At 44.1% G+C, this 72,089-nt stretch overlaps 1 protein-coding gene across 1 annotated transcript; it reads left to right on the top strand.

The window, feature by feature from the left end:
- Window positions 1–15,203: 15,203 nt before the first annotated feature.
- On the top strand, window positions 15,204–44,121 carry Ptger3 (prostaglandin E receptor 3). Its single transcript, XM_051195717.1, has 2 exons — window positions 15,204–16,170; window positions 43,453–44,121. The coding sequence occupies exons 1-2, from the start codon at window positions 15,349–15,351 to the stop codon at window positions 43,720–43,722; spliced, it is 1,092 nt and encodes a 363-aa protein (XP_051051674.1). The 5' UTR covers window positions 15,204–15,348; the 3' UTR covers window positions 43,723–44,121.
- Window positions 44,122–72,089: the final 27,968 nt, after the last annotated feature.

Consider the following 72,089-nt stretch of genomic DNA (forward strand, 5'->3'; position numbering starts at 1 on the left):
ATGAAATGTATCTCAAGTGCTGAGATCACCTTTATGTGAGCTGTTTCTCCTTTACACTGGAGCAATCTTGTGTAGCTAAAGGTGACCTTAAATTAACAGATCCCTCTGCCTCTGTCCCCCGAGTGCTGGGATTAAAGATGTGTACCACCACCACCTGGCCTCTGGCTAACTAGAGTGGCTAGCTTTGCTCTTTGATCTTCAGGCAAGCTTTATTATATCATAAACAGAAGAATATCACCACAAAAGCAACTTGAGGGCAGGGACCTGAAGGCAGGACTGCTTGCTAGTCCATGCAGCATTACCTCTGACCAAGGAAAAGTAGCAGAAATCACCAAGGTTTCAGCTGGCCCTGTGCGCAGCCAGATTCCTGGGTACAGCCCAGGCCTACCTGCTTAGAGATAGAGCCATCCCCAGTGGTCTGGGCCTCTCACATCAGTCATCAATAAAATAGTCTCTCATAAACATGCCCAAAGGCAATGCAAATCTGGACAGTTCTTCAGTAGAGGCAGCCTCTTACCAGGTGGCTACATTATATCAAGTTGATGAGAAAAATTAGCCAGGACACCCCCAGTTTGGGCTTTGTTTTTGAAGACAGTTACTATGTGGAAAGACTGGCTCCATACTGCTCCCTCCTTGGCTTCACAGGTGCTGGGGTTGCTGGTGTGCACTGCCACAGCTGAGTTTTGTACCAGGTGTAATTTGATCTTCCTCAGTTTTCCTTTTCATTTGTTCCTGAATCCAGTCTAGATAAACTAAGTATACTACCATCTTAAATCTTCCTATAGGCTGGTAAGTTTGTTGTTAATCGTCCTTGATGATAGTCTTGAAGGATTCTGACCAGGTCATAGGTAGGGTTTTTGTTCCTGTGAAGAAACACCATGACCACAGCACCTAATTTAATTGGGGCTAGCTTGCAATTCAGAGGTGTAGTCCATTATCATGGTAGGAAGCATGGCAGTGTGCAGTCTGACATGGATTTGAAGAGGAAAAGCCAAGTTCTGCATCTGAGACCTCAGAGCCCACTCCTGATGACACAATTCCTCCAACAAGGTCATGGATCCAATAATGTCACTCCCTGTAAGTCTGCAAGGGGACATTTTCGTTCCAACCACCACATACACCTATTTCCTACCCCACTGAGTTAGGCATGTTCTCCCTATGGACTAGGGCTGTAGGTTTCAAAGAACACTACAGGGGAGGATCCTCTCCTGGACTGAAATGTCTGCCTACACTTCCCAGAATTCTCGTGTCTTACACACGCCTGTCTTGCTGCCCTACTGGCCAACAATGTTTTACTCAACAGCCAATAAGATAGGCATATACAGGACAACCCCATCAGTTAACTTCAGATGGGAGGCAGGCTGTCTGCAACATAAAATACAGAAGTGTAGATATGGTACTAACCTACCATTAAAGACCTAAAGGAATTCACAAGGTCTCTGACCAAACTCTGAAATATCCTTGTGTGTTGAGTTTTTATGGCATAGGACAACATGTATGAATATACTTGGTGGGACTTGTATGTGCTAACATGCCATTGAAAGGGAAGTTGAAGTGTACTTGTACAAGATGGGTGTATGGTGCAGTGATCCAGCCTCACCATGGAGGTAAGTTAAATTACTGAGTCCCAAAGCGGGCTCTAAATGGGACCAAAAGGTAATGAACCTGTGGAAGGCAAAGAGGTAATCCCGCATACTCTGAAAAGAAATAACAAAATTATTTCCAGTAAGATCAAACAATATCACTAGTGAAGACTCATCCAGTCACTGAACAGGTGTGCCTGTTGGCTTATACTGAGTGAAAACAGGTTCCAAGTAAGAGGAAGAGAACAAAACCTGGAGAAAAATGTGTTAGCTCCTGAAACGTGTTTGAAAGATGTGATAAATATTAATGGATTGAAGGGCAATTCATTAATATGCCTGTTCATCTTCACAATATAAAGCAGAATTATGCAAGGGTGGAATATAGGTTTCTTATAATTGACATGATTCAGTAGAAAATAACAGAAGAATTGAAAAAACAACCACCAACTGATCTGGTATAAGTTACTAAAGAACAAACACTGCAAAAGGATCTACACTTTCCAATACATATTTAGGAACATAGACTATTTCTACTTTTTGTAATGAAATACCCTCACAATAGCTTTAAAGGGTGGGTTAATTTGTTTCATGGAGTTCAATATACAGCCAGTCAAAGCAACTGACAGCACTCAGAATCAACAGAAAGCTATAGGGCATGCTGCTACTCAGTTCACTTTCTCAAAAGTCAAAAATTCCTGTCTCAGCAGATTGCCCATAATTAGGGTGAGTCCTTTCCCACCAGTTAGTGTAACAAGGTTAATCCCCAAACAGACATATCCAGAAGGGCCCTTCACACAAGTGATTCTAGATTTTACAGAGCGGACAGCATACATGCCATAACAGCATGTCTTGACCAAATATATATGAAATTCTAGAACATTTTAGCTACTACAACAGAAAATCAATTATTCTTTGAGTCAAGTCAGTGATTAGTGACTGAGTTCAAATAAATCATGTTCATCGGAACTGTATATATCAAATCTAGCTTACTGACAATGGTGCATGCTTGTGTGAAAACAAGGACCGTACCATATGTAATTAACATTTCTGGACTTTTGTATGTTAGTGCCCATCTTTGAAATATAAACATTGGATCTGAATAAGAAGGTAATGAGAAAGAATCAAACACATGCAACAGAAAGGTTGCAAAGACAGTAAACTTTGTTGGGAATTTTGGGACAGCCACCTCCCACATCATGACACGGAGACTTCTTAGGAAAGCTTGATTATTAGCTTAGGCTTGTTTCTAACTAGCTTATAACCTTTTAAACCCTAAATTTTGCCACAGGACTTTTTACCTCTCATTCTGTAATATGACTTCTTCAGTGTCTCAATGGCATCCCCCACCTCATGTCTCCCCAGAGTCCTTCACTGGAAATCCCTATGCTGCCTAGCTATTGGCCATTTAGTCTTTAATAAACCAATCAAAAGGTGCTGTAGGCAGAAACACACTTGTGCACTGCATAAAAAGATTATCCCACAACATTTCCCTCTTTTTGGCTAAGTAAGTTGTTTTTTTTTTGTTGTTGTTGTTGTTTGGCTTTGTTTTGTTTTTAACTTAAACACAGTAAAACTATAGTAAGAGTGGTTATCAGACCCCCCCCCCAAAAAAATTACATTTATAATGCCTAGACTATATTTGGCAAATTTGGAGAAATTGGCATGTCCTATCTTGATGAGTCCAAAGTTTTATACCTAAACCACTTCTTATTATACCTTGTTTTGCCATCCAAAAAAGATACCTTTTTAGGCCTTAACACATTTTCTTAATCAACTTAAAACTTTTATGTCTCTCAACCTTATATACTTAACATCTCTTGTGAGTCTTCTGAATTTGGTAACAAAACTGTAAAACCATGATTATCTAATCTTCAACTTCATTAGAGATCCAAGGATATAATATTACCTGAGTAAACAGGATGTACAGAGGAAACAACAAACATCTGGCTGCCTGGACAGTCACCCTAGTTTTCTCTGCAATGTTGGGCATCCATCTTTGGCCTACAGGCCTCAAATACCTGATTTTGAAGGATTGCCCTACCTTGTCTTGCCAAAGTTCAGCAGTGCTTAAATTTGGACAGAATAATGTCAGGAGTTGAAATACAGGCAGTTTCTTGTCCTGGGGCTAACTTTGCCAGGATGAAAGCAAGTCCATATGGAGGTTTTTCAATGTCTATCATTCTTTTTTGAAGTAAATTAGTGCTGTCAGAAGCAGACATGTCTTTATGTCATGAAAAGCCTATGCATTAAAATATCTTAAATGTCATATTCTGCAGATCTCTGAAGTGTTTGAAGAGCACCTATCTATCTAAAACATAACCTATTTAACGTTGAAAGCATCTACCATGACTACAAAAATTTTTTTAAAGATAACTACTAACCTGAATTTCTTAATTATATATATATATATATATATATATATATATATATTAATGAGCTGCATAGGTGCAGTACCTTAAAAGTAGGAATATATATACAGTATTTTAAAACAAACTAGTTTTAAATTTTTATCAATATACAAAACTCCATCCCAATGTAAAATACTTGAGATTAATAGTTGCTTTTAAATTTAAAATACATTCAATAATCTACCCTTTTATCCTATCATTTCTATGTACCCCTTTTTCTTTTTAGAAAGATCTTTGCACCCAGACTCCCTTGTTTAGTTTCCTCCCTTACCATGACCAAAAACAATTTTCAACCAACCCCCCCTAAATAGACATCCATAACCCATTGAACAGCCAAAAATTACCTACCCCACCTATTGAGAGTGTGGGCATTGTGTTCTTAAAATTACTTCCTGTTGTCTGTGTGTGATGGCATTGCTAGGGGACCTTGAGAAAATTGAAGAAATGATTAAGTCCAGGGAGAGCTAGCTGTGTTATTTGTTGTCCAGTCTCTGTGTGATTGGAAATTGCAGAGCTTCTGATGTTCTGGCTAGAGTAGTCTGTGGGACTGAACCACCTCAACTAAAACTTTGAAGTTCTAGATGCAGTTGTTTAAGTAAACAGCAACAGAGGCATTCCAAGAGGCTGGATCACCTGGGCTACTTGTCTTCATAGGTGTCTGGTTTGGTTTTTGTATGTTTGTTTTTGTTTTTTTGAATTGCTTTTTCTGGAAACATGCAAACTTTTCAAGGTAACATACATAACTGTATTTCTACAAGTATGGAATGTGCAGTGTGCACAAATCAGCTCTATGTTTGAACAGATAAAGGGCATCTGTCAACTTTAAAAGGCCATTTGGTCTGCAAAAGCAAACTGTAATAGAAATTTCTACCCATGCCATATGAAAGAATGGCATGTAATAGTAAGTCATGAGAACTATGTAGCCAACAAGATTTATCATGTCTCATCCAGCCTCTGAGTTCTTCACATGCCAAGGGATCAGCATGTTTGTTACCAAGACTTTCAGGAGGTTTCCCCTGGTCAAATCTGGTCTCTCTAACCTCTCTCCTAACACAACACTTTTTCTGACTTCTATTTTAAAGTTAAGACATACTTAAAATATATAGGCTGGTTTAATTCAGTGGTTTTTCCCACAGTCCTGTCTCAGCAGCTGCTGCTTTTGTTGTTTTTTGTTTACTTTTGTTTTTTGTTCATTGAATTTAAAAATTCAAAGTCAACAAATCAACATGCAGGATCTAGATACTTTTTGTATTTCCCATCCTTACTGCTTATTGTTTTTGTTACTTCACCTTCTCTTTAAAATTGTTTTGAAAGTATTTTTATATGACTGTCGATATCCATTTTCATTTCTTCAGTATCTAAGTGCATTGTAAAGCACATTGTACCAGTTCAGAGGGTTTTTGGTTTTGTTTTGTTTGTTTGCTTGTGTTTGTTTTGGACCTGACTTTTTGCATGTCTGCCTCCTTGCAACTACAGCATTCTCTGACCATGAAAGACAAATCTTAAACAATCAGACCACCCACTACATGTCTCCACTTAGCACTTGGTGCTGGTGACAGACTCTGTCTAACTTGACCTATCCATTCCAGCTGCACCAAACTGTCCCAGATCTGGGAATTTTTCTGGGCCTGTACTCCCTAGTTCCAAGTAGCAAGCAGACTCCTCAAGTGCTCATCTGAACAGCATGGCCTCTTAAAGGAGCTGTGCCTCTGTATGCCTCACCTCAGGTGAGACTGCATGAGAGACTGGTTACTAGAAACCCTGTGTGGCCCCATCTTCAGAACTTTTTGCAGCTTTGTCAGGCCCTGTGTGGATCTACATATTGTGCATTGGGTACCGATTGTAGCAAGTCTTTTTTGTTTATTGTGGGGTTTTCCCCCCTTATTTTAATATCAATTCCAGTTCCCTCTCCCATCCTCCCCTGCTCTACTGCCTCCCACCCCCATTTTATTCCTCACCCACTCCACAGGGAGTGTGAGGCCTTCTAGGAGGGATCATCAAAATCTGTCAAGTCATTAGGAGTAGGGTCTAGGCCCTCCCTCCTGCCTCTAGGCTAAGGGAGTATCCCTCCATGGGGAATGTGCTCCGAAAGTCCTTTTGTGCACCAGGGATACATCCTAGTTCCACTGTCAGAGGTCCCTTAGACTGCCCAGGCCTTCTAACTGACACCCATGTTCATGGGGTCTGGGTGGGTCCTACGTTGGTTTCCCAGCTATCAGTCTGGGGTTTGAGCTCCCTTTTGTTCTGGTCAGCTGTCTCTGGTTTTCTGCAGCCTGATCTTGACCCCTTTGCTCATCATGTCTCCCTATCTGCAACTGGATTCCAGGAGGTTGGCTTGCTGTTTAGCTGTGGGTGTCTCCTCCTGTTTCCATCAGCTACAAGATGAAGGCTCTAGGATGCCATGTAAGGTAGTCATCAGTCTCATTATCAGGGAAGGGCATTTAAGGTAGTCTCTCCTCTATTGCTCAGATTGTTAGTTGGGTTCACCTTTGTGGATCTCTGGACATTTCTCTAGTGCCAGATTTCTCATCAAACTTACAATGGCTCCCTCTATATCTTTTCTTGCTCTCCTCTATTTCTCCCCTGACTCAATCTTCCTTGCCCCTCATGTTCTCCTCCCCCCTCCCCTTCTCCCCTTCTCTTTCTCCTAACTTGTTCTCCACTCACTGCCTCCCCCACCCCAGCTCCCAATATGCTCAGGAGATCTTGCCCCTATCTCCTTCTGTAAGGGACCTGGTATGAATCTCTTAGGGTCCTCCTTCTATCCTAGTTTTTCCGGTAGTGTGGATTGTAGGCTGGTGATCCTTTGCTCTATGTGTAAAAGCCATATATGAGTGAGTACATACCATGTTTTTTTTTTTTTTTTTGTTTGTTTGTTTGTTTGTTTTTGTGACTGGGTTACCTCACTCAGGATGGTTTCTTCTAGTTCCATCCATTTGCTTGGGAATTTCAAGACTCCATTGTTTTGTTTTGTTTTTCTGCTCAGTAGTACTCTGTTGTGTAAATGTACCACATCTTTTGTGTCCATTCTTCAGTTGTGAGGCATCTAGGTTGTTTCTAGGTTCTAGCTATTACAAATGATGTAACAGGTCTTTTTTGTCAGATTTTGTTGGACCAACAGCCCCCTAATAATGGCATGGAGAAATATTAATTATGAAAGTGTGACCTTTATCTTAGACTTGTTCCCAACTAGCTCTTGTAACTTAAATTGTCCTTTTCCTAATAATTTAAGTTCTGCTATATGTACTTATAAAGAAAGGAAGTCTACTTATAAAGGAAGTCTACTGTTGTGAAATACTTTTCTACACTACTAAGATTTGTCTCTGCCTAAAGCATGTTCTGATGAGCGGTGATATCTAAAAAACCAGTTTTATTAAACTTAAGGGATTATTTGAGTTTTAATATTTACAGTTATGTCCTTTTTTCATTCCAGGACCCAGCCAAGAATATTTCACTAAATATTTTGTTGTCTTCTGGTTTGAGACAGTTTCTTGTTTCAGGACCTTGGTCTTGTAGGGTACTTGTCAGGTGTCTGTAAAATTATCCCCTGTCTGGGTTTGTAATTTCCCTTCTCTGATTAGACTTGTAAGTTTTAAGAAAAAAAAATGCTACTAGAATATGCTTTGCCTCACCCCATGAGGTGTATGATGTATGTACCTGACTGCTCCGTTAGCCATTGTGTGAGTAATCATGTTAGCTTTCTTTACTTTGAAGTCCTTTTTCACTACATTTGAAATTAATGGTTTCTGCTATGCTTTGATGAGCATGGCCACTTTCCTTTTTTCTGTTTTCTTTTGTTGTTTGTTTGTTTGTTTGTTTGAGACAGGGTTTCTCTATGGCTTTGGAGGCTGTCCTGGAACTAGCTCTTATAGACTGGGCTGGTCTAGAACTCACAGAGATCCACCTGCCTCTGTCTCCCGAGTGCTGGGATAAAAGGCATGCACCACCAACGCCCAGTGCACAGCATCTTCATGTGAGCTTTCTTGTGTATCCTGTTACTTGGGAATATGTACATTTACATCCATTTACCTTGTGCATGGGTTATATAATTCAGTACTGCACTATATTTTTCATTAAAATTGCTGAGCGTTGTCAAGCAGCACTTAAAGTTGGCTCTTGTGTAACCCATCCTACCCTCATGCACTGCTTCACCTCTGCCACCGCCATAGAGCACCAACCTCTCCAAGACCCCATTGCTCCCACTGAAGAGCATTTACTTACAACCAAGCGTTGGCGGTGCAATGTGTATTTGGTGGATTTCAGTGTAGAGAAGAATTGTGTTTTAATATGATGTTAGTTGTGCCTGTTAGAATGAAATAAATCATCACTACCATTTGTTAAGAAATAAAAATTTTAAATTCAGTTTTGCTCTGGGCCTGGTGGTGCAAGCCTTGGTTATAACTACGTGAGATACTAAAGCAAGAGACTTGGAAACCCAAAGCCTGCTTGGACAGCTTAAGGATAGGGATAACTCAGCAACATTATCACTTGCCTAATGTGTGAAATTGGAAGCACTGAGTTCATCCCTGGTGTCTGGGGGGTTAAGATGTAAGGGTTTTTTTTTTGGGCGGGTGAGTTTCATATAGGAATTCAGATGCCACCTTACACGGGAATCCTCAAAACTACAGAGAAACGGTGAAGAGCAGGGCAGAGGTGAGAGGCAGGCATCTCTCCTTGCAGGGTTTCTGCAAATGAGAACAGTGTCAGTTCCATTGGGAATTACTGAGTGAACACAGGGGATTGACTCATAGTCACCATAAAGTATATTCCACAGATTACACTGAGTGCTTCAAACACAAGAAAAGCAGAAGCATACATTTTAAAAGGAGAATATCTTCTTAATATAAAGGAAATGGCCCCATCTCTTATGTTAGTTAATTTGGAAGTAAAATATGGGTTGAAATTTTTAAATGCTCTTTAGTTTAGATTTGCTTTGTTTAAATGCTTTTATAAAATTAAGGCAATTTTTAAAACAGTAAAAGATTTTTAAATTATTTAAACCAGGGTAGTGGCTAAAGAGATTAAGCCAAGTGAATATGTATGAGATCTATTTGAACATAGAATTAATATTACTGGATAATGGAAGAGTAAAGAATGAACACTGGATATATGGTTAGTAACTTTTTTTTTTTTTTTTTTTTTTTTTTTTTAAGACAGGGAAATCTCAAACACAGTACTGGGGAAGAATCTTAAAGGTCTATTTGAGCATTGTCAGTGTTAAAGGTAAAGCAGATGCTGTGAAGACTAATCTGGGAGACATCAGCCCAGCCTACTCTTTAGTGGAAGTTGACCATACAAGAGAATCCCACAAATACACCAGTGTGCATTGCTGAAACATTGTTTCTCTTAGCAAAATGTGGAAATAACCTTTATTGGTTTTCTCTTGCTGTTACAAAATGACTAACAAAATAAACTTAGGTAAGGGAGGGTTTGCTTTGGCTAACAGTTTGAGGAGATACAGTATCATGGAAGCTAAGGCAACAGGAGCTGGAAGTATCTGGTCACATTGTAGCCAGAGAGCTGGACGCTGGTACTGGGTTGGCTTTCTTTTCTCTTACTCCAGGGCCTTGGCCCAGGAAACAGTGCTGCCAACACACAACATGGGGTGTCTTTCCCCATACTTCTCTGGAAGCACCCCCATAGACATACCCAAAGGCATTTTTCCTAGGTGATTGTATATGAAGTCAAGTTGACAAGATTAACCCAAATTCACCCCTTGTCAATCTGACATCCAAATACATAAATCGAAACATCCCACCCCCTGTATCCTAAAGCCTCATGTTCATGTCATAATGTAAAGTGCATTTAGTTTCTAAAAGTTCCCAGTCTCAACTGCTATGGTTGTTCCAATGTCCTGTCTACTCTGAGACTCAAGACAATGCCTTGCCGCTATGTCTCAGGGTTCCTGTTGCTGTGAAGAGACACCATGACTACCGTAACTCTTACAAAGGAAAACATTTAATTGGGGCTGGCTTACACTTTCAGAGGTCTAGTCCATTGTCATCATGGCAATATGCAGACAGACATAATTCTGGAGAGGGAACTGAGAGTTTTACATCCTGAACCACAGGCAGCAGAGTGAAAGTGATACAACGTCTAGCTTGAGCATCTGAGACCTCAAAACCTGCCCCATGGTGACATACTTCCTTCAACAAGGCCACACTTCCTAACAGGGCCACTGCCTACAGGCCAAGCATTGAAATATGAGTCGGTGGGCACCGTTCCTATTCAAATCACCAAACCCTACAAAAACCAAAACATAAGTTAAAAATTTCCAAAATTCAGCATAGAATAAACATTCACATACTAAAAGGCGGGATGGGGTGGCACATGGGGAAACTGAGCCAAAATGGAACCAAAACCCAGCAGGGCAAACACCATATCTTAGCGTGTCCCTTAGGGTCTAAGGCACTTGTCTTCATCTGGCCCGCAAAAGAATTGGGCAGACCCACCCCCTCCAGTTCTGCCACCCCAGCACACAACTTTGGGACTGTAGGTAGTCACCATGATATCCCCACTTCTCAGTGGCAATTTTCTGTATCAGTTACTTTTCATTGTTATTACAAAGCAACTCAGGTGTTTACTTGTTTTACGGTTTGGGGTGGAGTGGGGAGACAGTACTTTGTGGGATGCCTTCATCCTGGCAGATGAGCAAGGCAGGTGGTCACATTGGATTAATGCTGAGATCTGCTAGCTTTCTTCTTTCCCATTTCTGTCAGGACCTTCAGCACAGTGGGTGAAGCTTCCCACACCCAGAGTGAGCTTCCAGTCCCTAGTCAATCCCCTGGAAACACCCTTACACACAAGCCCAAAGGTGTGTCTCTTAAGCAACTAAATACAGCTAAATTGACAGTAAAGATAAACACCAAAGAATCCAAGCATTCAAAAATAATTGGTTAAATTATTAGCATTCAAGGATGAAAGATCTCCAAGTGCATTGACCAAAAGCGGTGATGGTGTTACTAAACAAACAAAATAAGCTGCAGAGGTACGGGTCTTATAAAAATGTCCTGTTTTAGTCTAGGTTTAACGTTCAAGAACATTTAAATCTTTAATCATTCTATATGTTGTGAGGTCATATTTTTTTTTAATTTTCATACAGATGGTTAACCTGTTTTGAATGGTTTGTTATTTCAGACATGATCTGGTCATGTAGTGTTCAGCGAGGTTCTCAAACTCATGTAATTTCTCCTGCCTCAGCCTCACAAGTGCTGAGATTACAATTATGTAGCACCATAATCAGTTTCATAAACAGCATTAGTTGGAGACTGTTCTTTTTAACACCTGTGATGAAAACAATTGAATTTGTGAATATGTACTGTGGTGTGTGTATATGTGAAATAGAGTTCATACACATATCTACTTCATACATGTAATTCTAGAACATTCTCTTTCACTGATCTTTATATCTATCTTAGTTCCCCCCATGTACCTGTGATAGAATAGTGTAGGCTGAAGGGTACACATATAAACTCAACTTCTGAAACCATCGTAAGAAGTTTTAATGCTTGAATTTTAGAAAGGACACATTTAAAAAAGTAATGTCAGCCTTTAATCCCAGCACTTGGGAGGAAGAGGCAGGTGGATTTCTGTGAGTTCAAGGCCTACATGGTTTATAGATCAAGTTCCAGGGCAGGCTCCAACACTACATATGGAAATCTAGTCTTTAAAAAGTGAAACAAAAAAAAAAACAAACAAAAACAACAACAAGCAGAACAACAATGTCTCTGTATGCCAATATCATACTGCCTAGAAGATGCTAATAAATGTTAGTTTTAAATACCAAAACATTTAAATATTATTAAAGTATTAATCTCAGTAGAAAACATTCAAACATTCAAAGGCATGAAAAAATCAAAGGGGTTAATTTTAAATGAAAAAAAAAAAGGAAACATGGAACTGAGAGCTGTTATCGGAACGAAGCTATCACTCAAATTGCATGAAAACACTCTGGAAAGCAGGGATGAGGAAGGGCCTTATAGGTGAAAGGTGCCAGTGATTGAAGTCAAGCATGGAGAGCCACAGGTTTAACAAGAGATTCTCAGAATTGGGCCCACAGCTGAGATGCAAAAGAATACACCCTGATCCATGTTTCACAGCTTAACTTTGCCCAAGTACTGAGCAGACAGAAAGCCAGTGCTGAAATGGTTAAATTGTTGACTAAGTCTACAGCATGGATGCTTCTAAAGGAGTGCCTATACTCTGGTGAGCAATTCAGGACTCAGCAGGGGATTGAAAGAATCAGAGGCAGAGTGTCAACCCCATTGATGGCCAGCAAATTACAGAAGCCCAGTGGAAGTCATCTGCAATGAACACAGTCACAGAGGCAGGCCTGAGAAAGGGAAGGAGATAGCAACAGATGTGAACTGTCCAGTGAGACAGTCAAGTGTCCACAGGAGAAAGTAAGTGCAGTCCAGAGTCACTACAGTGTTATAGGATGCCACCTCCAGAGCAAATCATTCTACGAAACAAAAGCCTCTGGGATCTGTATCCTTCCCCCTGTGGGGCTTTTGAAAAATCAGGGGTTTAATTTTAAATTCAATAACTGCAGAGACTTCTGTGTGTTTATTGGTATCCCTAAGACTAAGACAGTTTCTGGCAGACACTTCACTACTAATTGTAGGTTCTTCACAAGGTAATGATGGGTCTAGTTCTGAGGCCAGAGTCTCTGTGGAAGTTCAATATGATGAAACAACTTCATATACATTAGTTAAATATTGAAATGTGAATCAAAACCAAGTTACAAGTGAGATAAACTAATGTATTAAAATACTTTAAAGCAGAATTTAAAATATGGTGATAGGTAAATATAGGCTTTAATTTTTTTTTGAAATATGAAGGCATGGTTCTTTAATTTCAGTTTTTACTGGCTTATTTGCTAACCAGAGATGCAAGTTAGTGAATGCAAGGGGGGGATGATTACTATTACTAATGACTAGATTTCTAAGGAAGACATCAGATTCCCTAAGCAAAGCAAATAGTAACCATTGGGAAGCTATCCTTAATGAGGAAAGGGGAATGACTTCCTTGCAAGTACAGGCTGAGTTCAACCCCCAAGGTCCATGTAGAAATGCTCTGTCTAGTGGTGGGGATTTGTAACCCCATCATTGTGAAGTGAGACAGGAATCCCCCAGGCTCACTGACTAGTCATTCTAGCCCAATTGGTGAGCTCCAGGCAATAACAGATGCAGCTTCAAAGGAAGTGAACAGCATGCTTGGGCTGATTCCCCAGATTGTCCCCGGGGCCTCCGCCATCATGGGCATCCACACATACATGAACATATTCACACAAGTACCAACACAAGGCTAAATGTTTTAAAAAGAAATTCTCTTTAGTGCAGAATAGTGCATGCCAGCCTTTAGTCACTAGAGGGGAGTGTTGTTTCATACCAACTAAGTCAACTCTTGCAGATGGCAAAAAGTACCAACAGGAAACCAACCACCAGGGCCTCGAAGTTATTTGCAAGGTGAACAGCCAAAAAGTAGATAACTAGAGATGGAAAAATGTAACAATGAAAGAGTTAAGGCGAGGGAGAGACTAGTCGTCTTTGCCAACACATGTTCTCATGTGGGTATTCACAGCAAGCTTTAGGGCCTAGGGAGATGGCACCATGAATAGAATTCAGCCACAAAGACTTAACTGAGATTCCCAAAGTCTGAGTAACCCAGTGCTGGGGTGTGGGAGGAGAATCAACAGGTGCAGAGTCACAGTGAAAGACACCTGATGCTGAAGTCTGACCTCCATGCAAGCAAGTGCACACACGCGCGCACGCGCGCGCGCGCACACACACACACACACACACACACACACACACGTGCTCTCTCACACACATACACTCACACATACCTACCTACACACACACACACAGTCACACATACCTACCTACACAACACACACACAACAGTCACACATACCTACCTACACAACACACACACACACGTGCTCTCTCTCTCACACACAGTCACACATACCTACCTACACAACACACACACACAACAGTCACACATACCTACCTACACAACACACACACACAACAGTCACACATACCTACCTACACAACACACACACACGTGCTCTCTCTCTCACACACAGTCACACATACCTACCTACACAACACACACACGTGCTCTCACACACACACATTCACACATACCTACCTACACACACACACTCACACACACACATGCTCATGCACACACACACATTCACACATACCTACCTACACACACACACACACGTGCTCTCTCTCACACACACATACACTCACACATACCTACCTACACACACACACAGTCACACATACCTGCCTACACACACACACTCACACACACACATGCTCATGCACACACACACATTCACACATACCTACCTACACACACACACTCACACACACATGCTCATGCACACACACACATTCACACATACCTACCTACACACACACACACTCACACATGCTCACGCACACACAAGAGTGGGGGATAGAAAGGGAGATGATATATTATTGATATTTAATTAATACTATAAATTAATAGAATTTAATTTGTAATTCTATTAATTATTAACAAATAGGATTTTTTTGATGTAACTATGGGGTGGCATTATTTTCTTTGATGAATGAATTCTGAAATGCTTTCAATATTTTTAGACTAGAATTTCACTCATTGGTGAAAACGTGAATTTAGGGTGTACTCCCATCCATGTGTTTGCTTGCTTTTACGTCCACGAATGACATCAACTGCTCTTAAACGTTTAAACTGACATTATCCTAGGGAAAAAAAATACTTTCGCAATATGAATTTGGGATTAGTTCGAAGTAAATAAAGCAATAATTTGAAGACTTAAAGCACAGCTCATCACTATTCTTTCTCATTGTAAATATTATATATTTTCCCTAAATAAAACAAAGAACCCCCGAAAATTCAATGACAGCCAAACACGATCAGAAATCAGCATTGCGATCCGCGCGGACACCAACACGTCTAACTTGGCCCTTACTTTTTTTTTTTTTTTTTTTTTTTTTTTTAAGGTATCAATTAACAAAGTCGGATGCAGGAAGAGCCCCAGGGCTAGCAAGTGCTGGCCAAGGGGGCGCTGCGCCAGGTGATCCCGGCGGACCCCGCCCTCAGCCTGCCCACGCGCGGCACCGCCCCTCAGGCTCCCAGCCGCGGGTGGAGCCTCGCGCGGCGTCAGGCGGCGCCTGCCCGGACCCCGCAGCCTGGCGCGGGCGGCGGCGGGTGATGGAGAGCAGAGTTCCTGCCCGCGCCGTCCTCCCGCGCGCGCGGCTACCCCGCACCTGAGCGGGGAAGCCCCTCGCCCCGCGCGCTTTTCCGCGGCCCCGCTACTCCGGCCGGCCGGCATGTGGGCGCCGGAGCGCTCCGGCGAAGCGCGCAGCAACCTGTCAAGCGCTGCTGCGGAGGACTGCGGCTCGGTGTCGGTGGCCTTCCCCATCACCATGATGGTTACCGGCTTCGTGGGCAACGCGCTGGCCATGCTGCTTGTGTCGCGCAGCTACCGGCGCCGCGAGAGCAAGCGAAAGAAGTCTTTCCTGCTGTGCATTGGCTGGCTGGCCCTCACCGACTTGGTGGGGCAGCTCTTGACCAGCCCCGTGGTCATCCTCGTGTACCTGTCACAGCGGCGCTGGGAGCAGCTCGACCCATCGGGTCGCCTGTGCACCTTCTTCGGGCTGACCATGACGGTGTTCGGGCTGTCCTCGCTCCTGGTGGCCAGTGCCATGGCCGTGGAGCGCGCGCTGGCTATCCGCGCGCCGCACTGGTACGCCAGCCACATGAAGACTCGCGCCACGCGCGCGGTGCTGCTAGGTGTGTGGCTGGCGGTGCTTGCTTTCGCTCTGCTGCCTGTGCTGGGGGTGGGCCGATACAGCGTGCAGTGGCCCGGCACGTGGTGCTTCATCAGCACCGGGCCAGTGGGCAACGAGACCGACCCTGCGCACGAGCCTGGCAGCGTGGCCTTTGCCACCACCTTCGCCTGCCTGGGGCTGCTGGCTCTGGTGGTCACTTTTGCCTGCAACCTGGCCACCATCAAAGCCCTGGTGTCCCGCTGCCGGGCCAAGGCCGCCGCCTCGCAGTCCAGCGCCCAGTGGGGCCGGATCACCACCGAGACCGCCATCCAGCTCATGGGGATCATGTGTGTGTTGTCTGTCTGCTGGTCTCCGCTATTGGTAAGTAGTGATGAGGGTGGGGCATTTGTAGCGAGCGGTAAACGGAAACTTTCTGGAAAGTCTGGCACCCAGAGTGCTGGGCAGGCCAGTGCTCTGCAGCTTTGGGTTGCAGCCTCCAGCCAAGTGTCTCAGCCGCTTGTGGAGCTTGCAAGTGTCAGCCCGCCCAGGCGTGCCAGGCACAGGTGAAATTGCAGATAATCTGGGCGCAGAGATCGACAGGGCGGCTCAGAGCTAGCGCAGATTGACGCTTGCCCCTGTGTTACAAGCAGAGATGTATTGACAACTCTGAGTTTTAATTCTAATACCGCTCTTGATTTTCTGCTGGGAAAGTTTGGTACCCAGGAGCCTGACAGGTTCCAGCTCTCAAAGCGTCAGCAACACCCAGGCCCCTCCACTCCACAGCTAACCCTGACACCTTGATACCCTGTAAGGATGGACATAAAAGTCCTCAGCTGGCTACTGTCTGTAGGGAAGAGCAGGAAGGCGCAGTTGCTTCAGCCCCTGGACAGCCATTAAGTAGATTGTGTGTACACCGCAGTGGATGACTCTCAGCTCAGTAGCACACTCCCCAGTAGCAGCACCACCCTTTGGCGAGCAGTCACTGGGGTCTTGTTGCCCTCCTTAAAGGCAAGTCTTTGCGATCCCAGAGACAGGAGGTAAGGGTGCCTCAGTCCCTGGCTCCCCCACCATCCATCAAAGAACTACCCAGAGGAAGCAGCACTTCCGCATGATCCCTATCCCCCGCTCTCACATGGTGTTTTTGAGGTTTTCTTCTGTGGCACTTGTAGCTAGAAACTTCTGTGGTTAAGTGCGGTTTGCTAATTCGCGAAGAGTGCATTCTTACTAAGTATGCAGCAGTCTAGCTTAATCGACATTCAGAGCAGCAGCCCCAGCCCCAGCCCCACGGTTTGGGCAGTTGCCGCCCATTACACACACGCGCACGCACACGCACGCACACAGCATTTAACAAAATTTAGCATGGCAACAGTTCGGTGTACAGTTCGGTGAAGTCAGAGAAGGCGAATTGCCTTGCGACCTGAGGTCGGTCCTCCTTCGAATCGGCTGTGTGGTTTTTTTCTTTCCCTCCACCGTCCCCTGATTTCTGATCCTGACAGAGCAAGCCTTTGAGACCCCCCCCCCCCCCCCGCCCCGTGGCTGTCCTGGGGTTGTGCAGACAAGACAGTGCCGCTGGGACCTAACTGGCCACAAGTGACCGAGTGAGTGGTCACGGTTTTTCTCCAGGACCTAGGACACAGGCTGATGTCATCACCACATTTACCAGAGCCAGCACCAATTTTAGACATTTACTGCCTTGGTTGAGGAATGAGGTGTAGGTGGCCAAGCAGAGGGAAATGAGGCTCCCAGAATAAACACTTCACTGAAACAGTTTGCAAACCTATCACAACCGTCAGGAACCAGAAATCCCGCCCTGTGGTCCAGAGCTCAGAGAGAGGCCCTTAAGACACAAGAATGGGGTGACTAGCTATTGGATGACCCCAACTGGTTGAATTTTGGACACTTTATACGTTCATTTCTCACAAAATGATTAAAATGAATTTGTACCAGAGGAGATCATACCAGTTTCAAAATAAGCAATTGTGTTTATTCCTGCATGTGCACATGTGCTATACATCCGTGTGTATGTCAGTGAGAGCACACATGTGGGGGTGTGCACATGCACTGTTGGGTGCCTTTGCATGTGGAGCTAGAGGCTGACATTGTCTTCTTTGGTCCTGTTTCACCTTGGGCATGAGGCAACCGAACCCAGCTCTCTTGCTTGGTTAGGTAAGCTTGCTGCTGGATCCAGAGATCTCCCCTTATGCCTCCCATCCTCCCAAGCACTTGCGTTACCATGGCCACCACACCCGCCCATCATATTATTTGGTGATCCAAGCTGTACTTGGACAAGTCCTTTACCTACAGAGTCATCTTCCCTCCCAGCCCTAGAAAAGGCACATTAAAAAATGGTTCTTTTTGTTTTTTTGTGTGTACCATCAAAATACATATCAGTACATTGTCAGAAAGAACTGTGGTGCAAACTTGGAAAGACTTTTGTGTTTGTTTGTTTTGTTTGTTTGTTAGGAAGTTAGATGAACCCCATGATCTGTATTTTCCCCTGTAAATGTCAATGTGAGAAGTCGTCTGCATATTTTCTAACTATGAGTAAAATGTGGGTTTCCTACTGTCTTTGGAGAAGTTAGGCATAGGGTACTGAGCTAGCTACCTACATTCTGCTTGGCTGTAAATTTATCTTGTTTTGAAGTTTCTCTGATAATAATTGTTACTGTCAGAAAATGTAGCAGATCCAACATCTGTAAGAAAAGAAAAGAATGAGCACCTTGTTCCTCCCCACAGAATAAAGCACAGCTGTCCCTTACCACCACACATGTAGTCGGTGGGAGTGCAAAGCCTCTCTTTCTTAGAAGGGAACCTGTCAAGATGATGAGGTCAGTAAGAAGTGGCCTTTCTGGGCAACTGGGCTGTGTTTAGTATGTATTAGTAGATATCAAATTGCCATTTCATTGGTATCAGCCAGTTGACTCAGCAAGCTACTGACTTATTTTTTTTTAACTTTTAAACTTTCATGAGCCATGCCATCAAATACTCTAGTGATATGACATAATCATGAGATTCCTGGGCACAGGAACCCCTAGAATGGTGTTTAGACAGCGCCAGGACAGAGACACTTTGTAATGTAGCCTGGTGTCCCCAAAGAGATGTGACTGATACTGCAGCCACCAAAAAACAATAAATCCAAGCTATCAATACATCCAAAGCTACGGATGCTATGAAGGGTCAGGTCCAATGAGCAAGCAGCTGCTCACCTTCAGCCTTGGGACTGGACATAGGAGCCTGGAAATGTTTGTCCCCACCCCTGAGTTAGCCACATCCCTGCTCAGTGTCCATACATCCATTCTCATAGGAGCACTTCAGTGGAGATGCATTGTAAGTGGCATTTGCTTTAATAAGACACACTAGATAGACTTGGTAGATGATTTTAGGGGACAATGTGACTCTACAACACATACCTGTAGCTCCTGCCATGTTTAGGTGGTGCTCAAGGAAAAATTAAAATTGAATATGCACCTTAGGAAGAGGCTATGAAGTAAGAGAATTCATTACATTTTAGAGTTTACTTCAATATAATGTACCATTTGGTTGTTTCTTTCCCTAATTCCTCTTTCTGTCTTCTTCCCTTCCTTCCTCCTTCCTCCTTCCCTCCCTCCCTCCTTCTCTCCCTTCCCCTTCCTTCCTTTCTTCCTTTTTTCCTTCCTTCCTTTATTCCTTCCCTTCCTTCCTTCCTTCCTTCCTTTCTTTTTTCTTTCTTATTCTGAGCACTGGTGATAGACCTGAGGGCCATGCACTATAAATTCAACTCTAAATAGACTTGCACAAACCTGGTCAAAGGGTAGCTGGAGAGATGGTTCGGCAGTCAAGAGCACTGGCTGCTCTTGCAGAGGAACTGGGTTTAGTTCCTGATACCCACACGACAGCTGAACTGTCTGTGACCAGTTCCAGGGGATCCAATACTCTCTACTTCTGCATCCGTGAGCACCAGGCTAGACAGGTGTGTGTGTGTGTGTGTGTGTGTGTGTGTGTGTGTAGATAGAATACCCATACACATACTTTTTTTTCCAGAGCAGTGAACTTCCACACTTATGAGTGAAACAAAACAAAACAAAATCATGCAAGATAGGCTGGAATTCATGCCTTTAGCTCTCAGAGAATCCCCTCCGGAAAGAGGTCTGCTGGCATGGCTTAACCTTGTGGCTGACTTCAGTGTGTCCAGACGCACAGCCACTGAGGACAGTGTGCACAGTAGATTAAAGGGATGCATGTGGAATCTCCACAGATCCAAACTTGCTGGTTTGTTCTCAAATGACAGAACAATGACTCCCCCTTGGGTGGCAGGCAGAAGAACCTTCTGTATGGAGATTGGGAAGACAAATATTACTAGGACTCTGGGTGTGGGTGTATGCAGGCTGGAAAAGGATGAGGCTGGCTGCCACTTTAGTTTGAGGATAGAATGAGTGGGAAAGCTGGTTAGCGAAAGGAAGGGACGTCTGCCGCCTGGATGGAATCCTGTGTGTTGTTGCTGGGCTTTCTTATGAGAAGCCTCTCATTTAACTGAGACTGTCACCAGCTCCCACAACACCAACATTCAATCTCGAGCTTCCAAGGAATTAAAACCAGAGTTGTGACCCAGGACATCCACCTCTGACTTTACTTTCAGTTTTGGTTATGGGTTGCCTGCTACTTGTTTTGCCTGGAGGCTGGGGATTCCAGCCTTAACCAAAGCATGGGAAGCCCTATGCCTCCTGACCGGCAATGCACAGAGGTGGCCCTTCTGCTGGGAGAGAATTCTCAGGGTTGGACACTTTCATCGGGGAGAGCCACCAGTGTGGTTCGGTGGATGCAAGTTTGCAGTTTGGTCTATGCTGTGTACTGAGGAGCTGAGTAAGTGGGCGGGAGTGGATTCTCTGGACGACACAGCTGAAGGCCAATATAACCTAAAGTTCAGTGAGATACATCGTAACTAAAAGACATTTAATTTGGGGGTTACGGTGCTTCTTGAGCGTTTGAGGGGAGTCAGACTGTCTACAGAGTAGCAGGACTGTGACCCACCAGCCTTTCTCATTGAAAAGATGCAAACAAAGGTCAGCCACACAGGGTTTAATGTCGCTAACAGCCCACGGTGCCCCCCCCCAGGTGAGGTGCTGCAGGGTGTAGTGGAATCAGAGCTTCCCTTCCTGGTCCCAGGTCCCAACACTGTCCTCCAGGGCAGCAAGAAGACTTCCCACAGGTGCAGTGCTCTTTAATCAGGCAGGGTCTCCATCTTGGCTCTGAGGCCCGCAGCTGCCCCCTCCCTCCCACTATTCCTCATTGAGGCGGTAAGAGGGCAGATTAGACTCCCACTTTCTCCCAGAGATGCCAGTTTCCATAGATAAGGATGGAGAATGGTTTGCCCGAGTTCTGCACCTAAGCGTACCGCAGCAATGCAGGTAAATAAAACCACTCATTCTCTCAAGATGTAGTGGGTGGACAACATACAATTTCTCCAGTGACGGGCACCCACGGGGTAGTGGGATAGCTTAAGAATGTACTGTGACCCAGGCTGCTATCCATTTGCATTTTCTCATCCTGGCGCTGCAGTCAGGAACCCCCTTTTCTTAAAGCTTGATGGATTGCACTTCCCCTCTCTTGTGGGGCAGGGGTAGTCACAACCATGTGCTCTGGAGCCTGCCTCACGCTTGTGTGAACAGGAGGACTCACCACCCACAGCCAGCTCTCCTCGATTCAGCTGTCCTTCTCTGGGTTGGAGGTGAGATTCTGCATCCTCTGCTCCCACACCTTGCTGGATTCTCTTCTAGTCAGGGTTCTTTACACACAGAGCTGACTTCACTTTGTGCAGCTGGCTGTGATCTAGGCTGGTTCTTCTGCAGACTTAACAAAGAGTTAATCTCTGCAGGTAGCCAACAGACAGCAGAGACAAACTGAGCCTCCAACACTGACTCCAAACCCAGAACTGAATTTGGAGGAACCTTAGATGTAACCAAGTGCGGGGACCTTGAGTTTTACCATCCTCTTGTGCTAACCAGGAACTTTTAACATGTGGTATTATTTTATTAATTATTTGCAGAGTAGAGATACCACATTCACATTCTGCGGTGTACTCAGATGGGCATGACCTGGATGGTCACACATGGCTTCAGCAATGCAGGCTTCATGGCAGATAACTGAAGACACAGAAAGTGAAACTTGACCATTCGCCACATAATTATGCAAGAAAAGGAAAGTGTTTATTAATTTAGGCAAAAGCCACGTCACAAAACACAGGCCATGTTGGCGTTAGAAGCCCATTTTGTTCTGTAATTATCAACTGAAAAAAATAAGTACAGTTTTAAAAATATACCTTCTATTAATTTTGCAATGTTTCTTAAAAGCAGATTTCATGTGATTGCTGTGCTTATATGTCTTTCTGAACACTGGATAGATTTCACAATTAAATATATATTGCTGTTACTGGTGTGAGGCCTGAGACCTTGAAGCCAGATATCCTGGCTCACACCTGGGATCCAAACACTTGGGAAATGAAGGCAAGAGTGTTACTGTGAGTTACAAAGCACCCTAAGCTAAAGAGAGAGAGAAAAAAATGTAAGCTCTGTCACAAAACAAAAACAAGACAACTCTCAAAATAAATATATAAGAAATAAATAGAAAAAAAAATTTTTTCTGGGGGGGGCAGACATTGTTCAAGTTGAGAATGAGAGATTCCAAAGGCAAGATGCCTAGGTGGGGAATTCTCAAAGTAGAAGCTGTCTTTTGCCTGCTACTTTGTCTGAGCTGGGCTCCTGGCCCATCACAGAGGACTCCTCTCCCCTGAAGCCCCCAGGCCAGCCTACAGTGCAGGGACCCACAAAAGCACTCATCTGTTTCCTTCGTTACATGTCAGAAGCCAGTTTATCTCGCCGCCATCAGTAAGTCAAAATAGCTGCCTATTCTAACCTCCTTTACAGGTCTGGCTTCCCACAGCACTGAACAGATGAATGTGTTCTTTGCTGTGGGCACAGTGTTGGGCACAAAGGAGCAGGCACCTAGCATGTTTTTCTGAGGGAGAAAGAAGGACGGGAGCCTACATGTAATGGACAAGACTGCACATTCTTTCATCCAGCCTTCCTGTGAATATTCACTACCATCTCCCCACACTCATGGTTCTGGTGATACACAGCCAGGAGGATGCTTCATATACAGAAGGGTGAGGGAGCTACGCAGCTCTGGGAGGGGGGGCACTATTATGTTGTATTCCACGAGAAGACACAGCGGTGTTTAACCTGCCCGGCTCCTTCATAGCCATGATGGTAAAGCTAAGGTAGGTGCATCATCTTCCTCCATGAAGCTTTTGGTAGACGGCTATACTTAATCCTGTAATCTAGCATACCCAGCCTTGTAGATCTTTGAGTAAGGCAGTAATGGGATCTGAGGATGGAGAAGACCCTGGTGGCTTGGGGGCTGACATCGGAGCCCTTGAGTCTGATGACAGACAAGTGTAGATACACAAACTAGAGTCATCCCTTTCCCCTTAAGAGTTTCTGTAAAAGATGGGGGGTGGGAAGTCACTTGGCACAGCACGGATAGCAGGGAGGGCAGCAGTGGAGAAACCAAGTCGTGGAATGTCAAGGCACCCTGTGGTCAAGATGGGCTGAGGGGGCAGCTGCCTTGGCAGGTGTCTGTGGATTAGGAATAAGAATTCCCATTGCTTCCTGGGTAAATTGTGTTGCTGCTCTGCTCCCAGAACCCAGGAAGACCACATAGTAAAGCAAAGCATCTCCTTGACCTCTTTCTGGGATATTCTTGGTGAAAATCAAACTTTGTCTGAATACCTTTCCTTAGAGAGTATTTGCTACTTTTCAAGAATAACATGAAATTTCTCAGAACTGAGCCTTGCGCCAGATGGTTTGCATAGAAGAGTTCCCAAACATTTTACAAGTTCCCCCAAGTGGTGTGCATCAATAGTTGCAATTTGAGAGAGTCAGGGTCAAGTTGGGAGGACAGGCTCACCCACCTAGCAGGTGCCTCTAACAGCCCAGTGCCTCCTGGGTTGTTCTTTCTGTTAGAAAATTCTCCTTTGTGCCAAACCAGTTGAGTCAAAACCTGACTCCACGCTTGGGTTTCAATACTATTCCTTGGGTTTATAGAGCAAAGCCAGCTTCTCTTTTTCCTTCTTTCCTTCTTTCCTTCTTTCCTTCCTTCCTTCCTTCCTTCCTATTAAGATCTGTCATCTTAAAAATTGACAGCTGAGTCTCTGCAACATTTGGACAAGTTGTCTGTCAATCAACTTGTGTCCTAGTGACAAAACACCTGAGCTTGGACATGAAACTACAGCTGCAGAATTAGAGAATCCCTACAAGGTACTCCAATGCTCATGACAGACACTGAGGAAATTGAATACTTTAATTCAGAAAGACTAACTTTCGGAAAAAAAAAATTCTCAGTGTGCCAACCTCAGGAAAACCAACATCAGTCAAGTTGGCAATAAAAACATGACAGGTCAGAATATTGGGTTTAAGATTTTGTAACAGTTGGACTTAAGAACCAGAAAGTGCATATACCCTGAGAATTTTAGAAAGGATACTGAGTATGTTTTACAGTGGCCACCAAAGGCCAGAAAAGAACTCTAGATTACCATGACTCTTTCCTGCTAGGGTAGACCAGTATTTCACACCCCAAACAAACAAAAATTATGATGTGTGTAGTTAAGGTTTACAATAAGATTCTTCACTTTTTTAGCTCAAGTAAGCTAAAGACAATATGGCCGCCATTGAATGAATCACAAGGATCCCATCAAAAGCTGACCAGGCAAAGAAAGGAGACCCTCATCAGCCTCGCTGATGACCGTGGGGAGACCACCCAGGTCGCCTCCCATTCAGCCACCAATTGCATTGTGGCCCTAGACAAAAATGCTCAAGCCCCCGGGGTCTAGAGATGACAGGATGACTTAGGTGGGGTTAGGAGGTGTTTCCACTGAAGAGTCCAAGTCAGTAGTGATCATACACTGAAGAGAACACTGAGGGTGGCTGAAGAAGTGGGTAGAGGGTTTCTCCCACACCATCCTGAGACTCTTCACCACTGTCGTTCAAGGAGACCTGGGCCCGCTTCAGGTCATGGCTTCACTGTCGGCTGTAGGTTGAGCAGCTGGGGAGTTTGACAGTTAGGGTGTAAAGAGCAGCTACTGGACTTGAAGAGCTGCCCCGTTGAGAAGTATGCAAGGGGACGCACATTCCAGCCACCTTGATGCTTGACTCTTAAATCACTTTCCCAGACTCCTGGCAAGAAAGAACTGACGCAATTGGTTCCAATGGGGAAAAATGCAAGAGAGCTTCAGAGTGGAATTTTGCTCTGAGATAGAAAGGTGACCCAGACAAAGCCATGGCTCCTCATTCTCTGCCCCCTCTGGACACTGCACATGTGACTTGAGGGGAGGGGGTGTCACTGTCTTCATTTTCAAAGCACATGGCTTTGTTCTCCTCACAAAGCTGCTACACACAAAACTTTAGCACCGGACCATCCCAGGACTCTTGGGGAGCCCCTCCCCAACCCAGCTTCTGTAGGCTTTCCTGAGCTCTTGGCTAGAGGACCCCTCCCCGCCCCAATCCCAGTTTAGACATTCACTGACCTACAACCTGTTAGAACAATCTCACGGATCTTGTATTTGTAGAATTGTGTCCTCCACCGTGGGTCTCTGGAGAAACTCGAGGCTGTAACAAAATGGATACTGTTTTCCATAGTCACTTTTCACGAAATGAAGCTGAGAACTCACTTACTGTGATAAATGTGAATAAAGTCAAGCAAGGTGGGGAGCAGCAGGCAAGGCTTCTTGGACTGGGCTTTCAGGGAAAATGCCTCTGAAACCCACATCCAAGCTGAGGCCAAAAAGGCCAGGAAGACTCAAGTGTGATGACTCATCTTCATTGTCACCTGGACTGGATTTAGAATCTCCTAGAACTGAGTGGGTCTGTAAGGGTATTCCCAGAGGGTGTATCTGAAGAGTCAAGACCCACCCCACCCTAGCACAGGGACTGGAGTTCTGAGCTGAATAAGGAGAGAAGGAGGGAATGGTTGGCCTCACTTACTGAGGCCAAGTGTGATTCTGCCTCCAAGCCTTCCCTGTTGTGATGAAAAGTTCCTTAAACCATGAGTCAGAACAAACCTGCCCCTGTCGTCTTCATTCAGATGCTTTTGTTGGGTATATTTTGTTACAGCACCAAGAAGAGTAAGTGACACTCAATGTAGAATCAGAGCCCGGGGCTGAGGGAGCGAACTCTCTTTTCAAGTGCATTCAAGAGGTAGAAAGCCACTGTGACTGGAATGAGACCTGAGAAGCAAGGAGGCGGAGCTTAGGGATTTGGGTGTCTGAAGACCTAAGGGCAGCTGTGGAGACTGGACTACAGGAAACAGGAACAGGACACTCAAAGCAATGAGAGGACCAGTGCATCCAAGTGGTGAGGCTGCCAGGCCAGGCAGGCACGCACGCACGCAGTGGAGACCGCGTGTACACAAGTGCTTGTGCGCGGTTATTTACCACATCTCCAGCTCCTCTGTCCCAGTCAGCTGACCCAGACTAGAGATGAACCCATTCTACCTCACTGGGCCTCTAGAGGGGAGGAGGCCAGCTATGCACAAATGGCTTCCCCCACTCCCTGAGAGGGAAATGGTTGCTTTCAGTTCTAGCTCATGGATGCTAAGCCTTTGGATATTTTTTTTGGGGGGGGGAGGGAGGGGGTGATGTTCCCCTTCTGCGACCTGACTCAGAACAGTCCCTCAGAGACACACGGGCTGGCAGAATTTACTTAGAAAACACCCGCTGCTATCCTAGCTCTTGTTTCTCCGTGTAAGGTCCAGTCCGAGAGCTCATCTGCCAGGCAGACCTCAGCGGGAGGTGTTTATTGCATTTGTGATGAAACTAGCTCTCAGGATCATTCACTTTCTTCCTAACCGGGAGAGATTCACAAGTTCATATTCCGTACATTTGAAGTCTGCGTTGTCAGACTGAAAGCCACTTTAGGCAAAGATGACAAACTGGGGGGTCAGGGTACATGCTTGGCTCCAGTAACAGCAAGGGTTGTCGGTTCCTGAAGTGGCTGGAGACAGCCTTCCTCGTGTATCTCTGACTTTTTGGTGTCTTGCCAAGTGTCCAGATCCCCAGTTCAGGCCCTCCTTCTCAGGAGCCAACCTCAGTTTTGCTTACAGCTTCAAGTCGCTAGGTTTATTTATATTTACAGTCTGCCAAGTGAGGCTTTAGTCTTCTTCACAGCAATACAATATTTCAGTGATGATGTCATCTTTAAACACCATTTAAACGCCATAGATACCCCTCTCCTGTTTTGCTCTTTCACAGGAACAGCTAGAGATGACAAAAAAAAAAAAAAAAAAAAAAAAAAAAAAAGTCTCATTCCCCTGCATCATCTTCTAAGACTTAGGTGAGTTTTGCAAAGCTATGATGAAAGAGATCAACTTGAGACGCTCCCAGAAGTGAGTGGAGAGTATATTGAGAGGTCTGCACTGAGACTCTAAATGCTCAAATCTTAAGTGCCACCAGGAGGAAGGTGATCCACAAAAGGAAACCTGCAGTCTGTATTCTCTTGATAAGTTAGCGGATATGTTGAGGCCAGTGTTCTGGATGGCAGATTTTAAAAGTTATTTAGGGATAGTGATCTCCTCCAAGTTAGCCTGGATCCAAAAGTAAATTTCTCAACATTAGCTTTTCTACAAAAGACATGAGGGAAATTCTGAAGCTCTTTCCTCTGGAATCCACTTCTAATTAAATTATGCTATGGATCAATGTCAGGAAACAGAAACATTTTTCTGACTTCAGAGTCCTAGTCTCCTCCCTAGACTTGGCTCTAGCTAACAAACAACAGAATCTTGGGACAAATGGGGACTCGGGACTCAGTGAGAAGCTACAGGCTTGGCTGCTGTTAGCCATGTAGGGTCCCTGGGAAGAAAATGTTTTCTGCACACTGCTTTTGAACATGAGTTCCTGAAGATTTGGGGTAGATTTGGCTGTGTCAAGGGGTCAGCAGAAGCACCAGGCATCCTGCCTCTGTTTTTGGAATAAATGAAAAGGAATTCTTTACAGGGTGTTTATTAAAATAAAAGACAGAGTTCATTCCTACCATCGAATCCATGCTTAGAAACATCAGTGTGCAGTGTGGATATCTTCGAGCTGTGTGTGTTGCTATGGGAATGACGTAGCAGAGGACAGTGAAGAGAGGCAGGCAGGAAAAAAGGACTCCCATGTTCCCAGCGACTCTCTGTCAGTCTTAAGATAATTGCCCTTCCTGGTATCTGATTTCACCTTCACAAGTTAAGTCAGGCCAGCTCAGAGTTCCCATTCTCATAGTTTTCATCTGCTTTCATGAAGTTTCAGATTACAGACCTTTCCAGATCAAACTTCTGGTAGCCCGTAGACCAGACACTTGTATATACTCTGCCTCATCCTCTTGACTAGCTTGCTTAAACACCTTCAAATAACTTCATCAAGAAGAATACAGTGAAATAAAACCACAAAACCTGTGCAGCCCAGCAAACTGCCATCATTAAAGACTTCCTGGTAAATATACAATTTGTTAACCAGTTGCCATTCTTAGCAACATGGGTTTCTCAGAAACATAATTTGAAGGTGTCTACCAGTAGTCTGTTAAAAGGTTCCACTTCCCCCATGATGCCTTGAAATGTAGAGAGACTTCTCCATGTGGGTGTGGCATGTGCTTCATCCAGTCTCTGTCCTTAGGACTTGGGACAGACACATAGTGACAAGGTCTCACTAGGCCAGTGTTTCTCAGCTGGTGGAGTCCCAAATGCTCTTCTCACTAAACTATTATAACGATGGTTACTGGGGACCCTTGGTTACTGGGGAAGTTTGGCTATAGTCAAAATCAGGAAGGCCTTTTGATACTGGTGATCTTCCAGTCTGAGGCCGTACAGCTGGCATCTCATCGTTTTTTCTTCTGTTGTGGAGGAGAGGAACTGTCAAAGAACCCCAGTGTGATCTCAGGACTGCAGCTGGGGATCCGCCTTGCTGTTTCCAGCACCCTCACAGCCACGATAAGAAGCTTGTAGACTCTTTAATCCCAGAGCCTTGGGCAGGCTCATAACCTAGCACCATATTCCATGTCTCTCTTGCACTTTCCAAGAATAACTCACACATCTCCATGCACAGACATGTGGACTCTTCCCCTTCCAGAATTCTCCATTTTTTCCCCCTTCAGGAAGCAGGCACTTCCCTAAACCTGGGGAATGGTTGGCATGCCCCCCCCCCCACTCCTTAGATACAGGCATATATTCTTTGACTGTGAGTAGAGTGCCTTCTTGCTGGCTTGGCACTTCCTTTAAAGGGCCAGAACTACGTATGGCATGGTGGGTACAGTATCACGTTGTCTTGCCAGCCACACCATGTATGCAGATAGATGAAGAAGTAGCTTTTAGATACTAAATCACTTTTCCATGTCAAAAAGTTAAAAAAGTCAAAGTCAGCCTTCATATCAAATCTGTCTGGCTTTATTGCCTCTGCAATTAGCAAACAAGCTACATGGTCTCCCTCTTGTCAATATTCTTGAGTTTTTCTGGCTTATTATAAAGTATAAGTTGCTTAAGAGTGGAGATCATGCATAATTGATGATGTAGCTGTGTGACCACGGCAGCCACTCCATAAACAGCTGTGGAAAAAATGAAGGAGGGGATGGGACCATACTAAAAGGAGGCAAGGTTTGGAATCAGAGATTATTGACAAAGCCCCATTCAAAGTTTTAGGTGTAGTAGGTGGTTTTTAATATTGTTATATTATACGGAAACACTGCAGCAATGCTTTTATCTTTTTTAAATATCCCGACATACCAACATACTTTAAGGTCAGTGCCCAGGAAATGGCATTTAGTGAACCAAACCACAACTTTTATTCCAAAGCAATAATTGGACTAGTATGTACTAATGAATAACTGTCCAGTTGCCACAGTAAGGTTCATGAGCACTTTAACAATATTATATCTTTTTTTTTGTAGTGGTTAATAGTGTTTCCAATTTGTTACATGTAATAAAAACTCTTAGAAAGACAAGAGATACCTTTAGGTTAGATGAAAAGGGAGAAACAATGTTGCTTTTGTAACAGAGAGGACTTAATTAGAAGCAGCAGGGAGAACAATAGAAAACAGCTGTTCCAATGCCTGGACTCCACAGAATGAAAAATGGAAAGGAGGTCTGAAAAGGTGCTCTGGGGATAATAAAACAATGGGAGATCCAGTAACAGGAACAATGAAAACCGTGCTTGGAGAGGGCACAGAGGAGAGTCACTCACTATGAGTTGCTCTCTTCCCTATCTGCTTCGTCCACGGCCTTCTATGGGCAGATGGCAGCTAGCATGGACTTCTCTGTTAATCCCCCCCCCCCCAAACTGAATAATCTGTGCTGGAAAGACTTCATTCATGGCACAAGAGCATTACTGTGCAAACTTGGGGATCTGCAGCCAGCTCTTCAGCACCATGTCAAAGGCCAGTGTGATTGTGTGTCTGTGACCCCAGGACTTGGAGACAGGAGGATGGCTGAGCTCTCTGGAACCAGCCCAGATGAAATTAGCAAGCTTTAGGTCATCTAAGGACATTATCTCAATGATAAGGTGGAACCACACCCAATCTCATGCAACAAGCAGCCCTAATAAAATTCTGTGGGCCATTAAAAAAAAAAAAAAAAAAAAAAAAAGACATGGGAGCTGGTGGTGCATGGTGCACACCTTTAATTCCAGAACTTGGTGGGCAGAGACAGGCAAAACTGTGAGCTCAAGGCTAGCTTGGTCTACAGAGCAAGTTCCAGGACACCCAGGGCTACAGAGAAACCCTGTCTTGAAAAAACAAAACAAAACAAAATAAAGTAACAACAAAAAACAAAGACATGAAATCAGGACAGAGACCATCAGGAAGAAGGGTCTGAATGAGCTGGTGGGTGACAGAGGACAATGGGGGTAAATACAATGAAAATGTATTATGTATGTATATAAACTATCAAAGAATGAATTAAACTATTTTTAAAAGTTTTCATTTTCTTCTCCCTCTCTCTTTAAGACAGGATCTTTTAGTGTAGTCCTGACTATCCTGGAACTTGATGTATATTTAGACAAGAGCAGCTTCTTACTCTGCCTCCCAAGTGTTGGAATTCAAAGCACCAACCATCACAGCCCATCACTTAGAGGATTTTGTTGTTGCCATTCATTGATCATTGTGTCATTCCTGATGTAAACACATCCCCATGACCAGAATATGAAAAAGCAGAATGTAAAATATCTCGGGACATTTTAAAACCAAAATGTGCTGAAATTTACATTCAGGCACATTGAATAAAATTAAATATTTTTCAAGTTCAAATCTATGAGTATCCTTTTTTATCATTTGAAAATGAGTTCACTGGAAGGCTGAAATGCATATTCCTACCCCCACAGTATGGCATTAGGCTGATGGTACTTACTTTATTTAACAAAGAAAACTTCTTGAATGCATCTCTTTAGGGAAGTATAAAATTCTGATTGGATGGGCTCAGATATGTCCAAGTCTTCTAGACCCTCCTCCTACAAAGCCATTCCTGAAAATACCGACACTACAACTTAAAACCAACTCACCAAAAGCGTTTTCCTTGAGATAATAGTAAGGATAATTTTGTAATTCCCCACTTAAGCTCTATCCTGGGAGGCTAATTCCTTTGTCGAGAATGGATTGTAGAGCTCATCTTTAAGGAGAGACCGAGATAATGGACTCAGGTGATGGATCTTTGCTTCTATGGGAGCCTGAGGTCCTTAGGGAGTCAGAGGTTGGGGAAATACATTCTCCTTCTGTGGCTGTGTTGCTGCTGAACCAAATGATATTAATCCCAGTAAACCAATGAACCAGAGAGAGACTCCCCAAGATGGCAAACATAGATGAAGAATCATAGAGAATGCCATAGAATCCTTAAGTGCTGACCATCATTTAAGTGATGATTTAAATGACAATTGGCCCCCACCTGGCACCCATTTACTGAAGGGAAGAGAGACTGTAAGGAAACAACAGCTCAGGAGATGACTAGAAAATGGCCACCACCCAAGAGCAAGCTGTGTCCACCCGTTGTGTGTCTCAGGCACTTTCTTCCTCACGTGAATTTATGCACCCAAATGATGACAATGGAGAGATGTTTATACATTTTTTTCATAATACACAAGCCCAATAAAACAGCAACCGGCACACTGTCCTTACCCAAAGTCTATGACTGAGACTCGGTTTGCCAAATGCTTCCAACCTGTGAGTGAAGCAGGTTGAAGAATCGGCGTCTTTGAGGCTGGTATCCCCCAAAGGGCTGTCTTCATTCCTGTTGTCCCCAAAAGGAGACAGGGCACTGAAAACATTTGTCAGCAGCTACTGTAGGGGTGAGCGTTCCATCCAATTAACAGAGTGAGGGAAGGAAGCACTGGAAACTGAGTGTCCCCTATTGTCAGAAGGCCGCAGAGCCTGTTAGCATCAAGGAAAATCCAGCCACTGAGACACTTGCAGCTCCTTAAGCTGTGGGTTTGACCTTGAAGAATCACCCAGCCCCCTGTTTACAGTCAACAGGACTGGAGTTAATATGAGCAGAGCGGTGTATTCCATGAGGGTGTGTTTGGTGTTGGGAAAAAGAAAATGAGTGTACATGGAGTCTAGAAGTTCTGCTATCCTTGATGGTTGTTAGCCTAACTCTGGCGGGAAGATTTGCAAGTCATTTGAATTGTGAGGGTGGATATTGTGGTATGAATGCCCTTCTAAAAACCTGTGTTGCCACTGTAACCGCATTCAGGTGGGATTATAGGGGGTGAGGTCTGAGGGGACCACCCTCCTGATGGGTTAAAGCTGTGTCCTGTCATGGGCAGGTTCCTGATGAAAAGGAAACAGGGTAGCTAGCTGGTTTCCTCTCTGACTAGAATGACTTCTTTTGCCTTTCCACCACCTTCCCTAGCTCTCAGCACAGGGCTCTCAAACTTCCAAGCCCCAAACCACAGGCCAGCAGGCTAGTGCTTGTGGGTGGCTGTCTCAGTTGCTTTCCCATTGCTGTGGTGAAACGCCATGGCTAAACCAAGTTATAAAAGGAAGCATTTCATTGGGCACCCGTTCACAATTTCAGTGTGCTGGTCCATGGTCGTCATGCTGAGGAGCATGGCAGCACACAAGCAGGTGTGACGGCGGATGGTGTAGTAACTGAGCTCACATCTATTCCAAAAGCAGGGGAGGGGGGCGGGACTCTCAGTCTCGGGGGGGTTTTGAAACCTCAAAACTCACTGCCAATGGCACGCCTCCTCCAAGCTAGAGCTGGTAATCTTCCTGAATAGTTCCACCAACTAGGCACCAAACATTCAAGCATACTAGCCTACGGGGCCCATTGACATTCAACCACCACAAAGACCTAGGCTGTGAAATCCTGTCATAACAACAGAAAACAGAGACGGTGAGTCACTTCTCAGACTCTGCGCACACCACTGTTTGTTGTAATACATGGTTTTGTTTGTAAGCAAGGGGTGTTGGACTTGAGCGTACCACTCTCCTGGTAGTGGGAAGATACTGACATGGAGAGCCGGGACTTGACAGCAAGTATCCATAGTAAGGACAGAATCATACACCTTTGTCTTCTGTTTTTTCCTTGGAGAAAATGCTAACAAATAAATAAGCAGGATATAGAAATTGTTCTAATGATTCAAAGGTATTTTAAGCCTGTACATTTTTTTTCTTATTCTTCAATCTGAACCTATCAGCTTCAAGCCACCACTGTTGCTGTGATTTGAATTCCAGAAAATTACATTTAAAATTAGGAAGAGATGCTAATAGTCCTTCTGAATATTGGCTGAATACCACTCAGAAAGGAAGGATGAAGGAGAAAAAGGAGAGAGGGAAGGATGGAGTTAAGAAGCTAAATTTAAGATTGGTTCTTAGATTAAAAACTCCTGGCTCTTTACCAAAAAAAAAAAAAAAAGTTATTTATTATCTATAAAACATGCTGTGTGCCATGATACATGTAAAAGGCTTCCTCTTCTCCTCCCCCAACCCTGCCCACCGCCTTTTTCATTTTTTTTTTTTTTTGTTTGTTTGTTTGTTTTGAGACAAGTTTTCTCTGTGTAGCCCTGGCTGTATTGGAAGCCACAGAGAACTTAGAACTTACTTTGTTCAGGTTGTCCTCAAGCTCACAGAGATCCTCTGCCTTCCTGAGTGTTGGGATGAAAGGCATGAACCACTACCACTTGGCTAAGGCTTCTAAATAGTGTGTTTTATTTCTTAAGCAGGGTTTAGCTTTCCAGACTATAGTGAGTGAAGATTGTTAGGAGAATATGTAAAATGTCATAATTTTGAAAACTCTGAGAACTCTTGGAAATACTGAATCATTGTTCCTGGATCTCAACGATTCACATGCCAGGAATCTGAAAACATTGTTGATGAACAAATGTTTTTAAAATTAAAATAAATAGACAAGTGTGTGTGGGGGGGAAGCAAGCTCAGAAAATGTTCAAAGTGGGGAGGGAAACAGAGTTAAAGGGCCCCATGTCAGACTACACTTGGGCTACGGCAAGCCTGGCTTCTGACCTACATTGGTGTTTCAAGTCCTTATAAAAATGAGGCAAGATCCCTCAAATGAAGCAGGAGGATGGACTTCCCAGAACTAGGGACCCATGCTCGTAAAGACCCAAAGGCAAGAGAAAGTCAGCAGAAATGTAGACAGGTTGACATGCGAGCTGAAAACCCCAAGTGGAGAGAAATTATTATCTGTAACTGAGGGACTTAGAAAGTTCGATGAAGTGTTCTGAAATTCCAGATGGGGGTGTTCCAGGGGCACAGATAAGAAACTGGTTCCAGGAGAGAGACAGGGTCACAGATGCTGTGTCCTCTGAGAGGGGATTTAAGGCTGTGAACAATGGGCATGGAGGAGCTTGAGGAGGTTGCGGGGTGCAGGTGGGACTGAACGTAGACTGACTCTGTGTCTGTCTATATCCTCCAATATGGTGAAGGCGTCGTACCACAGCGTAGACCCAGAGCTGTCATTTTGACACACTGAAAACGTAAGTAATGATGTTGTCCAATCAGGAGTGAGAAAACAGGTTTGGACAATGCCATCAGGAAACCTATGACTTTGTATGCTAACTTAAAACTTCAGTTAAAGAGCAATACCCAGGGCTGAGAAGTTGGCTCAAGTTGGTAAAATGCTTGCTGTTCAAGAAAGAAGACCTGAGATCTCCCACATTTACACAAGCAGAGCACAGTGGCCTGGGCCTGTTGCATAGCTCCAGTGCAGGGGAGGAAGGCACAGGAGGATTCCAACCAGCCTGGCCTAAACAACTGACAAAGTAAAATAAATCTGAGCATTAATCTATACCGTGTACACTACGACACAGGAAATGATACGTTAGCATGCTGTGGCCTTAACAGAAGCCAACATTCACCACAGAAAAGTCCTTTGCCTTTAGTGAATCCTAGTGAATAAGTTGGTTAAACTAAAAGTTTTTTTTTTTTTTTTGGATAAACTAAAAGCTGTTTTCCTATTATTTGTTAAATTCTATAGACATTGGCCATGTAGAATTCAAACCAAAATGATCACATTATGGTGGAAGGCTGGATCAGACATTAATATTTCACCAAGTTACTAGACTGTTTTGAAGAGCTAAGTAATCTAACACTATTCTAATTTGAACATTTCTATTCTAAATATAAAAATAATGGGTTTGTTGTCAAAAATTTTGGAAACGAAGAAAAACACTGACAAGATAATAGAAATCACCTCAACTCTTGCTGACTGGTAACTCTTTCTAATATCCTGTGTATATACACAGACATTTGTTCTTAACTGATTATAAATATCTTCTGTTTCCACACCCTGAATATTTCTTCATGTTATTTGTCTTCAAAAGTATGATTTTAAATGACAGTGTTGGAATATATATATGCACTGTGCACTTGATGAAAGCCATTTTTAGGACTGGAGGGATGGCTCATGGGCCTTGTAAGCATGAGGACTTGAGTTCAAATCCCCAGAATCCATGTAAATCCAAGCACAGTAGCATGAGTGTTCAACCCCAGCACTCCCACAGCGAGGATTCTGGAAGCTCACAAGAAATCAGACCTGGGATACACAATGTTGTTGATCAACACAGAGACCTGTCTGTAAAAAGATGGGAGTTAAGGACCTATACCCAGGGTTGTCCTCCGACCTCCAAATGCACACCATGTCACATTTGAACCTACCTACCTACCTACCTACCTACCTACCTACCTACACACACACACACACACACACACAAACACACACACACACACACTGTCCATTTTTCCAAAGTTAGGTTTTTAAAATGATATATTTTAATGTTGATGTCAGCCCTCTTTGTATAAGTTAACCCACCCACATTTCCAATTCTTTCTTTTAAGCATGACTGTGGTTCTTTGGATGAGGGTGGGCAGTGGTAGAATTGAGCATTTTCAGTTTTATTTAAATTATATTTCAAGAAAAAAAAAAAAAAAAAGGAAGGAGAAGAAGAAGAACCTGGAGGCAGGACCCGAAGTAGTGGCCACAGAGGGGCATTGCATACTGGATTCCTGCCTTGAGCTCCTGCTCTGGTTTTGACCACTGTTTTGTCACACCAATAAGAAAAGAAACTAGGACATGTTTGCTCCTGCATGTCCCCTGTCCTGCATTGTCCTGTCTCTGAGTGTCAAGAATTGTGCTGTAGAAGCCCATGCTACCCAGGGACAGAACCTGGGCTGGAAGCAAGTGCCCTGTGCAGGCTGAAGGTCACATTTGCAAGTTCACCACCAGGAGAAGATGTTAGCCCTGCCTCAGAGAAGGGGAAGTGTGAGATCCAAACTAATTGCCTGTCTTGAACTGCAGTCATAACTGAATCCAATTTATAAAAGGACTTTAACTCTTGGGCAGTCTACAGCCTACATTTTCTTCCTGAGAACGGACCACCTTTCACGGAGCTTCATGAATCCTCACCCATGATGTCCAAATTCCTACATCTCCTTTATTTACCCAAAGATGTGAAAATTCCCTTGTGGAGAATTGACTTTCACTTCGTAGCTTCTTCCTTTTCCAAATAAATCCCCCTTTGTCTTCCAGCTTTATTCCAGAATTAATCAGAGAAAGTCCAATCATATGTCTGCACATGGGGCCTCTCGTCCAGCTGGTAGTTGGCAAAACCCAGACAGCAGAGGATGTCCCTAAAGCCATGAGTGGGGCTAAAGCTAGGAAGAGGAGATGGACACTGCCAGCCTTGTTTTCAATGTTTGTGCGCCGTGTGACTCCCTGCAAGGGCAGCCTCAGAAACAGTAGAGTGGGATCCCAAGATAACTGGACAGCTAACTAGAGAACAGAGCAGCAGCTTGGAGAAGCAGCCACCCTTTTCCTACAGCAATCCTTCATATCATGCAATTACGTGCTTCAAAGGGCCCAAACTGGTTTCAGTGTATTATAGGGCAGTGTATTCATCAAAGCACAGGGGATTTCCAGTGGAGCAGGTTGCTCTGCTGCAGCCCAACAGAATCCACAGCAAAGCATCATAGATAAAAATTGGCTTATGAAGAAATTTCTCTTAAAGAATTACATTAGGAACGAAGTAAGGATATGTAAATATCCCATCATGGCGCCTAAGAGTGGCTTGTCAGTTTTAATCTCCGCCGCACAAATTAGTTTGTCTGAGTGTACTCATCTGTCATCATCAATGTTATGATTGGCCAACAACTCAAGGCAAGGCATTATTGAAACTCGAAGGTTAGTTCTGACGTGTGTGAAGTCCAAATTTGCTGCCACAGAGTAAAATCCAAGTGCAGAATATGAAAACTACTCTTTCTGGCTTGTGCTCACATACACGAGAGAGCAAGACCACAGGGTAAGAGAGGATTTGTTTTCCCTTGAGAATGCTGTGAGACTCTTGCTAGTTGTGGCAGGGGGTGGGGGACATATGAGGCACAGCTTTCATTCCATTCTGTTCCATATCTATCGTGTAGAGATTTCTCCTTCCAGATGACACTCGGGAGAGACGCAAGAAACTTAGGGTGCTGTCTCATGACTCTCTTGACCAGATCTCATGTTATAGGTAGCTGCTCAGGAGGAACAGTGTGTGTGTGTGTGTGTGTGTGTGTGTGTGTGTGTGTGCACACACGTGCGTGCGCGTGCACACATGTGTGCATGCATGTATGTATGTAAATTTGGTTAAAAAGAAAAAGACCCTTTTCTGTTCTTTTTCCCCTATACAAAGAGCAGAACTGCATCCATTAGTTCTACCAGAAGTTGCAGATCCATGCTCAAAGTCTGCTCCCAAAGTCTGAGCAGCTTGAGAAAAATATTTGCAGACTCACACAAAAACCACTGCCACAGATTAGCTCCTTGAGTATATGGAAATCCACAGGCAGATGCCAACTTGCATTCCTACTCAGGACGAGATGGCAATCTGAGGTCCTGCTTCCTTGTCTGCTATCAGTTGGGAATGGAGCTCCGTGGGTGCTGCCTCCAACTCCAATTATCTGTGTGTGATCCAGCACGTGATTTCTGGGAAGAGCTGGTGTTGCTGCCTGGGTGCCAGCTATTGCTTAGTGAGCTTATTCATAATTTTATAATCACCGCATTGCCAGCGGGAAATTAGCAACCATTAACTAGTTTAAGAAACATGGAACCTATGTTAGCTATATAAAAATAATTTAAAGTTATTAGTCTCATAAAATTAACTTTAATCAAGAAGGACTTTGTAAAATGGCTAGGATTTCATTTTAATAAGTCATTTTGTGAATATTCGTGACCACAAAGAGTTAAAGAAATGCAATACTTCATTTTATAGGAGAAAATGAAACTATAACTACCAGCAATTTTAAGCAATGTGATGAGAGCAATTCCTGAAAGTGGCCAAATATGTTTGGATTTTTGACGGCTGTCCTTTGTAAGGTTCTTTAAGAAGTAGTTGAAACTTTTGCAATTGCTTCAAACAGAGATTTATTTTTAATCCCAAACATTATAACTGATTAGATACCTTCTAGGGGAGACAGTCAAAAAACAGTAAAAGTCTATTTCTGCATGAAAGCCATCCTGTTTCTGTAAGTACAGAGAACCTACATGTGTAGGGAAACCCTGTAATTCCTAACACAGTAGTCTCAAGTGTGAGCTGAGGTCTTTTGAGACACCGTGTGTAGGCCTCAAATGGCATGGAACACACGTGTTACATGTTCCAAACCAGGGCTGCAGTGCAGTACTGGAGACAGCTCAGGCCAGCACACCTAGAAATATGTGGGACTCCCTTATTTTTGATCATTGCAGGTGCAACAATATTTTTCTATTGCTGTATTTTTATTTTATTATTCATCCCTCCCTCCCACACAACCTTCACATTCAGTGGCATGGCCTCACAACCCCATAGTTTTAAATGACATGCATGTATTTCCACAGTTCTAGAGACTGGGAACACCAATGTCCAGGGCCTTCCTGGTTTATCTCCTCATGACTGAAGACAGATGGCTGCTTTCAGGCTGCATCCTCACAGCTAGGAAAAGACCTGGTATCTCCCACACTCCTTATAAAGGCCCTAATCCCATTCCAGGAGCTCCGCCCTCTTAATCCCATCTAAACAGAGTTACCTCTCCAAAATCCCAGGCCCAGCACCATCACAGCAGGTGTTAGGGCTTCAGACATGAGCTCCACAAAACACAGACTTTCGCTGCATGGTGAGACCAGCCTCGGGGACTGCTACTGCTCTAACTCAAATGTGTCGGGGAGAGCCTGGACTAGGGTGAGACCGTGTGTGGCTGGAGTGCAGGATCCTGCACAGGGTGAGGCAAGAGTCTAGTGGAGACTCTGAAGTGTTGTGAAAGAGAATGTGTGGTCAGGAGTCCCTTTGAATTTCAGGGAATGCTAAATTAAATCTGCGATGTTCCAGCAGAACACCCACAGGGAGACGAGCCTCCAGAGAGATTGCTTCCACAGACGTGTCCTGTTAGCAGAAAACACAAGCCACATGTTTACGATTTCCACAGCCACGTTTTATTTTATTTATTCTTTGTTGTCTTTCACATCACACATCTCCATCCCATTGATTTCCCCATTCCTTCATATCCACCCTCTGCCCTTGCAACTTCCCCTGCAAAGTAAAACAAAATTTAAGAGAGAGAGAGAGATCAATCTCGACACCTCGGAAGCTGTAGTGTGACACAGTGAGTCCCATGCTAGACCCTTCATCTCTGCATCTTTACTTGCAAGTGTTCCTTGCAAAGAGTCTTTGGTCTGGTTCGGGGCCTGTGGTTTCTGCTTCACTATTGATGCTGGGCCCACACTGGGACTCCTCTTGGTTATCCTGCTGATGCCCTGTGTGGTGGAGATCCTGCAGCTTTGGGTCTGTAGGACCCACCCCTTCATGTGTTCCAGCAGAACACGGATGAGAGGGCAATGTTGGGGTGAGCCAACACATAACCGTGGTTCTGTGCCTGGGTAGTTGCAGGATTGGGCAGCGTGACATCTCTCCCTTGCCTCCACCACCAGGGTGAGCTTTCCTTCATTGTCCTGGCAAGTTCACCCCTTGCAGCAACTAGCAAAGGGTGGGGCTAGTTCTGCTTTCCTGTCCTCAGGGTCAGATCCCTCTCACCTACACCTTCAGGGTCAGCTCTACTGTGTTGCCCAGGCGTGGTCTAGGGGCCACCTCTCCTGGGTGCTGCCGTAGATGAGGGGCAGCTCTCCCACCAGCCTTGGGTGTTGATAGGGGTGGGGATAAGGCATCTCTCCTCTGTCTATACTGCTACATGACAAATGAGTAATGGGATCAGCTCTCCCATGATAACAGCTATGGGGCTGGCTCACCCACACCTCTGCTGATAGGATTGGCTCTATTGTGCTGCCCAGGTAATGTGCTGAACCTACTCCCCAAGTGTTGTAGCAGGTAGCAGACACAGGCACCTCTCCCCACTCCCGCTCATGCTGACACATGATAGATGAGTAATAGGATCAGCTCTCCCATGCTTACAACTTCAGGGCTGGCTCATCCCATGGGGTTGGCTCTATTGTGCTGCTCCAGGGAGGTGCAGGGCCTGCTCTCCTGGGCAGAGGCAGCTCTTGAGCCCCTCTGACCTCAGGGCCGGCTCTCCCTGCCTCAAGCATTGATGTGTGTGGGGTTCTCTCCCCTACCCATACTGCCATAGTCCACAGCCACATTTTATAATCCAAAAAAGGACCAGCAAGATGGTTCCATGGGTAAAGGTGCTTGCCACAAAACCCAAAGGCCTGATCTTGATTCCTGGGACCCGTGTGGTCCTATGACCTCCACACCTATGCAGTAACATATCCCTCACCCATAAAATCAACAAAAAATCTTTAAAAGAATGTAAGGAAAAAAATCAAGTTCAGTTTTTCCTTTATTTTATTAATGTTTTAATTTACTTTACATCCTGACCACAGCTTCCCCTTTCTTCTCCTCCTGTTACCTCCCTCGACCTCCCCTCTGCACACTTTATCCATTGTTCTGCCCTCTATCAAAGAGTCAGGATAGCTCAGTCTAACCCCTCCATGGGCTTGCCTGGTGTGCGGGCTAGTTTTATGTCAACTTGACACAGGCTACAGTCATTTGGGAGGAGGGAATCCCAACTGAGAAAATGTCTTTATAAAGTTGGGCTTTGCTCAAGCAAGCCTGTAGAGCATTTTCTTCATTAGTGATTGATATGGGAGGGCCCAGCCCATTGTGAGTGGTGCCATCCCTGAGCTTGTGGTCCTGAGTTCTATAAGAAAGCAGGCTGAGCAAGCCATAGGGGGAAAGCCAATGAGATGCATGACTCTCTCTCTCTCTCTCTCTCTCTCTCTCTCTCTCTCTCTCTGTGTGTGTGTGTGTGTGTGTGTGTGTGTGTGTGTGTGTGGTATATAAGTTGGCTTTTGTGTGCTTCTGTATCAGCTTCAGCCTGCAGGTTCCTGATCTGTTTCAGTTCCTGTCCTGACTGCCTTCAGTGATGTACTATGAGGTGGAAGTGTAGGCCAAATAAACCCTTTCCTTCCCAGCTTTTGGTCATGGCGTTTCATCCAATCAATAGAAACCCTTGTGAGGACATGATTAGTAGTTATGATGGCCTAGCTAGGTGAAGGCAGCCTTTGTCTTTGCTTATGTTAATAAACCGGAGTCTGGGCCATTCCTGCCTCTCATTATCATTTGTATATAAACAGCACTGTCAAGGATGGTGACACACACCACTTCTGCTCAGTAAGACCCAATGGTGTGTTTGGCATTGCCAGAGTGAAGAAATAAAGGCAAACTTCACTTTTCATGCTTGTTCCAGGGTTCATCCCCCCCTTGTGTGTGGGTCCCCTTTGCCCCAGCTCTCAGAAACACTTTCAGTGGCCACAGTTCCTTATTTACGTCTTGTGAGTGAGTGTGAGATGTTTCTTCCTCCTCTGTGTTTTTCTGATGATCAGCAATTTTAAACATCTTTTCATATGCCTAAGAACCCTTATTTTTTCTTCATATGAAAGTAACAAATTCACCCGTGTATACCTATTAATTCAAATATAAACATACTTGCATATGCCACATAGTGTTTTTATATATGTAGCATATAATACAGCCCTTCAAATATGAACATTTACTAGATGTCTGTCTGCTATCTACTAAATATTGGCCTGGACTCTAGTCACTGGGACTGTAGTAGTCAAGGAATAACCCCAAATGCCCACCATCCTGGAGTTTGTTTTAACATCTAGATGGACCCCCCCCCAAAAGATAAAAAGAAGATAGCATGTATCATGAAGTGTTTTATATCTACTTTATGTGAATGAGTGTTTTGTCTTCATGTATGTACGTATACCACATATGAGTGGTACCTTCAGAGAGATGAAAAGACGACTTTAAATACTCCAGAACTGGAGTTACAGATGGTTGTGAGCTGCCACATAGGTACTGGGAATCGAACTCAAGTCTTCTGGAAGAGCAGCCAGTGTTCTCGCCTCTGGGTCATCTCTCCCACCCCATAGCATGTAGTTTTAATGAACTTAAATTTGAGTTTGGTTTAGCCACTTCATATCTTTAACTCAGGCTTTTTGTTTGTTTGTTTTTGTTTTGTTTGTAATTGTAAAACATGATAGTAATCACAACTTTACAGGTTTATTAAATGCATATGAATTACCTCCCACAGTACCCATATTAGGGAAACAAAAAGCTGGGAATCACAATAATATGGTTATACTTTTCCTATTCCTTCTACTTATTTTCTTCAATGATAGATTTTAGTTAGATTTGCTGGAATTTATATTTAATATATCTTCATTATTACTGAAGTATTAGGTCTCGTTTGGCTGCCACCCTACAGTGAATCTGACTGGCTTTTGAGATGTGTTATATCTAGGTTTTTTTAAATTTCAAAAGCCAAGAACCTGAAAACCCACATCTGTTTTATTTTGTTTTGAGACGGGTTTCTCTGTGTAGCCCTAACTGTCCTGGAACTAGCTCTGTAGACCAGGCTGGCCTCAAACTCACGGAAATCCACCTGCTTCTGTCTCCTGAGTGCTGGGATTAAAGGGGTGCACCACCACCGCCCAGCTGAATACACATATTTTACAAAACCACATTGTGTCAAATTGCCAAAAAACGTGTGGGAAAATCCATATAACAGTGGTGTTCTGTTACTGTGACTGGACTGACATTCAGTTTAGCAGTGAGCTTATGAAGACAGTCTGCTGGGTTTTCTGCAGAGATGCCTTTGACCTTGTCAAGCTTTGCAACAAGTGTTTGTCCTTCTTTCTTAGATAATGATGTTGAAAATGATCTTCAATCAGACGTCTGTTGAGCAATGCAAGACACAGCTGGGAAAGGAGAAGGAGTGTAATTCCTTCCTGATTGCAGTTCGCCTGGCTTCACTGAACCAGATCTTGGATCCCTGGGTTTATCTGCTGCTGAGAAAGATCCTTCTTCGGAAGTTCTGTCAGGTAGCAAACGCTGTCTCCAGCTGCTCTAGTGATGGACAGAAAGGGCAGCCCATCTCATTATCTAACGAAATAGTACAGCCAGGGCCGTAAAAGTGAACATAACCAAAGTGCATACAGCTTTTGCAGCCGATATCCCTAACCCTTATGGACTGAGGCATCTCTGGTATGCTGCTGTTTATGCATTGGAATGGAATTTTTGATCTAAAGCTAGATGGCCCAAGAAGCATAGATAATCCCTTCTGTGCCAAAATCCTGAAATACAAACAAAGGAAAATCTGTTAGTAACAGTCTAGCAGTTTGAGTCTCTGCCATCTGTAGCTGAATATGGGGTTATTTATGTGATGGAACACTTATGACAAATGATCTCAAGCTTCTTGGGGTATGGGTAGTTGCTGACCAGGCACACTGTGTGTGGGGAATTTGGAGTGTAAACCCTTGGGCAGGGGACCAGGACATAGAGATTTATTTTGTCCATGGATATTGGTTGTGTTCTCTTTCATCATTGTCTCTGTTACTTTTCTTTCCTCCTATTTTTTCCCCACTGATAATTTTAAAGAATCTGGATTTTTTTTAATGTATAAGGTATCCATATATTTATTGTCTTGATGCTATTTAAATATTAATTGTTGTTTGATAGATTGTTAACTCATAACCTTACAAAATTTAACTTCTGGTTGGGTTGGTAAGGAAGTTTACTCTTTAACTGAATAAGTTCATGCTGTACATTTTTGTTTGTTGGCTTCCCCCCCCCCCCAAACATAACAGTTTATGTCTATACACTGCTGTTAAAGTACTTTCCTTTGAATCCTTTATGCGCTTGTAGAGACCTGGGGGAGAGTCATAACTGATCTATGAGGGTCATGAAACAGTATTTCAGAAAGCTGCCTGAAGACTGGATTAGGAACTGTATGTTAGTCCTGTCCCCACTGGTGTTCTGATTCTATAACAGATAGATATTTACAAACTGCATGAAGGTTTTTTCCATGTTAAGCTTTCTTAAAAGACAGGGACATTAATGATGACTTCTCAGCTTTTGCCCTGCCCTTGGGTGAGAGGTCTTACACAGTCCTACTGGCTTTCACACAGCTTACAATGGCACGAGGCTTGGAGCTTCCGTTTCATGTCTTCTTGTGGCACAGGCAAATTACAACCAGAAGCTTTGGGGTTGGAAGTTACCCCACAAAAATCGTGCTCCTTCAGGACCATCCCAGACACTGCTTATTCTCTGGCATGCCTGTTTTGCCAGTTCTTTGATACTTACTGTGAAGAGTTTGATTTGTGCTTTATTGCTCCCTAGTTTCTTCAAAGCTTGAAATTTCTTTGTGCTTCTTACACAATGACACTCTCTTTGTGGTTAGTTCCGGTTTGCATTAGAGTTGCTTGCAACTGTTACACTGTGTCTGTTAGGTTAATTATGCTCACCTACCTAGGTGAGTTACATTGTATCTGTTAGGTTAATCATGCTCACCACCTAGGTGAATTACTTTGTATCTGTTAGGTTAATCATGCTCAACTGCCTAGGTGTGTTACATTGTATCTGTTAGGTTAATTATGCTCACCTGCCAAGGTGAGTTACACTGTATCTGTTAGGTTAATCATGCCGACCAGCCTCAGTGAGTTAGGATGAGCAGACTAAATGATCACATCAAAGTGAGTCAGAATGTAAAGTGGGGTGGAGGTGTTGACACCATCCAGGATGGCTCCCAAAGCCAGATGTTAAAGACGAGAACATAGAGCTGTACTGTGGCAGTCCTGTTATAAAAATCTCCCTGTAATAGTTTCATAGAGTATAAGACAGCATTGTCCTCCCCCACACTTAAACAACTTTATCAGAAAGAGACTTTGCTTTTTGGGGTGTTCCCTGAACCTCTCTGTGATCAGGTAGACACATACTGCTGGATTTGACTGGTAAAGTGTAAGTTCGTTACTTCTTCCCACACTTACTGTAGCATCTGGAACATAGGACTTTCCAATAAACAGTGTACAGTGGGTGAGTAAATGAGATTCTGCCACAGCTACTGCTCATCCTTGGGACAGCTGACAGATCAGTTACAGCCAGTCCAGCTGTAATGTAAATGACTTCTTATTTAGTTGAGTAAACAGAGCTCTGCCTTTAGAGAAGTTTGCCGTGTTGTTGTACAGTATCGTATCATCTGTATTAATAGTCTAGATGGTGTATTCCTGCCCAGGGGTTCCAGAGAAGGAGTGAATGAATGGCTGTTTTTGAACAAGCTTGAAAACTGAGACAGAAAGGGAAGAAATTGTGAGTTCTGTTACCTGAGAAACCATTGGTTGGTCAAGCAAAATCCACTGTCTCAGCTTGAGATGTTGGGAGTTCGGTGATGTGCTGTAGAGAAAGTGGACTTCGGTAGACACAAGGGGACATCTCCATTTCTGAGTTTGATTTGCTGGCCTTGAAGTTCACTCCCAGAGAGCTGCTTTATCCATGCATGTCCAGGAAGAATGCATGCATAGATTACAGCCCTTTCCTGAACTTGAAAGTATTACTTAGAGTCCCAGAAAACCACACAGAAAGAACAAGTGAATAAAATGTAGAAACACAAGTAAAATTAGTAAGTGTCTATGGTTTTCAAATGAATTTAGGCTTCATGTTATATCATAGATGGAAGAGATGATATGCTGTCAAATACGAAGAGTTAATGTCTCAAATAAAACCGACTTAGTGAATATCTTAGAAATGTTTTTCAGTTGGGGCAACTGAAAACACATTACTATTATTTCAGAGCCAGGCATGGTGGTTCATGCCTCTAATCCCAGACTACAGAGGTAAAGGCCAGGCCATCCCCTCAAATTGAAGCTACTATGGCTTATATAGTGATTTCCTCACAGCCAGGCAACACAGAGTCTTCATCTCAAACAACAACCAACAGCAAAACAGTGAGATTTATCAAATTTGCCTAATGCTGAACACCAAGATATTTTAAATAAATACACTTAATCACAATAGTTTTAAACTATACTGAAATGAAAGGTATACATATATTTCTGCTTAATTCTTTATTCCATAAAGAATCTCTTGACAGAGTTACAGAAAAATATTATGAAATGCCCCATATGATAAGGGTGAGATTAAAAACTCACAGACAGGATCCTGATGCTTGAACTTTAGATGGATTGATCCTTTATTTTATTGATGATTTTCACAGTGTTATTCGTCAGGGGCCCCAAATTAGTGACTGGCTTTCAGGCTTCCTAGCATAAAAATTATTCAATTATTCAGTAGTTCTTTTGGTTTGAGATTGAATCAGACGGAAAGAGGAAAAACTTGGCTCTTCATTTGTTGGCGTGAAAGCTGCCAGTTACTCCAAACGCACTTTCAAACCACACACAACGTAGGGAAGAGTGTCAAGCCTCTGTCCGTCCAAAGCATTTGTTATCTAAATACAGGGAAAATCTCGACTAGAATGATTAAAATGTTACTGTTTTATCCACCAAGTCAAAGGCTGTGACAGATTATCACAGACTCTTATTTAATATTTGTGTGTGTGTGTGTGTGTGTGTGTGTGTGTGTGTGTGTGTTTGGTTCCAATATGCCAAACCTGAAATCTAAATAAATGTAAAAACTTGTGCATCTTTGGTTAAGCCCAGAGGTGTGTTTTCTGTGTTGTGATAAAGAGTTAAGCTTCAGCCAACATTTTCACAGTATTGTGTATGGAAGTATTACAAAATTTAAAAGCCAACCCAAAGAGACAGTTGTCAACGGCAAATGAAGCATGAGCCAAGGAATTAAGGAAACTCTTTGCTTTATGTGATGTGTTTGATGATCCCCAAGGTGAAAATCATGTGACAGCCCATGAATGTTTAGCCTGCACCATTACACCATGATAAGCTGAAAACATTCTCTGCAAAGACAGTCCCACCACACACATCGTAATCACCTCCACATCTGAGCTCCTCTGAGTTAAAGACCATTATTGTCAGGAGTTTCCAACCAGCCAGATGTGCATTCTAAATACTAAACAGCAAATGCACTGGGTTCCCCCCCCCCACACCTTTGGAACTGACATCGCCTTCACTGCCCTGCCTGCCCATCCACTCAGAGAGAGCAAGGAACAGAAACATTTGTTGTTGTTGAGGTATTTGTTGTTTCTACTCAGCGCCAATGGAGCAATTTTATTATGGAAGTAAGGAGAGAGGGGGAAAGAAAGACATCTCCCAAAACAAAATTTGCCTCTTCATGCTAAAGCCCTTTTTAAACGTGAAGCTTTAGGTTCTGGTATGAAATGCTTTATATTTTAAGTATATTACTTTTTTAAAAGTAAGCAGGTCTCTCTCAGGATTCTGTGTAGCCAGTCACTAAAACTGAACAGTCAATTAAAAATATTGTCCTTGTATAGTTTTCAGATTCTGGAAAAATCAAGATTCATTGAGCCCTGAGGGGAAGGGCACACAATTTACATACTCTTCAAGATTCTTGATGCTTTAGAAGGGTGGCCTTGTGGGGGTGTGGAGAATGTGGAGACCGTGGAGATGGTGGAAACATCAGGGAGACTTGTCCACTGCAACTCATTAAAATCCTTGATCTCTTAAGGCAGACTTAGAGGCAGAGATGGAAAGGGATTTCCTTTAACTTTACATACTGTTCACACTGAGGACAAAAAGGAGTGGTCTGGGCTTGTTTTGTAAAAGAAAATGATAAACTCATCCACTCAGATAATCACTAAACAAGAGTGAGAGAGAGAGAGAAAGGAGAGAGGGAGAGGACTTAACCTTTTGCCACACCAATTACTGTGATCTGCTCACAGCCAAGAGACACAGCCCCCACTCTCTGGGATGGGGTGCTGGCTACATCTGCGCTTTAAGCCCCACTCAAGAGCTCAGACAGTGAGTTCCCCGCTTCTGCTCACTGCCTGCTCCCCACATGCTTGGCAATGCTTGGCAATGCAGGAAAATGTGTTTTACTACCTTGTGTAAAAGCTTTTTGGTATTTCTCTGCAGTTATTTAAATATACCTACCATGTGTTTTATAGCTGATACTCAGTACTGTGTAGACAGACAATGACTGTATGAATGTATGAGATGTACATCAGAATTCTGACTGCATCCAAGGACAGCTTGTCTGTGTATTTAATAAATGTCTGTTATTTATGTAGTCTGCCAATGGAAAATAAAGCGAAAGATCTGAAATGTCTCTGTCTTTATTTCCCGATCTCAGGAATGCTTTCTGGTAGGGGATATCTTCTTGACTGTGGCATCTTGCTGATTTCCTTCTTGCTCTGCTTGGTCAAATAAAAGCCCAGTGTCCTTAAACATCCATGTCCTGTTGGAACAACCAGACCGCTTTTGGTTCCAATTCCGTAACCCCACGGAGAATGCCACCAAGTCTTTCCACGTTGGAGAAATGCTCTGTCCGCATTTTCTGCATGCTACCTCTCCGTGCTATGATCTCCAGATTGCTGCTCCTAACACGAAACCTAACACGAAACCTCATTCATAAATTAAACTCCTTCCTTGCTCTCATGGGCTCCAGAGTAAACACTGGCCCCTGGGACGACAGCAGTCCTTGTACATGTACTTTGACCAGCAGTCTCCAGTGTTGGTGAGAACTGGATTCCTCATGCGGACAATGACCTGGCCTGCCCCTCCTCTGCCCAGTGCATTGAGCTCTCTGGCCTTCCTTCTAAGACTGTCTGTCCCCTGGTCCTCCCGGACCCTCACTCTTCACAATGCACAACTGAGGGAGTATCATTATAGCCACAATGGATGTGGCTGGCTGGAAATCGCTGGCACAGTGATGGGGAACCTGCTGGCCATGGAATGTGAGGTCGCTGTGTTTGTGTCCTGGGCAGGCAGGGATCACATGCCCTTGGGGCTCTCATGCTCACTAATAACTGTCAGCCTCCCCGTGTTTTTTGTGAATGTGGCTTGCACAGGCTGTGAAGGGCCTGAGCCAGTTCCTCGGGTCCATTCTTCCTTCTTTAACTTTGTATACCTGTCTCATATTAAGCTCTGTAGGCGATAAAACACCAGGATTGATTTTTTTTTTAAACTCAAGTTGGGGGAGGGGGGCAGCGAGTGGGATGTCTGAGCAGGTAGAGGCACCTGCTGCTAAGCTCCATAATCTGAATCGGGTCCAGGAGCTCCACCTGATAGAGGGCAGAACAACTCAGGAGGTTCTCAGATTTCCACATGCAGCCATGGGACATATGTACACCACACACACACACATATACACACACACAGGCAGAAAGACAGGCAGGGAGACACCCACAGATGCTCACACACAGAGACTAACACACGCACAGAGAGAGACAGACAGACAGACACAAACACACACAGGCAGAAAGACAGGCAGGGAGACACACACAGAGAACACACACAGATGCTCACACACAGAGACTAACACACGCACAGAGAGAGACAGACACACAGACACACACAGAGAGAAAGAGAGAGACAGACATACAGACACACACAGAGAGAAAGAGAGAGAGATAGAGAGAGAGACAGACAGACACACACACACAGGCAGGAAGACACACATGGAGAACACACACAGATGCTCACACACAGAGACTAACACACACACACACACAGAGAGAGAGACAGACAGACACACAGACACACACAGAGAGAAAGAGAGAGAGACAGACAGACACACACACACACACACACACACACGCACACAGGCAGAAAGACAGGCAGGAAGACACACATGGAGAACACACACAGATGCTTACACACAGAAACTAACACACACACACACACAGAGACAGACACATACACACACACACACACACAGGCAGAAAGACAGGCAGGGAGACACACACAGAGAACACACACAGATGCTCACACACAGAGACTAACACACACACACACACACAGAGACAGACAGACACACATACAGACACACACAGAGAGAAAGAGAGACAGACAGACACACAGACACACACAGAGAGAAAGAGAAAGACAGAGAGACAGACAGAGAGAGACAGACACACACACACAGGCAGAAAGACAGGCAGGGAGACACACACAGAGAACACACACAGATGCTCACACACAGAGACTAACACACACAGAGAGAGAGACAGACAGACACACACACAGAGACAGAGAGACAGACAGAAACATATACAGACACACACACAGAGAAAGAGAGAGAGACAGACAGACACACACACAGGCAGAAAGACAGACAGGGAGACACACACAGAGAACACACATAGATGCTCACACACAGAGACTAACACACACACACACACACACACAGAGAGACAGACACACATACAGACACACACAGAGAGAAAGAGAGAGACAGAGAGACAGACACACATACAGACACACAGAGAGAAAGAGAGAGACAGAGAGACAGACAGACACACAGAGAGAAAGAGAGAGACAGAGAGACAGACAGACACACATACAGACACACAGAGAGAAAGAGAGAGACAGAGAGACAGACAGACACACATACAGACACACACAGAGAGAAAGAGAGACAGAGAGACAGACAGACACACATACAGACACACACAGAGAGAGAAAGAGAGAGACAGAGAGAGACAGACAGACACACACACAGAGAAAGAGAGAGACAGACAGAGAGAGAGAGAGAGAGAGAGAGAGAGTAGACAATTAAGGCGCAGTTCAGGCTTTTCAATTGCAATCTAGTGGGTGGACGGGAGTGCCTTTGACCAAAGTGACAAAAATCACAGTGACAGGTGAGCACTGTGAACCAATGGGCAACATTTCATTGTGTTTTGGAGAAGGAGGGAGAGACTGTTAACCTGGAGACAGGATTTAGAGAACTTTTCACCTCACTTTTCTACCTACCCACCTCTTTCTAACTCTCAGACAGAAAAAAAAAAAAAAAAAAAAAAAAAAATGACCAGGCCATCTAGCCTGGGTGCTGAAGACAGTAGGGAAGATCTTTTCTTTCTTTGTTTTGGCTTATTACATAGAATGGCCAGCCTACACTCACTCCAAGCCAGAAACATGTCCCTGACAAGGACAAGAAAAATTATTCTCAGACTTTGCCAGTTAGACCGTAGGATGTGTTGGTCTCCAGTGGAAACCTGTGCTTTGAGGAAGGAGTCAAGGATGCAGGGGAGGGCTACATCCCTTGTGGTGGCATTCTCTGAAGCCAGGCTTGGGAATATGTGTGCACAAAAATACAGCACCATGTCAACAATGCCTGGGGCATAGCGGTCTGACCGGCTTCACAGCGGTCTGACTGGCTTCCCTAAGCTCACAAGCCTGCTCATGGAAGAAGGGGGTGCATTTCTCAGGAGTATTGTCTTTCTGTTGATGCCCCAACATCTGTTCTGATGCCTTAAAAGGGACTGCTAATATGAGTTTCTAATTAAGGACACATTTCCTGACAGGTCCCTGTAGAGCTGTTCTTTAAGGGGCCTTTCATCTGTCTGGTGCGCATGACAGAACTACAGAGTATGCATTTCCTCAGAAGAAGATTTCTATCACAGGCAGTGGATATTGACAATGTCCATACGTGAGTTAGCTGGGCTGGGTCCCTCAGACACAGAATTATTACCAAATGCTTTGATCCCTTTCTTATGGACAGTGCAGAGGACTTCCGAGATGTGTCATATAAAGTACCACAGTCTCTCTATGGATGTCTTTGGGAGTTGGTGAGCACAGATTAAGGAAGCTCACAGAATTTCTTCCATGAGTCAAGGACTGAGTGAGTGAGTTTTCTTGTTTCATAAACAAACAAACAAAAACCAAAGCAAACAAAAAACTGAGAGCTAAGGCTGTAACCAAGTTAACATGTTTACTTCCCAGGGAACACTGACACCGCTCAACATCTCCATCCGTCCATACCCATGGGAGCAGACAGGAACACACAGGGTATAGTGACTTCACCACACTTCTGTCACTTTAAAGATTGCCACTGAATGAGGACAAGACCTAGTGTGAGCCATCTAGGAAGAGATCATGTACATTTTGCACTCTGAACAGGACCAAGTTCTTTCTCTTTCCTGCTTCTGGTGCTGGGAAACAAATGCAGGGCCTTGTGCTTGTCTGGAAAGCATTGTGCTAAATAGACAATCCCTTGAAACAATGTCTTTAAAAATAAAAATTACCCAATGGCTCACTTGCCTTAACACAGACAGGATTGTTTTGTTTCACCTTGTGTTGCTCCAGCAAGCAAGGCTTAAAATGATATTCAGATATTCAGAAGAAGCTCCACTCATGGAATGTAACTCCATGCTACTAAGATGTGTAAGTACACACAAAGCTGTGAACGCCGCTGTGCATTTCTATTTGAATGCAGGCACCCGGGATGACCTCGATGGTCGAACTGCTGCATAGGCGCCCACCCACAGATTTCCTTGCAAATGTGAAACTGATCATGCTCTGAGCCGACCTTTCACACTGAGCTGTTGCCTTCGGTAGAGTGCAGAGTGTTGCACCACGGTTTATGGTCTGAGCCTCTCTGGGGAAAAGCATGGAGTGCTTTGTGAAATTTATCTCTGCACTCCTCTCACTTCATAAATGAAGATGGAAATGAAATCTTAGAACCTTGAAAAATCCATCAATTAGAAATTGCTCTCTAATACGGAAGCGGGCTGCATTCAGGGTGTGTGTGCAGACTCACACAGCTGTAGAAACACGTGTACACACAATGCATGGGAATTCCTGAGTGTCAGTAGTTTCCCCGTGCCACGGACAGTTTGGTATCCCTGATACAATCTGTTCAGAAGATTAATAATTCAAAGTATTCTAAATTATTCTTCAAACAAAGCCATCTCACAAAAATGCTTTCCAAGTTTTTGTGAACAGTAGAAAAAGAGGAAGTCTCCCACATGGGGCAAGGAGGTAGAGTCAAGAGTAACTGTCAGACTGGTTAGTTGCTGATAATTGTTCTTGACAAGTCAACGAATTATTAGGGTAAGTGAAATGCTAAGGTCTCAGATACCATTGAGAGTGCTGTTCTGGTGGTTGCTACTATTGTGCCATCCTCATCTCACTACTAGGGCAGCATCGGAGAACTAGCTATCAGGGTTAGGCACTCACATTGTCACTAGAACACTCTTAGGAGGCTGGTCCCCGACACAGACGGATCCCATGACGTAGGACAGATGCCTCATTTCTTTTGGATTTGTCTGTAAAACCTGGGCTTCATACATGTATGAACCATCTTCACACTGAAAACTTGGGAATCTCTTAGTCTCTGGAAGTGTCATGAGCGTTCCACACTGTAGGAACTCGTGGGAGACAGAGCGAGGAACAGCCAATGGTTAGGTTGCTTTCCCTTCAGCGCAGTTCCCACCCTCGATGCTGATCTCCTTCACAGCCCAACTCTGGTTCTGGAATTCTAACCAGAGCTTTTCTGTTAGTTAAGACGGCACTTTGACACTGTGTCCACGCTGCCCAGTCCTGTGTGTGCTGCGGCTTTATGTTTGTGTGTATGTGTGTGCATGCATTTGTATGTGTGTGCATTCGTGTATTCGTGTGTGTGTGTGTGTGTGTGTGTGTGTGTGCTGTGTGGTGTGTATGGGGGTGTGTGGTGTGTGTGAGTGTACATGTGTGAGTATATGTGTGTGTGGTGTGTGTGTGTGTATGGTGTGTGTGGTGTGTGATGTGTGTATGTGCGCTGTTTGTGTGAGTGTGTGTGTGGTGTGTGTGTGTGCTGTGTGTGTAGTGTGTGTGTGTGTGTGGTGTGTGTGTGTGTGTGTGTGTGTGTGTCTATGTATGTGTGTGTGATCTGTCGGTTACAACTCAACTGTGTAGCTTTTTAAATAAGATTTTTCTTAAATAAATTTTTAGCAAATGTATAAATTCTTAAAAAAAAAAAAACTCAGAGAAAAGGGAGGAGGTTGTGAGATAAATATGGCTAAAGCCCTTTAGTGTGTGCAACAAATGTGCCAATAAAACATTGGTTACAAAAGTCAGATGATGCCAAGGGCTCGCCACAGACTCGAGGCCCTCATTCTGGCCCTGCACCTCCACACTGCTCAGGGGCTGCAGCTGTTGCTTTCATTGCTGCCGTATTTCCAAGTGTATGTGTTGTGGCCACATGCTGACCTTGGCTCTCTCCAAACCCATTCTCTTTGTAGTGCAGTCTTAATCCATCTTTGTGTCTCTCTTTTTTAAGAAAACCATTTCAATCCATCCTTTCATCTCTATTGAATTCCTTGTTCTCTAGACCCTGTGCCTCAATTTTTAAATTAAATTCACTACTTTGATCACAATTGCTTTCAAAATGGGATTCTCATTAGGAAAATGTGTCAAGAGCCAAACTCCCAGCTGGGTGTGGTAGCATATGGATGTCATCCCAGCCATTGGGAGGCTAAAGTACATGGATTTAAAGTTGAAGCCAGCCTGGACTATGAGACCCAGTCACAAAACAAAATATAAGTGAACACAATTTGGGATTCCTGGGGATCTTTAAGTGAATTCCAGCAAATCCAACACCAGTGATAATGGCAGTGTAGACTTCATGTCATGATCCTGCTTTCCATGAACTTACATGCCCTGCCCCTATACTACAAGGTCTATTATTCGGGATTTGCTGAGGAGGAGTCTGGAGCTCTCTAGAGGTAAATCTCCAGCCATGTCCACAGACAGAATGTGAGTAATGCTGAGGTTCACACCTATTCTCAGCTTAAATACCATGCAATCCCTCAGCAAAGAATTGTAGCTGTAGGTATTTTATGAAGCTCCGAGTTCACCTCTGATGGTGTTTCAGCTCTGCTAAAAGGAGGCTTCGGCTGAGACTTTTGAAAAGCCAAACGTATCTTCTGCAGCCACAAGGAGACAGCTTTTCCACCAACAGGATTGATTAGACCAGCAAACAAGATTCTCACCGAAAATTGGTGTGCCCATATGCCTAGTCTGTGCGTTTTCACAGTGCTGCAAACTGCTGGACTCTTCCTTGCTAGATAAGTGAGCAGTGAAGGGAGACTTGCTTGGAGGTGCCTGGTGGTTGGCAAGGGTGACAGGCACTTCCTGCCCAGGCCTGTGGGGTTTTGCAGAAGCTACAAGTTTGTCACAATTGGTTTATTCAAGTTCACATCCCCCAACCCTCTGTTCTTCACTTCTCCAGTCTTTAGCACGGGAACAGCCTTGCTGAGGAGTAAAGAGGCTTTGCCTCCCATTTGCAGGGCAACTCCAGGGAAATCCTGTAGCATTCAGGACTGACGAAGGGAGAGCAGAGCCCTGTCAGCAATGAAATCTTTCCCCTTGCTTAGTTTGGAAGCTTGCTCTAGCTTCTTCCTGCAAGATGCAGTTTTGCATGCAGACTGTATCTTTGTCTTTGAGAAAAAGAAATAACTCCTGACTCTCTTCGGATTTTCCTTTCCCTGTTGCTTAACATGGAAAATCTACGTGGTGTGTTTAGCCTTTTATTCTCCAGTTTTCTCCTCAGTGCGCTGCCCTCCCTCCCCTGGTCAGACTGACTAGACGGTGAAAAACATTTTTTTTTCTTAAGGCAATAAAAGTCCAAGACCTCCAAACTCAAATTCTACTGTTGTTGCTAAGTGAGTTCTGAAGGCAATCCATCCAGAGTGCTGGTGAGTTGGAAACTGGTTCATATTGGAATCTATATTTGATCTCATTTTTATAATACCTTTTGACCACGTCAACATAAATGTAGCTCTCAGGCATCTTGGGAATCTAGTGAAGTTTATTCAGAATGGCTTCTACACATTTCTTACATTTATATAAAAGTTTTACTAGCCTAGAGCTAATTAAACCAAGTTAAATGTGTTGCTTAGGGGGAAATGAGCGGTGATTTCCCTCTGCTTCTATGCAGCTTCTATGCAGTTTGCATTGGATATGGCGTCTAGAAGTCTTCACAATAGTTGCCAGTAATTGTGTAATTTTTAAATTCCATAATATTTAATGGACCTCATCTTATGGGAGCAATGGTTAAAGAATTGAAGTAGCAAGGAAAGACCAAATCTTATAATGTCTTTGCAGAAAGTCTTTCATCTCTCTGAGTAAAGAAAGGCCCACATTGTTCACATTTTCCCGGCACAACCACTGGGAAGAGAAGAACATCCTAGAGCCAAGAGGCAAGCAGGATGCCAACTTGCTTGGTGGGGACTGTGTTTGGAAGGGAAGTGTCTTGATCAGAGAACCTTCGTGGCTATGGAAGCATGTATTTAAGGGTCATCTAGGACACAAATTTGAGTTATAACAGTGGGATTTGAAAGAAACTGTGTAAATGCTCATAAGATTTTTGTATGAAGAAGTGAGATACTTGCATTTACTTTACAGAGCAGCTGTGATGGTTGAAGAAAACAATATAAATCTTTCAAGAGTGAGGGAGACACCAATTTGGAAGGCAAAGCAAAAAAAAATATTTTGTATGCACATAAAATCATTCCTTTTGTGTGTGTCTAGGTATGGAGCAACCAGTAAATGGAACTATCAAAGAATTTTGAACCATATTGCATTTGAGAAAAACATACTAAGAAGTCATTAAATGAGTTTGATTAGGACAGAAACAACCACATTGCTCCTAGTGAGCTATCGAGCTACCGTCTGTGTCCGGCAAACACTGGGCAACCAGAGGGGAGCTAGGAGGGGATGTAAGCATGTCTTTCAGGCTTCTTCCAACTCAGGTCTCTGGTATCCTATGAAACAAACCAGTTATAGAGCGGCCACCAAATCTGAATTGGTGTGAACGAAGATTTATTAGAGTTTAGCAGTTGAATTAAGAGCATTCTTCACCAAACCTCTTTCATCTTCTGCTCTATGTGATGCTGAACTCACTGCTTTGGGGCCAAATCTCAAAGCCAGTCTAGCTCCTTTCTCCAGTGTGCAGTTTCGTTTGAAAACTTTATTCATACAAACAGGAGAGAAAAAAAATATTTAAAGAGCTGCAAGCGATTATTTTCCAGCAGTTAAATGACAACATCTCATGATCACCAACATTAGGGACAAATTCTCTTCCTTACAAAAGAATGAAAAAAAAAAAAAGAAAGAAAGAAAGAAAGAAAGAAAACCTAAGAATATGGACTTATTCCTATTCAGCTAATTATCTTTTCTGATCATTTTTATTCTATATGTTATTCGTCAGTTATTAGGATAAACCCATTGAGAACATTTCTCACCAAATTTTTGTATAGTATTACCAAGTCTGTGAACTGTTTTTAAGTGTGGAAAATAAAAAAAAAAAAAAAGAAAGAAAATAGAGAAATAAGTTTTAAATGTAGAACAGCATGAATCATTAGACTTAGACCTCTGAGGAAGCACTGAAAGTTTGAAATTATATAGGGAACTGGTACCTTTACATAATCAGAGTGGACGTTTGTCTTTGTCTTTAAAACCAGCAAGGGGTTTGTTGCGTGTCTCCTGTTGCATCTGTGTGGAACGTGCATTCGTACACATCTGCTCCTGCAACCTCAGCTGCTGTGTTTAGAGGCTGCCCACTTTGGTTTTGATAAAGGGTCTTTCTCTCCCTCTCCCTCTCTCTTCCCTCCTCCTCCCCTCCCCCCCCCCCCCTGCAAGGATCTTGCTAATTTGGCTAGGATCTGCCTGTCTCTACCTTCCCAAGTGCTGGGATTAAAGGTGCATGCTGCCAGCTCTTTTATGTGAGCCCTGAGATTGAACCAAGGTCCTCACACTTAGAGAGCGGGAATGAGCCCTAGTTTTCAGATTAGTCAAGCCTCAGGACAAGCCAGAGAATCTAGACACCAGAGAATCTGGTGTCTGTCTCAGGGTGTGGCTAACCATTCCCCGAAGACAGCATCTCCATGCACTCAGTGAGGGCCTAACATCAGCGAAGGAAACAAAGGGTCACACATGCATCTGAACGGTGGTTCGTCTTAAAATCAATGTACTGTTTGTTACTAATTCTTTCAGGATTTCATTCATGCACACAATGTATTTTGACTGTAATCACCCCATTCTCTCTTTCTCCTCCAAGATCAACCACTCACACCCTCACTCCTTCCAGACTTACACACACACACACACACACACACACACACACACACACACGCACACAAGCACACACACGCACACACACGTCCCAAAGAAGTGTGGGCTCATGAACCTCTTCCTAGCTCATGCTATAATATGCATTCTTGTTGATCTTGTGCTGCTCGGAGTTCATAACAACAATGTTTCTGACTCATAATCTTTCTTCCCTATTTTCCCAGATGGTCCCTTGAGCATTAGAGAAGTGTGTGTGTGTGTGTGTGTGTGTGTGTGTGTGTGTGTAGATGTTCCGTTTGTGGTTAAGCATCCCATAGATACTGATTCTCTGCACTTTGATGTGTGAGTTTCTGTGGTAACCACCATTCTCTGTGCAAAAAGAGATGCCACTGATGATGTCTGATGATGTCTGCACTCATCTGTGGGCAGAGTGGGAATTTAGATAGCAGTTTGATGTTATGTCTCTTTAGCAGAATAATCATAGTAGATTCAATAACCCTGGATCTTGTGAGCTCTCAAGCCATGGGTTCTTGGCTGGATTTGCAGAACCTGCCTTAAATGCAACCAGGATATATTTGTTTACCCCATGATATTTGTGTGCCTATGGGCACATCCTGGCACGCCAGTTATGGTCTTAGTTACAGGGCCTTCATCCAGGAAAGACTACTGATGACTTTCCCCCAGAAGCCTTCATAGTGCCATTGGTTATGAAAGCTATGAAGCATAGTTCTCAACGTATATATGCAGTGTGGCTGGGCAGGTGTCAGCCTCTACTTGTGTCTATATGTTATAGATAATAATCTATTTCCCAAGGTAGTCAAAGGAATGAGCTAATGTATGTGGGAAGCACAGTAGGACTCTGATCCCTTATGGCCAGTGTTCACAGTAAATAACACCAATACCCTTTCGGAAATGCCTTCGTGGTAATTTCAGGAGTAATGTTAGCAAATTATGAATTATGATAATAGTGAAATAACAAGGCACTAGTCATTTATGGTCACAGAACTCATAGTTTCTGAGGCATTTAGACATCTATAATTATATTTCATCAGATGTTTTGGGTCAGTAGAAAAAAAATCACTGAAATCTAGAGATAAATTAAGAGGGAGACTAATATGTCAATCCACTGAATATACCATAAATATGTAAACTTAAATTAAATTGGTTATAAAGGAAAATCCCACCAACAGAGGGTGTAAAGTTTGAATCAGACTCTGCTCATTTGCTAGAACGAGTGTCTGTCCCCTCTAAGCCTGGAGAGCAGAGACAGTAGTTCCCTCAAAAGTGTTTGGTGTCCCCACGGTGCCCCAAACCAGAATGTTGCATTTTATCCAAAGCTACAAGGACTAGGGCTCAACTTCCCATTGCTGGAGTGTCCAGAAGTAGGGGTACCAACCTCTCTAGAATCCCAGCAAACTGGGTGCTCCTTTGTTTACATGCTCCCCTTAACTGGAGAGTTTTCCTTAGCCACCAAGACCTGGTCATCAACGCTTAGGCTAAGAGAGCTCTCCTTCTGATTCATTCAGGGCCAATGGCTCCCCTCTCTCAATCCCCCAGCCACATGCACACCACAACTGCACCTGCCTCTTACCCACCTCTCTCCAGCCCCTCAAATAACAAACCGCATCTTTTAAGTTTGGTGTTCTGGCCTGTCCTGTTTCCTCTCCTGCCCACACCCCCAGCCTCCACGACAGTGATGGCTTTGAAGTAGAAATACTTAGCAGATGTAGAGAGGTCCACTGAATTGAAGGATCACAACAGTCTTACCCATCAATAAGTACAAGAACATTTGGGGTGCTTAGCAGAAAAACGTAGTGCTCACAGAATGCTAAGAGGAACAGATATGAGTCCTGACAAGAGACCCCCCACAGTGGTGTGGCTGTCCCCCGGGGCATTGTCCAGTCCTGCTCACAGCACTATCATCGACAGAAGTTGACATTGAATGAGTTCACCTCACGAAGCACATCCATGCTCACACCCTCAGATCACATCCCGGTTGAGAATCAGATTAACAGGCAAGGGAGTACCCAAGCAGGAAGACAAGCACTGTTGTGGTGAGCCAGAGTCTTGGCTATGCTGTCTCTGCCCACTCTGCTCTGAATTCAATATCCTTGCTTCTCACCCGCTCAGCGGCCCAGGTGTGAAGATGGGGCTGATAAGGGTTAAGAAATCATTTCCCTTCCAGGAACCAAGTGCCCTCTAATGAAAATACCCACGTAGCAAGACTAAGTGGGTTCCTGGATCTCCTTCGTTTCCTGATCCAGTTCACACTGAGCCTCATATTGCCTCCCACTTACTGCTGTACAAAGCACACAGGCAGCATGCAACTGGCTGAAGAGCCACCCTAGCCCTCAGCCAGAGACTTTCTGGTACTGCTCAGCCTTGGCCTGGTTATAGGGGTTGTAGGCACGAAGAGTCTGATGTGGCCAATGCACAGCCTGGCGGCACAAGATGTGGATTTCTGTTCAGTGTCAGTTCACTCTTTAGCACATAGTGGATGCTTCAGACACCGGGTGTAGCTTGGAGCTTGGGTCTCCTGTCCATGTATCACTTTACACAGCAGACTTCCCTTATCACCTTTGGAGCCCCCCCCCCCTTAAAGAAGGGCTGCCAGCAGCGCCCAGGAGAGGTTGACACAGCAAAGGCAAAAGTACAGTAATGATACCAGAAGACGATAAGTTCAAGATGTGCGGCCCACTAGGAAGAAAGGAAGAGTATGGGTCTTAAAGAATATTTGGTCTGGAGAAGAAAAAGTATGTGCAGAGCTAAGACCCACCTGCAATGTTACAAGGGGAAGGTATTTAATTTGGGGGCCTCTAGCATGGGGCCTTAGTCAAGGCTGCTTCATTGTGCAGGGTGCACTTTTAAATTGGCCTTCCTTTATCTGAGCTCCAAAGGAAAACTGGGGAAGAATGAAGCCTCTGCTTGCTCCCTGAAGGGCTGCCTCTTTGCAGAGGGCTCCAGATCTTTTCCATTTCAGTGCAGTGCAGAGATGGGGGACGGGGCAGACTTTGGGATCCTGCTGTGAGGTGTGTCCTCAGGCTTAGACACAGACTTCTGTGGCTACAAGAGGCAGTAGGGATCCCCATGTCAAAGTCGCTGTGCTCAAGGGATCTACACAACTGTGGCAAGCCTGTGTTCTTTTTTCTGTTTTATATTTTTTTATTTTACATATCGATCCCAGTTCCCTCTCCCTCGTTCCCTCCCTCCCTCTTCCTCTCTCTCCCACCATCTCATGCCCGCAACCACCCTCCCCTCCCATCCCTTCCCCCACTCCACTTGTAGGGTGATGCCCTCCAGGAGGGGTCATCTAAATCTGTCAAGTCATTTGGAGTAGGCTCTAGGCCCTTCCTCCTGTCTCTAAGTTAAGGGAGTATCCTTCCATGGTGAACGTGCTCCCAAAGTCTTTTCGTGCACCACGGATACTTTCAGGGATCATTTCTATAGTTTGTTACAAGCTTGTGTTCTTTAGAGTTGAGTTTTCCTAAGTCATATTGGAGAGGGGCAAGTGTGTGTGTGTGTATATCTGTGTGAGCCTTTGTGTGTGTATGTATGCCTGTATGTGTATCTATGTGTCTCTGTATGTGTATGCCCTTGTCTGTCAGTATATATGCATGTGTGGCTCTGTGTGTGTGTGTGTGTGTGTGTGTGTGTGTGTGTGTGTGTGTGTGTGTGTGTGTGGTATCTGTTCTCATTAATGTCAAGGAATCTGCTCAGACACTGCCTAAAAGTTATAGTTAACTATGACATTCAGAGCAAGAAATGCCAGGCAATAATGATGACTGCACTGTTTTGTATTTAAAACTGAGAGGTTCCTCTTCTGGACCAGATCCCAGACACCCATGCTGGAGTTGATGCTGTGTTGGCTGTTCTTTGGCTGACTCTATCACTTGGGGAAATGTGGGGGCACATTGTTTAGACCCATCGTAACCATTCCACCCGTAGGATGTACACTACATAATGACCACTTAAATTGTGCGCAATTTATAGCAATTTTCTTGTTATTGAGTCAAGATGTCTTTACTGCCTGGACAACATCTTTCGCATAAAATACTATGTTATCAGCAAGAGCTGATTGAGTTGACCTTCATCATGAGGCTGAAGTATTTGTCTTGTGCATGAAAGAGAGCATCTGCTAGAACCCACACATTATCCCCAGTGGGTCAGCTTAATCTGGTTGTTGAATGGCTGTGGGTGATTATGATGCATAGTGGGAGCCACAGGGAGCCACTTCTTGGGTATCAATGTTTTACAGGCAGCAGTGCCTGCATCAGAAAGAGACTAAGAAACCTTCCAGCAGCCAGAGTGCAGAGGTATTAATCAAACCTGCTCCCACCTAAAGATAGGGGCTGATTTATCATGAAATCCATGGCTCTCACACATTACCACCTTCACAAAAGCCTTGAATATCCCTTGAGCCCCTCAGCTACTGACTTGATGATAAGCGAGAGACTTGGGTTGCTTGCTTTTTGTCGGAGCTGAATTTCCTGTTATCTGTTTGCCAAAGGAAATTGCAACGAGGCCCTCAGTCAATTCTTGGATGACAATTTATTCAAAAGAGCAGAATGTATACCTTCTGCCAGACTTAATTTGTCTTTATATCTGCATTCCTAGCTAGTTTGGAATCAGACTGACCTTTTTATTTTTCATTTTGGGCAGCAAATTTTCATTTTGTATTGGATTTCTTTCTGATCGTTTTTATAATGCATTAGGTGCGGGTGGGGGAAGGCCAGTGTTCACATATTTATAAGGGCAGTTGCTGTATTTACTCAGAGTCAATGGCACCTGCTTCTCCCTTTTTGTTAATTGGGATGGGGAGGGGGGTGGACGGTTGCTTGCATCCTCCACAATTTAGGATTTACTATGACCGAAATGGTACTAATTATAAAATTAGTGCCATTTTAGAAATTTTAAAATGTTTAACTGCTGTGTGGAAACTCATTATCACCCCTAACCCTCCTTCTCTGGGCTCCCAACTAGGCAGCACCAGCGTAAGGAAGCAGGCTATTACGTACTCCATACTTCCTGTTCGAGGAGAGAAAGCTGCTCACAGGTAGACCTGATCCAGCCAATCAGACCAGCACAGCCTACCCACAGATGATTCCTGTTTGTAAAAACAAGGGAGCTTCTGGTAAACTGAGGGCACTTCCTCACACATTAGTAGTCCCTGGTCCTGCGGCCTCAGCCCCAACCACCATCGTCCTTCCGGCAGAGAAAACACTGCAGGCACAGCCAGTTCCTTCTGGAATCTAGATTCTACTTTGGGTTCTTCCCCGGCAGGAGTGACTGCCTCTGCTTGGAAAACTCCTTGACCCTGAGCACAGCATCCCTACGCTGGCCTTGCATCAACCAGCTTTCTGTCCCTTCCGTTAATCCCAAAGGAGGCCAAGGAAGCCAGAGCAGATGAGAGTGTCCTCGCCAACTTCCTCTTTCACTCACACATGCACCAGGACCTTGCTGCATGTCCTCAATGGCTTAGACTCTTCCTTCCTCCTCTTTGGGCTTCCTGTTCCCCCCCCCCCCCCCCCCGCCCGACACATACATATAGTTTCATGTTGCGATACTGGATTTCCCTGATTCTCAGTCAGCACTGTGTCCCCCTCTAAGCATGAGCATGAGTCTCCTGCAGTCCTCTCCCCATTCCCACAACAGTTGTGCTCGTGTTCTGGATACGGTCCAAACGTGTTTACCTGTGGGTTACCACGGAACAGTAATTTTTCCTCTTCCTTTCTTAATTGAATTATTTTTCTCATACAGTAGATTCTGATCATGATTTCCCCTCAACCAACTCCTCCCAGATCCTACCCACCCACCCACCCAACTCCATGCCTTTTCTTTCGCCATCTTTAGAAAACAAATAAGCAGACAAAGGGAACATAATTTAACAAAGAAAAAAAGAAGAAACACACACACACACACACACACAAAACAAAAACAGAACCCATAGGAATACAAAATTGGAAAACAGAAGCAAAAGACCAGTGAGAGGAAAGAAAGAAAGAAAGGAATAAAGGAAGGAAGGAAGTTCATTCAAACAAAGCACCGTAAGACAAAAAGTAAAAAACAAAACAAAACAAACAAACAAACAAAAACCCAGAACATTGAGTTTGTTTTCTGCTGGCATGAGGCCTACTCTTAAGCATGGTTTATATTCCCAGTGAGACTCCATTGGAGAAAGCTACTTTTTTTTTTTTTTCCATTTGCAAGCATTGGCAGCTGCAGATAGGCTCTTGGTTAGGCATGAGAGATCATGTCCATTTCCTCCTCTGTGCTGGCACCCATCTGTCTTGGACCGTCTGTGTGCTGCCACAGTCTCTCTGTTAGTTCACGTGTGTGCATCAGCCAGGTTGTGTCTGGAAGGCATCCTTGGTGTCACTCATCATCCCTCACTCCTACAGTCTTTTCCCTCCCTCTTCTGTGTAGATCCGTGGTCCGCAAGGGGGATGTCTGCTGAAGACAACCCATTTATGGCCCAGTGCTCCAAAGTCTCTCATTCTCTGCACTCTTTCCAGTTGTAGTAAGTCCCAACTACTATAGGGGGAAGCTTCTCTGATGATGTCTAAGACGCCGATCTATGAGTATAGCACAATGTCCTTAGGAGTCACCTTACTCTACGGTCGGTCTGGTAGCACAAAAATAAATAGACAAATAAATAAATAAATAAATAAATAAATAAATAAATAAAAAGAATTTGGTGTTAGGGAACACTATCTTTACCAATCCCAGAAAATATTTTTTTCTAACATGTTTCATGTATTTATATATTTATTTAAAGATATGGGTGGGTATTTTTGTTGTCACTGAAACCTTTCCAATTTTTGTAATCTGTACAAGTTCCTTTTTTAGCTATCTTTTAAAAGTATTGTTTCCATTTAAGTGGATGCTATTGAATGTGAAGTAGCCCTACAGTTCATATATTTGAAGAAGCGGTCCCTGATTGGTGGTACTGTTATGAAAGATTGAATAAGCTTTTGGGCCCGGGGTCTACTTGCAGACTGGGGCTGTTGAGCTGACGGGGCATGGTCCCGGTTCTGACCTGAGCCCTCCTCTTCCTGGTTTGACAAGGAAAGTAACTAATAAAGTTGAAAGCTAGGCTGTGAGTCCCTGAATACCCTCATTAGTTACAGCTCTTGTTCCCATGGCCAAAACCTGATAGAAAGCAGCTGGACAGAGTAAGAAGGATTGGTTTGGGTTCCTGGTTTGAGAGGACTCAAAACCTTAAGACACCTTCATGACCTACAGCTGCCAGCCATGCCCCACCTCCTGAAGCTTCATCAGGATCCTAAAAGCAAGGCTGGGACCAAAGATTCTAAGACCCGCACCCCAGGCAGACATTTACATCCAAACTAAGACAGTACCTTTCCAGGTTCAGATCCTCAAGAGAGGAAATTGTGGTCTTGTCAGCTTTGTTAATTCTTACCTCCTGAATTGCTCAAAGTCCCCGAGATAAACAGTGTTAGTAGCACAGGGTCTATTTTGGCTCTCAGTTCAAGGGTATAACCCACTATAGCAGAGGAGTCACAATGGCAGAAATGTGAGGTCATGTTACATCCATGGTCAGCTTGCTTTGTTCTTGCTATTTATTCCTGTACGACAACCCACAGATGGCACCACTCACAGCCAAGATGTGTATCCACACCTTAATTTACCTGGTCTAGAAACTCCCCCATACACCTGCCAGAGCTTTATGTCCTTGTTCAAGTTTGACGATCAGTGTGAACCATCAACAATTTGCTGCTTGATTGATAAGGTCATAGGTCACTGGCTAACCCATAACTTGGATGTGCGTACCTGTACAGTCAGGTTGGACAGCAATGGACGAAATCCTCATACAAAAATATATAGAGAGAGACCCATGGTTATCCTTTCACAAGGTGATGGATATGGACTCTCTCCCTTATAGGATCCTAGATTTGTGAACAGGGTAATAAATACCATATCCTACACAGCAGAAAAGGGGACCTGCTAACAATCCTGAGCTCTTACATCGGGCCATGCTGTCAGTTTTATTCCAAGCCAATTCAGACACAAAATCCCTTTCAGCCTGACTCACAAACACACAGAGGGGTCCAGTTTCTCCTCTGCTAACGTGAGAAAGCCTTCCTGTAAACAGCATTTTGGTGAGGAGAAGGTTTGTTTGGCTCACACTTTCAGGTCACATTCCAGCAGGGAGAGGGGTCAAGGCGGGATCCATGGAGGAGACACAGCTCGCTGGCTCTCTTATACAGGGGCCAGATGTGGGCAGTTACAAAAAAGACCAGAGAACAGCAAGCCACTGTCCACATGATGGTGCAGGGATGAGAGGGGAGGAACTGAAAAACTACCATGGTTTGTGGAGGACGAGGTTCCCCAGGGAGGGCTTTTTAAAAACATTGATGCTGCAGGGGTAGCTCAGCAGCTGGGAGCACTGGCTGGTCTTGCAAAGGACCCGGGTTCTGTTCTCAGGACCCATATAGAGGTTCACAACTGTGACTCCAGACCCAGGGCACCCAAACCCTCTTCTTCACTTCTGGCCTCCATGGGCACCAGGCACATATGTGATACAGAGACATGCTCTCTCTCTCTCTCTCTCTCTCTCTCTCTCTCTCTCTCACACACACACACACACACACAAATATTTAAAAAAAATAAGAATCGTTTCAACTTGTCAGTTGGAATATGGATTTATTTTCTTATGTTTTATATTTTGTCTGTTGACATTTTGAAAATCAAGGTAATGTTTGACCACTGATTCCTTCAATTTTTGCTAAATTTAGATTATTACATTACAGCAAGTTTGCTTTAGATGCCGTCTTAAATTTTTGTCATTGGTTTTTAAAATTAAAGTACAACTTTCCCTTTTCTCCCTATAACACTTCCTATTTCCGCCTCCTTGCTGTCTCTTGAAATGACGACTCCCTTTTCTGTAATTGTTGTCATTAAATACATATATGTGTAGATATATGCACCTGAATATATGAATACAACCTTCTCAGCCTGTTGTATGCATAAAGTTTCAGGGCTAACCACTTGGAATAAGAACGTTTATTGTCCTTCCTTTTTTTTCCTTACACTATTTTGGAATATGGCTTTTAACGACTTAATGTTCAAATAAAGTGTGCGTGCCCTCCTGGAAAATAACCACTTAAAGAGGAAATGAAAACTCATCACAGTACAGAGATGACTGGCAATGTGGAAGTCGGGTAGATTTTTATCAAACTCTGTGGGCAGAACTGTTAACTCCTTCACAGAGATTCCCCTGCCTCTGGGCAGACCCACATCGGCTTCCCCTAATGACGCTGTGGTTTTTACCTCATAAAGTAGAATGCAGACCACTCTGGGGTGATGGCCATGCTCAGCACTCTGGTTATGTGGAGCCTGGTGTGAAAGCAAACAGTCCAGGTGTGGTCACAGAGGTGGGCAGGTGAGGACTCCTTCTCAGCCTTTTCCTGTCTCCCAGGTTTGGGAGGGGGTTGCTCCTCCTAAAGGGAATTGGTTTCACCTTGGGCTTTCCTCCCTGTGCTTCCCCAGACACCATCCATCTTACTCAGTCTTATCACACTGGCAGGCAGTGCTGGCTCAGGCCTGTTACTGTGCCTTTAATAACTTAGCCCTTCTCCTGCAGTCCCTCCTCCTAATCCTTCCTTCCACATCGCAGGAGACCCCAAATCTCCTAAGTCACTTTCATATGCTTTGTATGCCCCTTTGAGAAGTTCTCAAGGCATCAGGAAGAGCAATGTAAATTGATTTATTCTGTTTCTAATGCAGAAACAGGGGAAACATTTGGACAGTGGGAAGAGGCTGTGAGCTCCCAGATCCTATATGATGGAGAGAAATGTTGTCCTGTCAGGGCTCAAGCTTCAGCAGCCAGGACCGCAGTCCTTGCGTGAGAGGGGTCTTCCTCCCTCTCAGGATTCTGAGAAGAGTAGGAAGGAGCAGGGCAGCTCTGAGGGGTGGGCATGGTCTCGATGAAGGGTTGGCCAGAATGACACCTCAATCCAGAAAGACCAGGACTGAGTCAACATTCCTGCCAAGAGCCTGTTCCTTTGCCGGGGCGACTTATGTCCTTATTCTCAGTATAGAGTATAGAATAGTCCTTTCTCTTACACTCTTCAGAGATCAACACAGCACATGAGGACCCAAAGACCTGGTTTCCTCCCCCTTCTCCTCCTTCCCTTCTCTTTCTCCTTCTGCTCTCTCTCTCTCTATCCCCCCCCTCTCTCTCCCTCTATCCCTCTCCCTCTTCTACTGGACAATTTATGCTCTGGGCTGTTTATAAGTAGATGGAATCTGCTGATCTATTCTTGGGCTTAGTGTGGAACAAAAATGAGGAAACTGGACTCCAGACAAAACTTTACCAAAATCCAGCTCTGTTGACATAAAAACAACTTGGCTTCATATCCCCATGTGTTAATGAATTGGATTCCATGGTCTCCAAGGCTCCTTCTAGCTGTTAAAAGTGCAGTTTTGTTTACCCACAGGATCACCACCTTGTTGCAAGAAGTTGAGGATGAGTGAGTTATGAGTATCAACACTGGATGAAGACAGACTCCATTGAGCTGTCTTCTCCTGCAATTAGACCCCCTTTCTGCTGTTTTATGTTATCACAGTCAATTCTCTACCATGCTACACATCCTTCAAGGCAGAAATCAGGCAGTATAGTCTTCATATTATTGCCTGGATTCTGAAAATCCACTGGCCATGAGGGGTTTGGATTCCCATTTCAATATCTTAAAATATCTACATTTCCCTTTAATTTCATCCCTATTATGTATGTTTATTAATTATTAATTGCCCAAATGGCTAGTTTATCTTTTCAATGTCATGTAAATAAAATTTGCTCTATTCCTTCATCAGAACAATGTGTCCACTCCAGATAATAAAGTTTTGTTATTTCTATATAGAAAGGAAGGGCCAAGTTGATGAATCTTAGAGCTTAAACCACAAAACAGGAATGCTTAGCCTGACAACTGCAGTACCAGAAATGGCAATAAATAAAATACTGAAAGTTACTATCATTGATTTTTATTAACATTGAGTGAAATTCACCGACAGGTGTTAGAGGAAGCAATGTATCTGTGATATATTGGCTATGCATTAGCAATGTATCAATTAGACGTGTGTCGTTTGAATCAAACTCTGTCACATCCTGTGGGTGACCCTGGGCTACTTATATCTGTGTTTCAGTTTCTTCCTCCAATCTCACAGGAAGATGGTGATAATTAAATAAGATTGGTAGAATGTTTAGGGCAATGCTTGCCAGAGGAAAAGCACATTATAATTATGGTTGGTTTTTTTTAGGGAAGGAATCAAAGAGCATTAATTCATATTCAGAATGGGCTGCTATGGGAGAGGTATGGTTATAATAGTAACACAGGTGACTAGAGACGATGGGAGAGAACTCTACACATTTCTTCTCGGTGGTGCTTTTTGAAACATGAAGCTAGTGTAATGGTTTTACTGTCTGAGTCCCGAGGCCTCGGTGTAGACTGAGTCTTCCCTGTGCTGCCAGGACCAGGCAGGTGGATGGAATGAGTTAGTTATCTGATGAGTCTGTGCAGTTAGGGCCCTCTGAATACAGCGCTGCATAGACAGACTCGCACAGGGTTCAGCCCATGGAGACAGTGTAGAGGTGTCAATCACCCTCAGTCAAACCTACAGCAGCCACAGGCTCCACCGGCTACCCATGGCAGAGATCCAGCATTGAGGTGTCCCCGAGGGACGGGTATGTCAATGCACCTGCCCCAGCTGCCACCAGAAGCTGACCTCCCACTTGCTTGCATGCACGTGAGTGGATAGTATTCAGTGTCTCACCTGGATTCTTAAAAACTGTCCTTGATATATCTTAGTGAGGTACACTTTACTGAAACTTGTGGGCTCTCATACTCAGAGAAGAACGGGTAGATGATGCTTACGGTGTGGGAAACACTTTGCCATCCTATGAGTTTGCAGGAAGCCAGAGTGAGGGGCTTAGTTCTGGGCAGTCCCCTGGTGGTACAAAGGCGAGCTGAGGTGAACAAAAGGTCTTTCTGCAGTTGACTCTCCCATTTTGGAGGTGCTGTGCGAGGGAGTGCGTTTCAGGAGTTAAACATGAAATTATACTGAAAGCAAGAGTCTGGTGCCCCCGAGGCAGAGTAGGCTCTAAGCAAATGTTTCCACCTATAATCCCCCCTCCAGATAAATCCCAGGCTGGCCTTATACTTCCAACCTCTATCCTCTGCTCTGATACACATTTTCCTTCTCTCACGGTGACCCCCACATTTCTGCCGCTGTCCCTTTGTAATTACAGCTTAAATACCTTCAAAATCTTTCAGGCTTTGCCTCTGAAGGTCACGCCCCATTTAATAAGTTAATGATAAGAAACGGAGTCATAAAAACCCAGATAAATTGTCACAGTAGCAAGGAAGGAACAACAGCAAGGTTTCTCTCTAATCAATGGGCTGCAACCTACAGCTGCCAAAAGGCTAACGAACTTTTAAATACTGCTCCTCAACATAGTCTAAGAGCTTAACCTCTAGCTAAGGGGAGTGGATCACAGTGGTCACAGAGGGCTGTTTTCTCACAGGACACACTTCCCAGAGTGCGCCATCCATAAAGTAGGCAGATTTCCCACTCACAGCCAAGCGTAACTTCCCACGGGGCGCATCCGGTGCTGGCTGATGCCTCGCTTCCTTTCTGGAGTCCTTCCTGTTGCTGCACGGAGCCTCACCATGTGTCACAGGGTGACTTTCAGAGGCACAGCCAGAGGGATCATAGATGCCGGTGGGTGTGGGGGCAGAAAGGTGCAGCGCCTTTATCTCGATGTGGGACGAGCTTTGAGGACCATCTGCAGTCCAGGCTGTCCTAGAGGTCAGGCAGAAGTGAGGCTCAGCCAACCCTCAAACCCTGTTGGTGTCTTTGTTATGCTGCCCACTTCTCCAAAGGTTTCTCCAAAGATCCATCCTTCAACTTCAGCTCCTAATCACATTCTACAACAGGTTGGGGAAGTAGAGAAGGGATGGCCAGAGCCACTTGGTGGCACCTTGGGTATCTCAGAGCTCTATCTGGTCACCACGAAAATGGACAGAATTTTAGGACTTGCTGACATTTGTCTTAGAAACGGCATAGAGGGTGTGTGTTTGAGGGAAGAAAAATATGGGGGATAAACCGTCTCCAGATAAACCATTCATTAGGTCAAGACATCTGTCATTCAAATACAGAACCATTTCAAGACCAGACTTATTTTCGTGTGAGTTTACATCAGAATTGAGAAGTGGGCTCCAACCAAGGACTCATTATTCTACTGGCAACAGGGAGAACATGAAGGCCAGGGCTTTCTTTGGCCACAAGAATAAAAGGTGGATGTGAGGGTCTTGAGAAGAAATGGGAAAGAAAGTAAGCTGCTTGTTCCCTAGTCTGACCCCGGACTGAATGAAAAGTGTCGCTGATTTCCTCTGGAATTGTAAGGAAGATGTCACGCTGTAGGTATCCACACTCACTTTCCTGGTTATTCATCAATTTCCCTAACATAGCCAGTGTGGAAAGCTAACTGATGCCACATGTTTTGCACAGGTAATTTTTTGAGACTAAATCAACACTGTGAGCCGCAAAACAGCTTCCTTTCT

Source organism: Phodopus roborovskii, unplaced genomic scaffold (genome assembly GCF_943737965.1).
Source record: "Phodopus roborovskii unplaced genomic scaffold, PHOROB, whole genome shotgun sequence".
NCBI lineage: Eukaryota > Metazoa > Chordata > Mammalia > Rodentia > Cricetidae > Phodopus > Phodopus roborovskii.

Excerpts from the sequence above, each read along its gene's own strand:
- Ptger3 (XM_051195717.1), top strand. The coding sequence starts at position 15,349 with ATGTGGGCGCCGGAGCGCTCCGGCGAAGCGCGCAGCAACCTGTCAAGC. Across the intron at positions 16,171-43,452 it reads TCTGCTGGTCTCCGCTATTG|ATAATGATGTTGAAAATGAT; the intron begins GTAAGTAGTGAT and ends CTTCTTTCTTAG.